The sequence below is a fragment of the Grammomys surdaster genome, unplaced genomic scaffold, assembly GCF_004785775.1.
Source record: "Grammomys surdaster isolate TR1022 unplaced genomic scaffold, NIH_TR_1.0 125876, whole genome shotgun sequence".
NCBI classification, from domain to species: domain Eukaryota; kingdom Metazoa; phylum Chordata; class Mammalia; order Rodentia; family Muridae; genus Grammomys; species Grammomys surdaster.
The window spans coordinates 2,866,919-2,939,007 of NW_021620701.1; the positions used below are offsets into that span (position 1 = coordinate 2,866,919).

A 72,089-nucleotide genomic window follows, 5' to 3' on the forward strand; every position below is an offset into this window, starting at 1 on the left:
TTTAAATGAACTGATTAAGCAAAAACTGTCAACAAGGGTAGTATTTATGAGTACAGAAAAATCACAGGGAAATTAAAAACCGAAGGCTTTATTTATACTATAAAAAAATAAGAAAGAAGAAGAAGAAGAACTGGAGGAAACCAGCAATTACAGTCCTGAAAGTTCAAATGAGATAATGGTAGATGTTTCCCCAGCTATTTAATTAAAAGACTCGGCAGGCTCCCAGAGCTGTTTTGAAGCACTGCATGAATACCAATGAGCATGTCACAGGACAGGAATGACAATCCAAGAGCAAACATGTGAGCATTCCCAATCTTTTAAAGAATGGGAGTGGCCTTCTAACAACAATAACATCCATTTCTTAATATTTAGATGCCTTCCACACTAAGCTCCGCAGGGATGGGGGGACCATGAAGGGGCCTCTCTGGGCCTGAATGACAACCACAATAGCTGAGATGACAGAAGCATGGGGAGCAGCATGTCCACCGTGGCAGACAGTGTCCCCTCAATGGCCTGGTTGGGACGGTGACAAAAATTAACATCAAAGCCACATAGAACAGATGAGGAATAAAATGGGGGATTATATATAAATAGAAACAGTGTTGTCTGCTCAGCTTCTTCTGCAAATACACCAAGGCGCACACTTGAGATTAGCCCCATCATTCAGAGCGGTTTCTCCTAAATCTGCAATGAGTAATCTCTTAAAAATGAAATCGGGATCTCGTAAGTGTGAGAAACAGTCCACCTGCCCTCCTGAGTCTCTTTAGGATAATAAAGTCCAATATCAAGGAAATACATTTAGCCTTGTCTCTCGGCCAGTTGTCAGATCAACAACACTGTGTTCCCCAGAGACACAGGGCCTTTAAAGAGACAAATGTATCTTATCAAATGTATCATATCAAATGTAAATGAGCTTGGAAGGTTAGGATCCAAATCCAATAGGATCGGTGTCTATGGGAAAAGGGAGAAAGACCTGGTCCATGTACACATGGAAAACCCATTGGAGGATGCAGGGTTTCAGAGGATACAGGGTTTGGGAGGATACAGGGTTTGTCTATAACCCAAGGAGAACCTGAGGAAGATGGAGTCCAGTTATTAAAGCCAATCGGTATTCTGTTACAACAACCCAAGCACACCAATACCTTCCAAAACTTACTTGAGCACAGACCATCACCTTTCAAACTAGCTCAGATGCTGCCCGGGGTAATTTAGAGAATTAGTCTGCAGCTATCTTGTAGCTGTGCTTCTCATCCCCCTTCCCATGAAGCATCATCAAATAGTTTCTCAGCATTGACCCTGTTAAGACAAATAAATTATATAGAGATCAAAACTGTCCACCTTTTGTAAGAGTGCACGGCTCAAGTGCTACCCTTTGCTTACCAGAAAACCCCTGTTGTGCAGATCCTCTTAGGAACAAGAGTAAGATTCGGCAGCACTTCCTTGGGATACTTCATCACTGAGCAAGCAGTCCTAGGCATTAGCCTAAGTGATGCCCCCAAGAGTCCCTGGCAGCAGATGTGATGGAGGCAGAGTGAGAAAGAAGATGGTATTAATGAAGGCCATACAGTGAGCAGATGACAGGTCTAGGATTCAAATTTGGGCTGTTTGATGCCATCATCTAAGAGCTTCCCCATGCTGGCCTACATGCCTGAATTCTTTTCTCATGGGACTTATTTAAGCTGCTCAATACTATTGATCTCTATTGGCAGAAATGGTGACAGCCTTGAGATAGTGAAGGTGATGGAGGGCTTGCACAGGTCAGGGTAGAACGAAAGCTCACATCAAATGCCAGCCACACAGTATTGATTAGTAGATCATGAATAACGGGCTCACAGGCTGTCCTTGGAAACGGGTCAAATCCCTCTACTTTGTCTCAGGCATAACAACCAACTCTAGCTATGTATGGTTTGCTCAGAGTCAGGTACAAGGCAACTCCAGCAGAAAAATTAACCTGTGTCAGGAGAAAACTGTGGCACAACCCGACAGGGCTGGAGGCATAAGACACCAGACTTGACGTTCTTATATCTCATCCTTGCAAGAGTAACGGGCATCAAAAAATTCTTTTTAGCTAGTAATAAATATAATCCATGTCACCAGTGAAAACATTAGTTCTAGTATTCTTTATGCCAATTAATAAATCATCTTTGGTAGATTTTTATAGTGTCTTACAAAGATGATGTCATCTTCGGAGTAGATGTTATTCATTTAGAATGACAGTAATGCCTTGAGAATCTTCAGAGGAAAAGAATAAACTGTGTGTGTGTCTGTGCGCGCTTTCATGCATGCTTTTATATGTATTAAGTCTAAGAAATTGAGTTAGGGTATAGTTCAGTGGTCGAGTGCTTACTCCGTATCACAGAGCCATGAGTTTGATCTAGAGCTCGGAAAGAACACCACAGTAACAAGAACAGCAATAAGGAATTTTCAGTGAAATAACAACAACAACAACAAGGAATTTACTCTGGTGCCTGGGAAGGTTGCAGAGTTCAGAACCCTGCTGGGGGCACACAGAAGCCTAGAGACTCAGGAAACAACTGTAGTCGGAGACCAAGAGCATTCTGATGGCCTATGAGGAAGATCAGGTACTAAGACCAAGTCTAAGGCTGTCCTCTATTTGAAGTCATTATTGGCTGGAAGACGTCAGCCTTTGTTCTATTCAGATACTCAACAGTTTGGAAAAGCCCCACCAACATCACATAGATGTATCTGCTGTCTTAAAGTATGCCTAGTAGGAAGTCAATCTCACTCCAAACACATGCTCACAAGCCAGGCATGGAGGTGAACAACTGTAATCCAGGTCCTTTGGAGTGAGTTCAAGCTGAGCCTCGGCTGCATAATGAATACACAGCCAGTCTGAGACAGTAAGACTGCCGCAAAAAACACGAAAGACAAAAAGGAAAATAAACATACATTCACTGAAGCATCCAGAATAATGTTTAACCAGTTTTGTAAACACTGTGTCCCATATCTGGTTAACTTCATGCTACTCCAATATTAACAAGTCCTGTATTGTTGTTTGCAGTCATACTGCATTCAAAAAAAATATGTCATTAAACTGCATTACAAGGAGAATAAGCTCCTGAAACACAAACACCTACTCCCTCAGGAAAACCTGAGAACTTAAAGATTAAGAATGCTATTTCCCCCTCAGGGAATAATCATGCTAAGGCAAGGGCTCCAAGGTAGCTACACTCTGCTCTGTAGAGTCACAGAGGCCCCGAGAAGATACAGAAACTTCAGCTTCCATTCCCAAGGTTACTCACAGTTCCGAAGATGTCCATGAATCTTAGGAAGGCACCTGGAGGAAGGTGTGCAATGGCCACATACCCAAGAAGAAGGGTGGGTAGCTGATACTCTGCAACATACATGTACATATAGACATACCTACACATGCGTGCACACACTCACACATGCTCACGTGTGCATGCAATACCCAGTGCTAGCAGAAGTGCTGTGAACACAGCTACATATTTCCTGTGGTGAGACCTCATTTTCTTTTTTTTTTTTGTTTTTTGTTTTTTTTTTTTGTTTTTGTTTTTTTTTTGAGACAGGGTTTCTCTGTGTAGCCCTGGCTGTCCTGGAACTCACTCTGTAGACCAGGCTAGCCTCGAACTCTCGAACTCAGAAATCCACCTGCCTCTGCCTCCCAAGTGCTGGGATTAAAGGCTTGCGCCACCACCGCCCGACAAGACCTCATTTTCAAAGCTGTCTTACTCATTGTCCTATTTGGGGAGGAATGGATTTATTTGACTTATATGTTCAGATAATAATTGATTACAGAGGGAAGGCAAAGTCGGAGAAGCAGACACAGGAACCTCAGGGGAATGCTGCTTGCTGGCTTGTTCTCCCTTGCTTATACAGCTTACTTTTTATATAACCCAGGACCACCTGCCAGGAAGTGGCATAGCCCTTCAGTGGGTTGGCCACTCTCACATCAATCATTAATCGAGAAAATATCCCACAGATGATTTGTCTACAGGCAAATCTCATAGAGGTGTTTTCTCAACTGAGATTCCCTCTTCCCAGATGACTGTAGTTAGTGTCAAATTGACAAAAAAAAAAAAAAAAAAAAAAAAAATCAAAAAACAAAAAACAAAAGACAAACAAACAAAAAACAAAACAAAACAAAAAACCCAACTCACAGTCTCACTCCTGTACTAGTCATTTCTGAAACGGGCATGACTTATCTGGTTAGCAGTAACTGAAAGTCAAAACCATGCCTTAGAGCAGAACCAAACTACATGGTGGTAGCTGTCAGAGGTGCGGATTATTAAAGTCTTAAGAGCCTCCATTTTCTCATGTAAAAGTGAGATTTTTTTTGTCCCTACCCTGAACACTTTAGTGGGCCACTCAGATAGCCTGGTTCGATGCTGATATACTGTAAGGGCTCATGATTTGACTAAGAATGATACCCCAGAGTCAAATAGTATGTAAACACAAAGAGTGTTGTATTCTGCAGAAGTCCAGCATGCTGGGGTCTCCCGTTACCAAGACAGAGAGACAACCAAGCGAGCTTGAAGGCCTGATTTAAAGTACATTATGGGATTTGGGGGTAGGTGACCTTTATTTTGCTCCATCCCTAGAGACATTCCATTACTAGGGCATGGGGGTTGAAAACTTGCTGGGGAAGTCTGGAAACTGTTGTTGAGGAAGTTGCTGAGGAAATCTGGAAACTGCTTCAGTCCTTGCCACAGGCCAGGTGGCAGGGCAGTTTCCAAGGCCTAGCCTTGCCTGTACTTGCCCAGTTCTTGGAAACAGAGATTTAGGCCTCATCTCCTGAACTGCCCATTTGAAGCCTGTCATGGAGTCAGCCTAGCCTTCTCAGTATATGTCTGCTAGGAAGATTGACTGCTGATGTGATAACCTTGCCCAGAGTCACACCTTTCCCAGGGCCAGCTAGCATCCAATGATTAATGGAACACACTGAGGGTTAAAATGCCCTAGTTCCTTTGCTTCAAGATGGGCAAGCTCCAAAGGTCAAATTCTGGGATCAGCAGGGAGGTGTGCTCCAGAAAGAACTTCACTGCAACGTGATCCAGCCAGCACTTCCCTTCCTCCCTTCCCTAGTTATGTCCACACCTTGGCCTTCAGCCCCAATCAGTGCTGATCCCAAAGACCTTCCCTAAATAGACTTCCTGCGCTCATCACTCCCTTGCAGAGCTGAATTTCTGGAGACTACAGGCCCTATCTCAAAGACTCCGGAGGATTAGAGGTGAGAAGACAGTAGCATGCTCAGACCATGCCTTGAAATAAGTACTCATTGATTAGTTGATTTGAAAGAATGGATAATATCTTGTCTTGTTTGCAAAGGCTGTTGGGTGGCTGAGGGGCAGAGCGCTTGCTTAGCATTTCCAAGTCAAAATTATGAAAGAAGAGAGACTTAGAAAAGGTTCGTAAGTATTCCAACTCCTCTACACCTAAATTACATTTGAGAACAAAATGAAAAAGAAAGTAGGCAAAGTCATTTGTAATATTTCGACACCGGTGCTTTTTATAGTCCCCCCCCCCCGAACTCCTGCGTGGGTCTAGTTGCAAACTGTGCAAGAGGAAAGCTATGAGCTCGAGAGCCACATGTTACTGACAACTCGTATTCTGTCCTTATTTTAGATCAGCGCTGTCACTCTCCAAATGAGTGTGGCAAATATTTCAGATGGGAGTGACAGGCAATTCTGTCAGCTTTTCTCTTTTGAAAACCTAAAAGCCTTCTTTGAGTTTGCACATTTCCTGAGCCTTGCTGCAGGCTTAAGGAAGATGTGAAAACTCTTGCATCTCTGGGGCCTCTGTAACACCAATGTGCCTGACACACAGTGTGCAGAACGCCCTCCCCATTCATGACCCTGCCTCCTAAGCTGTTTGCACTAGCACTCCAGTGACTTGGTTCTTAAAGCCTCCCCTCTCCTCCAGGGTGTTTCTCGCACTTGTGTTTTATATTCTGATATGAAGAGGATATCCAAAGAATTCACTCTTCCAACCACCCAAGGCCATTTTGCTTGTTAAAATTGTACTGGTGTAAGGGACTAGGGAGATGGTTCTGTTGGCTGCTAAGCACGCCTGAAGAACTGAATTCAGATCTCCAGCATCCTTATAAAATATGGCAAGGGAAGACAGGAGGCTCCGTAGGGCTGGTTGGCCAGCCAGTCTAGGTGACTAGAGAGCTTCAAGTTCAGTGAGGGACCTTGTCTTAGAAAAATAAGGTGGGGCACAACTGAGGAAAGCACCCAGTGTCAATTTCCTGCCTTCATACCCATGAGTGTCTTAGTTAGGGTTTTACTGCTGTGAAAAGACACATGACCAAGGCAACTCTTATAAGGGCAACATTTAATTGGGGCTGGCTTACAAGTTTAGAGATCCAGTCCATTATCACCAAGTCAATGGTGATATCCAGGCAGGCATGGTGCAGTTAGAGCTGAGAGTTCTACATCTTCATCTGAAGGCTGCTGGCAGAACACTGGCTTCCAGGCAGCTAGGACTGGAGTAGTAAAGCTCACACCCACAGTGACACACCTACTCCAACAAGGCCATACCTAATCCAACAAGGCCACACCTTCTAATAGTGCCACTCCCTGGGCTGAGCATATACAAACAATAACAACGGGCATTCATACTCTGCCCCCCACCATGAGCACATATGCACAAACACATACATTCAAATACATAAAAATATTTTGTTGGTGTATATTCATTTTACATATTACTAAGGTTTGGGGGTGTATTGTTTGTCTGTTTTTGCTTTTGTTTTTTTGTGAGTGTTCAATCATGCCATAGCACATCCATAGAGATCAAAGGGCAATCTAACAGGAGTCAGTTCTCTCCTTCATTCCCGTGGGCCCTGGAGCAAACTCAGATGGAAAGACTTGGCAGTTTGGGCTAGAGAAATGAGTCAGTGGTTAAGAACACTGGCTGCTTTTCCAGAGGAATGGAGTTCGATTCCTAGCATCTGTACAACAGCGCATGGCCATCTGTAACTCCAACACCAGGGAACCCGACGGTCTCCTCTCACCTCTTGAAGGCTCCAGGCATGCCTGTGGTACACAGACAGACATTCAGGTAAAACACCCATATGCATAAAATAAAAAGAAAGAAAGAAAAGAAAGATTTGGCAGCAAGTGTCTTTCCCCTTGGAGCCATCCTGTGACTTTTTTTTTAATCTTAAAACTGATCATTGTTTATTTTAGTAAATTTCTTTTTAAACATTTCACTGATGTAAGTGTATTGTACAATGGTACTGGGTTTCATAAGAACATCTTCTTATAAGCACATGTTGTACTTACAACAGTTGCTGAAAGAGTTTACCTGAGCAGAGGCCCCCCCTCCCATGCAAGCGCACATGCAGCCCACATGAAGGAGGGGGTAATTACTGTCCTCTGTTGGATCAATCTTCTTAAAGCAAATGTCAAAGAAACATCTTGGATGTCAAAATTTCCACGGATCGCGACTCAACTCCCGTCTTCAGAGCATGAGTCATCCACCAGGCAGAGCAAGACCCTCAAAGATGAACTACATTTACATAAAACAGAGCAGAAAATAACCATTTTCTCCAGGAGAAAGATGACAGTTCCATAAAAGGATACTCCCCCTACCTTTCTGGATGTCACTCACAACACTGCTTTTAAGATTGCATGTCTGAGAGAAAATGCTTGGAAAGGCAATGGTACAAGCTTTATACAGAGCCACTCACAAATACCTTTCCCCCCCACGCTTCACCCTCCCCCACACTCCTCCTTTAACCCCCTTCCTTTCACTGTGTGTGTTACCCACCCCCACAAAGGGATCATTTGGAACACTTGCAACTTCAGATTTCACAGAACATTTCCATCTGAGGCATATAAGCGAGCTATTTTGCAGTGGGTGGCTTTTATAAAAAAGACCCCGAGTGATGCTGATCTTCTGCCTGTAACATTCACCTTACGATATCTCAGGAACTACTGACTGAAAGCCATGATTGGTCAGTATCACTGTCCAAAGGCAGAAACAGAGCTGGAGCAGCCATCTGGAAATCCATTATCACTGGGCTAATGCCTGTACCTTTCACCTCTGCAGATCTGGTTTCAGCTTCATCGGTTAAAAGTGAGTTGGGAGGCTTTGCTTTACCCATATTCTGGACCCATTATGCAGTTCAGCTTAACAAAACACCTTTGCTTAGAGACTTCCACTTATCGGAAGCCAGCCTGTACAAAAAGGCCTGTCTGCTAAATCTTTGCCTTCTCTGACTGTTTCCTCACTCTACTTCCCACTCGAACCCTAGGAAAAAATCATAGAGTAGGCAGGTAATTCAGGATTCCTCTCTGCTCATTATTCATGAGTGTAAAAGAGAAGGAGACATAACGGAGACAGCCAGCAGGAACCATAGTCCCACACAGAAGGCAGTACCTTTGAGTCTCATTTGTAATAGGGTTAGCAGTCACCTTGATATCCTGATGGTTTTTGAAAGGAAAGAATAGAGTCAAGCACTTGCCGATGATAGGATTAATAATATCCTTTCGTTGTGCATATTTATCCTGAAATTTTCCACATGCCTTTGTTGATCTACCAAAGCCTAGAACCCTCCTAGGACCCTTCTCCCATCCTAACCAGGTCTTATACACAGGTCTGGCTGGCTGACTCTCTATCAGGAACATTTGCCTTTTCCCTCCCTTTTCCACACTGGTATAAGCTTTGCTAAATACGCCCTGGTCCAGCCGAGAACTGGCACGAGAACTGCTCAGTAAGGGCTATTGAGCATCTGTGAGACATAGTCCTCCAGAACAGTTTCAGTACCGGCACTGGATCATGAGAACTCAAAGGGTGAAGGTCTGACTTTTCAAAGATCACAGCTCAGCAAGGGCAGGGGGTCCTCAGGGCCACTCTATACCGGGACCAGCCCAAGACCAGAAAGATAAAGATGACTGCCACCTCTCATCTGAATTTCAAACTCTCGTGACTTCTCTACCAATGACACTGTTAACAATACACATTTCCTATGATTCTGGGTCAGACCTCATTTGAACTCCCTGCCAATGACAAATAGAGTATGTGTCTTTTAGTTCCTGACATGACCTCCAGCATGTCAGCTCCCTAAGTTGGCATCAGACTATTTTATGCCAGCTCAAAATGATTTTCTTGAGGATTGTTGGTAGCTTTTTTTTTTTTAAACATTCCAGGTAGGTTTCTCCAAATATCCATCAAAACTTCCAGGTCATTGTATTAGTAACTTTTCTACTGCTTTGATAAAGCACAATGGTAAAAAGAAGTCTGTAAAAGTAAGTATTTAATTGGTTTATGATGTTAGAAGGTTTGAGTCTGTGATGGTGGAAGGATGGTACAGGGACGAGAACAGCTGAGATCTCACATCTCCAACGTAGAACAGGAGGCAGAGAGCACACCGGCAACAGGGTAAGTCTTTTGAAACCTCAAAGCCTGCCCCAGGTGATGAACCACTTCGACAAGGATACCACTTAATCCTTCTCAAAGAGTCCAACCAACTAAGAACCTAGTGTTCAAACATCCAAACCCATGGGAAGCACTCTCATTTAAACCACAACAGCCACTTAAAGCACAGTTTGGTTAATTCTCAGGAAATAGCAGCTGAGATGTCTGTGCATAAACTATCGGAGAGATAACCATGCTGCCCTGAGGCTGTGCCACAGTAAACATTCAGCTCACTAAATGGAAATGTTTATACACAAGGACTCTATACCCTTGCTTCACTCCCTACACCAGGAAGACCCAAGGTTGTGTAGTCAAGGCTATTCCATCCAGCATAGATCTTGAGCACAAAGCACAAAATGCTACAGTTTACCTACCACTCGCACACACAAACCCATTCTGAAACAGTGTTGCACAAATGAGACTGTTTCTTCAAGACTTTAAGAGTAGGCAGGTTAAACGGAATAATTTACCCAGTCTATTGAGGTCTGACTAGGAGGACGGATGATAAGCTCCGTACCAGAGAAGGAGTCGTACTAGTAAGAGAAAGACCGAAGGGACAGGTGTTACTCTCTGTGTGCAGAGAAGGAAAGAACGCTTCCCCAGCACCAGGGACAGCAACACTCTCACCCTTACTTCTGTGCTAGGCTTCTTTCATGTGTGTGTTTATATATGTGTTGTGTGTTTATTTATTTGTGTGTGTATTTGTCTAGATGTCTGAAAGTGAAAAAGACAGCTTACTGGAGTCAGTTTTATCTCTCCACCATGTGAGTTCCCGAGGTAGAACTCAGGTCACCAGCCTTGATGGTAAGCCACCTTATCCAGTGAACATCTCATTGACCCCTAGGGTGGGCACTAAACATGGGCTGGTGGTGGTGCACACATTTAGTCCCCAGCATTTGGAAGGCAGAGGCAGGTGGATCTCTGTGAAGTCAGCTTTTCCTGGTTGCCTTCTAATCAAGATGTAGAACTCTTAGCTCCTTCTCCAGTACCAGGTCTGCCTGCATGCTACCATGCTTCCTGCTAGGATGATAATAGACTAAACCTCTGAAACTGTCTACGTAGCAAATTTCAGGCCAGCAAGGACTACATAGTAAGACCGAGTCCCAAATATTTTTTTAATTAAATTTAAAAGGCAGTGATCATTAGAAATAACAGTAATAATGGAAGAATCTATTGAAAATTCAAGTTGTCATATTTTTCCCCCAGAAATGAAACTGAGGGGTTCTGCACTTTTACCTGGGCTGCTCTTATAGAGGAATCTGGAGAATTCCTTGAGATTTGTGGGTCATTGAGCTTTATTAAATACAACAGAAACAGGAGTATCACTGAAGTGATGTTCTGGGCCTTATGAATAGAATTCTCACATCAGGGTGTGATACCCGAGGAAGGTGACCTGAAGATCTTCCATGGAAGAGTGTTACTGACATATCTTAGGGAGGGGTGTGTGGTAAACTGTAGAGTTTCCTGCTTTTCCCCTGAAACTCTGGTCTCACTACTCTGTATACATGCATAAAAGGTGCACATAAACTGTTTAACTGTTTAACTGTTGCTCTGTGGTCTACTGACATTGATTGACAAAGTATGAACCTAGAGGAAAAATGTCTAAGAACAATGCCTATGACAGTATTGAAGGTTGGCTACGAAGAACAACCACATGGGGCCTCAAAGTGAGTCGAGGCAGATATTTCCTCAAATTTGCAGGAGCACAGTTTCTGTATCTGTATTTATTCCCATTCGATAAACAGTGTGCACAGTGTGTACGTTGTACAAAGAATGGATACTTAACACAGCTCTCCACTTTGCAAAAATATATGAAAACACACATAGCGTTCATTTCATTCTAATGACCATCTCAAAAAGAATACCTCTTTAAAAGCAAAATCAGAACATGGAGCTATTTGGGTAGGGAAGATGATCTGGGAGGAGTTAAGGGGAGGAAGGGGTAAATGTGGTCAAAGTACATTGCACAAAATTCTTAAGTAGTTAACAAAAAAGTGCTTTGTTTTGTTTTGTTTTTTTGCTGGGAGCCAAACCCAGGAAACTACCTGCCGTCCTAAGAGAACCTAGGAAGTTACCTGCTGTTCTAGAAAGCCTAGTCAGTGCAAGGTTAAGAAAGGTCGTTCGTGGGTCTCAGGCCCCAGGAACTTAAAGAACCTCTGGCATTTCCTAGGAGCTGATTATGACAATGGGCTAGTCTAGGACAATAAGCATATGACAGTGGGATGGTCTAGGACAATAAGCATTCAATAGTGGGATAGCCCTAAGCAATAACCCTGCCCAAACTTCCCAGCCCAAACTTCTCTGTTTGCTTTGTCTTTATAACCTGCCCCGGAAATTAAAGTTTCAGAGCTTGATCAGAACCCCAGACTTGCTCTCATTTCTTGTGTCTCTTGTCCCTTCATTCTTTTGCCCCCTTCCCTAAGGTCTTATCGAATCCCCAAGGGCCGGGCAGTTTTTTTGACTAGGTCAGGGCCACAGAGACAACTCACTAGTAAAGGGCACTGGCTGCTTTTCCAAAGGCCTGGGTTTGGATTCCTAGCACCTACATGGGGTCTCACACCTACCTGGAACTCCAGTTTCAGAGAACCTGTTGTTCTGGCTACTGCAGGCACCAGGCACACACATGGTTCACGGATACATATGTAGGCAAAATGCCCATACATATAACATAAAATCATAAAAAAATTTAAAGAACATAATTTTGAAAATACATAAAGATAGGAATTTATATCAAAAAACCTTTTCCTAGTGTCCCAGAAAGGACAGCATATTTCTCAGAGTTAAGACCATCTATTAAGTACACTAAGTATCTAAGTATGTTACAATATTTTAACAATACATAAGTCAAAACAGTAACAGAGGCCCTCAAAAATATATATTTGTGTGTATATATAAAATATATGTGTACACACACACACACAATTTTTCATTCCAAAGAGACATCTCACCACTCAGTCACATCCTGACAGCTCTCACTCACTAGATCTGGCATCAGATTCATTTCTCAGTTAAGCCTGTGCAAGCATTCTGCCTGGGACCTATCTCTGGCAGCACAAACTCCTACATCTGTCACTGAGTCACATGCAACGTCAGGCAGGAGTTTTGTTTTTTAATGATTTTATTTTAGTCTTGGAGGAGGAGGGCAGGCAAGGAAGATAGTACAAGATTAAAAAGCTGTCAGGAAAGTAGACACATTCCAAAGGCCAAATAAGCTGTTTCCTCGGAACAGCTTTCTCTGTTGTTTATTGCAAGCTGAAGTAGTCTGCACATTGTTAAGAATGCTGGAACTTTCCATGCATTCCCGCTGTCCTAAGAGCCAATGGCTGCCCTCTCTCACTGCTGCCTTGTTACTATGGAAACAATGATGTACAGTAGAACAAGGAATGACGTCATAGGATTTAAATACAGATAGGAACAAAGGGGTCTTCTTCAATGTACACAGAAATTGCTTTCCTTTGGCAAAAATGTTTTGAAATATATATGTTTATAATATGTATAAATATATAAATATACATATTTATCTACACTTATAATCCACCCTATAAGAATAACACCCAGTATTAAAGACACTTTAGTCACCTTTGTTCCAAATTATTTTTTTTTCTATTTTCCATCTTGAAATTTATTAAATAGGCAAAATGCAATGGTTGGCATGTGTGGAAATAATATAAAGATATCTATTATTTTGCACATTTACTAAAGATGGATTTAAAAGTTCAAATAATAATTTAGAAAAAAATGTATTGATATTTGTAGTAGAAGCTGTGGTCTATTTAAGTGAGTAATGTAAGTGTCTTTAAAATAAATTTTTAAATTATTTTTAAAGGGCATGAAATTGAGAGGCAGATGCGACGGGAGAGTTATGAAGCTTTGTCAGGATGGCAGGATTCCTTGGATGGGAATAAAACGAATAAAAATTATAAATTACACGTTAAACTGAATTAGAACTATTTCTCGTCCTTTCAAACATTACATGATAGGCAGCTTTTCTAATATGAAAAGAGACTGGTTTAACACTTGCCAATCCAACCTGGAAAAAAACATCATTTCAGCTTTGTCTCAGCCTAGGAAAGTTTCTAAGACTCAACTTATCAAATGCTACGGTTATCGCGGATGGCATCTTACTGCGGACTGACGTGTGTGCACAAGACAACTCTCTTGGCTCGCTAATCTGGAAAATAAGAAGATGCCGCTTAGAGAATCAGTTTTGTATGAAGACTTGACCTAATAAAAAGTCAGCCACGTATTAGGCATTCCATAAACGCTAGCATGCTGGCACTGAATCGGCAGCACGCCCCGACCTTGTGGAGATCGAAGAAAAGCTCCCAGCTTGGCATTAAGTTTGCTGTGAATGAGCTGTGAAGTGGGCTATCTACACAGCAGATAAGCAAGCCTTGGCTGCTCTTGGAAAAGGACACCCCCCAAGCCCCCCCCGCAACAATCCATGGTAAGGTGCGGGGGAGGGGGACATGGTAATTCTGGATGGAGATTGACCGTGAACGCTGTCCATGTTGGCATTCCCCACAAGCTCAATTACCCTGAGCACAGAAATATCTCATTCTAGTATCTGCCCTGTGGCAAAGGCAATCTGGGAGCAGTTCAGACCCCTCCTCCTGCCGTCTGCCTGGGTCCAGACTACTAAATATTTGGTGCCAGTGGTTACGCTTGATTCCATTTCCAGAAATGCAAGGCAGCTGGAAAACATTTTTTCTCATAGTGGAAAAAGTCTGCACTGTTACATATCTTTTCAGCAAACGCAGGAAAACATTATGATACGTATAGAAATTAACTCTAACACAAGGTAAAGCATACAATTTACCAAACCCCAAACGGGAAATCGAGGCCATGTTAGCACTGTCATGATTTTGCCCGATGTTACCGTTTATGACTACTGGCTTTGGGAAAGTGATCATTTTGTTGGTGCTGTTCTGCAAATTTGGCTGGGTGAAATTTGAAGTGATTTGAAGTCAGGACCAGTGAAATGGTTCAGCGAGTAAAAAGGACTTTCTGCTCAAACCTGGGGACCCGAGTTCAAGCCCACATCCCTCAGTGGAATGTGAGACACTGAGTCCCCAAACTTACCCTCTGACGCCACATGCACAGTATGTTAAGAACGCCTAAATGTGTGTGTGCACACGCACACATACACACACACTCATTAATATACACAAAAATAATAATAATTTAGAAATGTTATAAAATCACAAAATTAAATATTAAATATTACTGTAAGTTCTGTTCACTCAATATTTTACACTATGCTGTGTGGGGGGGGGAATAACTAAATGGAAACCTGGTTCTAATGCTTTTGTTACTTCTACTTTTACGTGGGTCCTAGGTACCCAGGACCATAGACACCAGTAATTCATGCAAAAGGTCAAAACAAGCCAGTCTTGACCACAGGGTTTTTCTTCCTGGCTCAGGTCTGTAGGTATTTTACATTAGAAGAAACCAAGGCCAAGAGAAGATGGCGGATGCTGAAGACCAGAGAACCAGGCATAGCTAAAACCCGATAAATCTTCTGAGTCCAACCCAAGTAGTTTTTCTTCAAGCACCAGGACGCTACAGAGACCATCTCTAAAAGCTGGAAGTCAAATCTTGCTAAAACTGTAGCTGGCATTTCTCTAGCTTGCCTTTGGTTTCTTCTATACGTTACTTTCCTGCTCATTAAAGTGTACAGTAATAGTAACACTTTTGAGGGGATATGTTTGTTTGGTTTTCAATACAAATATGTAAGCCTCTGCCCCCAAAAGTTAGTAGAGCCCTTAGGGAAGAACTAGGGTTCTGATGTCTCAAGTGCCACTGGTGACCTTAGTGTGCACCAGGGTGGAGAATCACAAAACTCAGACACCATCAGAAGTCACTGTCTACCATAATCCATGTAACACCATACATCCATGTTATCTCCCTGGTCCCCAAACTCCAGGACACACCAAAATCACATGCTTGTCCTAGTTCAATATGTTCACTGAGTAGAGTTATATTCCAATAAGACTTTACTGAGCATGGAAGCGTTTGCATCTGTATTTCATATCATTTGTTTTTACACATTATGTGTATAGGTGTCTTGCCTCCGTATATGCATATGCGCTGTGTGTATACAGTATCCACAAAGCCAGAAGAAGGCATCAGATCCCCTGGAACTGGGAGTTACAGGTATTTGTGAGCTGCCTTGTAGTTGCTGGAAATTAAACCCTGGTCCTCTGGAAGAGCACCCGGTGCTCTTACCCACTGAGCGACCTCTCCTGCCCCTTCATGTAATTTTTACAAGACAGAGAACATTACTTATTTGTCTTCGACATTTTTGAGCATGTTTAAATGCACAAAGTAGGCATGAGAGCACAGCTGTGGGAAAATGGTTGCCTGGGATGCAGGAGGCCCTCATTTTTTATCTTCAGCCCCACCAAAGTAAACACTAATTAAAAGTGCAAAAATCAGGAGCCGGAGGGATGCTGGAGGACCAAGTGCAGTCTCAGCACCCACATAAGCAGACAACTACCTATTACAGCAGAGCTGGGGGAGGTGGGGGGGGGTGACCTGACAGCCTCGTCTGGTATCCTCAGGCACTGCAGTCACATGCACATACCCACACTCCAAACCCACATGTACACATAACTAAAAACAGAAGGTAAAATCGTTTCCAAAACCCCGTGAGAGTCTATCACGTGAAGATGTAAGTAGCTCCGCCCAGCTCTTATCAACCAATGCTGGGCATTTCTACTGCTGTCTTTACTGAGTGTAAAGAGCATCCATGAGAGCCTGCAAACAAGGATGGCCTAGAAGTGAGGTAAGTGGTGGAAAGGAACAGCACCGTCACTTTGATGCAGTCTCTCATGCTACAGTGATCACCACCCATACTTATTTCCTTGTACCTCATAACTGGAATCCTGCTGCTGTTGTGAATCATAATGTAAATATTTGCTATGCAGAGTATCTGATATTCGACTCCCATAGAAGGGTTGTTTGACCCTCAAAGGGCTCACGATCCACAGGCTGAGAACCACTGGTCTAGGAGTTCTATTTCCTGGACGCTGGAGAGCACTTGGCATCTGCAGGCTTCAGATAGGCATATGTGTAAATGTTCTCCTTTGTACTACATTTCTTATATGACTTCCTTAAGGAATCTCTTCCTGTCTCAAGGTCTTAAAATTTAGATCTCCAAGTTTTAGTCAACGAAGTTACATTTTTGCAGTGAGTAAAAGGTACGAAAATGGAGACAACAAAGTAAATAAAAAGCAAACATAAAAAAAAGTCTCACACTTTTTTGCCCTAAAAGTTATGATTTACATATTCAGGTTTTAGTCCACTTACATATTATTATTCTCTCTCTCTCTCTCTCTCTCTCTCTCTCTCTCTCTCTCTCTCTCCACAACTCTCTCTCTCTCTCTCTTTTTCTCTCTCTCTCTCCACAACTCTCTCTCTCTCTTTTTCTCTCTCTCTCTCTCTCCACAACTCTCTCTCACACACAACATGGTTAGATAGTGGTTTACACTGAGTTGTAATTTTACTTCTGTTACATAAAATGTCTGATGCAAATATGGAACTTCTAAAATAAAGATACTAGGGAAGAAAACGTACCGTAAGTTCATTCCAGAAGCACAGAGGTGGAAGCCAAGATGACAGGTGACAGAGTAAGTAACAAGAAATGGGAGCTGATGTGATAAGATATACAAGCTAGGTGTCTGCAACACTGGAAGACATCTGTTGGAAAGCAAAATACTCAGCCTTGCTACTTGTTTATGTATCACTTTTAAATGATTTTGAGATAAAAATACGAGCAAACACTACATAACAAACATACACCACACATACCACATACACACACACCGTACACCACACATAGCATACACACCACACATACCACACACATACCACATACACACATACCACACACACCCACTCTGGGAACCAAGCCTGGCTACCCCAATAGAGGACTGAGTGAGGGTTACCAAGGGGGTGGCAGCCATGGCACACTGGCCATGCTATGATAGTTGTTGGAGCCTGAAGTCCATGTAACACCTAACGGGAGCATTGCACTCTCCTCATTTCAGAGACCCTGGCTGAAAGTGCAACAGGCAATGAGTCATCTCAGGAACAAGCCACACCTCCCACTTACAATGCTTTGCTGTAGTTGATACAACTGTACGGATACAATTGTCATTCTTCTAGTTCAAGAGAAAAGATGGACTGTCTTCACTCTCAAGCGACCAACATAGTATAAAAAAAAAAAGCCAGGCCACATTAATTATCCAGGAACCTCCTGCTGAGATGATACAGTAGAACAGGCTGATATAATGGAATTTATTATTCAGTTCCAAAGAAAGGATTGGCGTCCTGATGGTGCCTGAATTACTCTTCACTTTCCTATTATTAGCATACTGGCAAAACTGGCCAACAAGTTCTCCCAGACTAAATAAGTCCCTGCCAGAGGAGCAATGGCTTTCTTCTTAATTGACCAGGATTATGGTCTCAAGAACCTGGGCCATGAGCTGAGTATGGTAGCACACACTGTACTCATGGCACTTGGGAGGCTGAGGCTAGACCAACACACAGTTCAAGGCCAACCTGGGCTGCATAGGGAGTCTCAGGTCTTCCAGGGCTGCATAGTAAGACCCTACTTTAGAATAAAGTGGAGACAGGTATCTTGGCAACAGTGGAAATGTAAGCTGCAGGTACTGAGTTGCCGAAAGGCAGGCTGGTAGAGAGCCTGGTTTATAAGACCTCATCTCCAAAATATCAAACCAGGGGATGGGGAGACAACTCAGTGGGTAAAGATGCTTACCACCAAGCCTGACAGCTGAAGCCAATCCTCAGAACCCACATAGAGGAAGGAGAGACCCAACTCACTCAAATCATCTTCTGGACCCCACATTCATGCTAAGGCACACGAGTGTACACACACACACAAACACAAATAAGCACACAAAATGCATATATACATACGTACATATAGACACAGACGAATGTGTGCTTCAAGAGCAACCAAGAAATAAAACCAAAACAAAGTAAAGCAAAACTGTGGTTCTAAGCGCTAAGCTCCGCCTTCTAGGAATCTCATGTCTCATGAATAATGCTTTACTCAGGAGTGACATCCTGTTCTGCCCACTCACATTCAGCTGCTGGATCATTCAGGAAATGAGAGAAGATGACCAAAATCAATTAAAAGCATCTGTTATATTAAACAGATAAAGCATCACGGGTCTTTCCGAGAGAATCAATTAAAGCAGTTTTTCCTCTCATGACATCCAGTGAAGTCATCATAAGAAACAGTGTCTTTCAGCCTGGCTCTTCCAACTGTGCCACACAGATGTCGCTGCTCAGGTTCTCTCTCTTCATCTTCACAGCCGTGGCAGGGAGCACCAGCTCCACATCGGCAGGTCTGCCTGTGTTTGTGAGCCTATGTGCATTCCCTATTGGGAATCCGGGAAATCCAGTCATATCTGTGTACAAGGAAATAAAGTCAGAGTGAAGCTGAACGCTTTTGTTTTCTCTTCCTTTCATGTGGCTCTGCCCAATCTTGAAGCATCCTCAGTCTGAAGTGGCTGCCACAGCCATGGAGCCCAGCACTTGATCCTCGGTTTGGACAGCTGACCCCGAGCTCCTGCATTACCAATAGAAAAGTGTCTTGAAAATCAGTCCTGATGGCCACCAGCTCTTGGACTAGAACCACAAAGCTTATATAACCAGACAATACAATCATTTTTCCTATGTTCCTTTTTCTTTCTTTTCTTTTCTTTCTTTCTTTTGTCTTTTTGTCCCCTTTACTTTCGACAGTATCTCAGGCTGATCCCTGGGGGTCGTGGCAAATTAAATAAGAATATCCTAAATGAAGGAAATTGAATTGGGGGCTTTTAAAATTCTCTTCTCATCATCTAATTATGGGAACAGTATTTATGGGCAGGGCAGCCTAACTCCAGGCTAATTCCTTCCCCAAATCCTAGCTATCTCACAGCTTGAAGATCAAGCCCTAAAGCCCAGTGTGGGTGTTTTTCACTGCCTTCACACCCTTTTCAAGTTTCTCTTAGGCACATTTTTGCCAGAAAACTGCTTTAAGGCCACCCCTGGTGGCGAGGAAAGTCTTTAGAAGCCACATTCAAGCAATTACTGCTGTCCCAGCTACTTACCAAAATGCTCCTCACTCTGGACAGAGCACTCAAATCAAAGTGACTGAAAAGGGAAAGCTGAGAAGGCGCTTACAGACCGTTTTTTTTACAGACCGTTTTTTCAATCTCCTGAAATTCTGGCTGTCCAGCATCCTCCTCCGGCTTCCCCCAACACAACAGACCCTAACCCCCTTCCTAGCAGCCGCACAGCTGAGAAACAGACATGAAACCCACCCTTCAGTCAGCTCTCCCAGGAGCCTCCAGATTCTCCTACCTTTCTGTCTTCTGTGGTATCTCGTAGTCTCTCTTTCCCCCATCTTTAAGCAGTACTCTCACTGGGAGTCTTCGTAAGCTCCACACTATCCTTCCAGCATGCAGAAGGCTTGGCAGAACAACTATCAAAGCAGCCATTGCTGATTAGTTGTACCAGTTAAAACTTCTGGTAGCACAAGGCCTAATGCTTCGTATCTGTAATCCCAGATCTCAAGTGGCAGAGAGACGGAGATCATTCCAAGTTCAAATTCACCCTGGTCTATGTATCGATTTCACAGCAGCTAGAGATACATACAGAAACCCTACCCCTCACCTCAGAACACCAAACAACAACAAAAAAACAAAAACAAAATCCCTGCTAACATATCACAACTCAAACTGTTAAGTCAGTCATGAGTAGGCGTGGAAGACATTACAGACCTCTTCCTCAATATCAGATGTCTGTAAAACCAGGAGCCAAAGCATCGGACTTTGATTACTTTGAAACTAAACTGCCACAAATATCATAGATTAGTGTCTAGCCAGAGTATCTAGTAAAGAACAAAGATATACTACTGTCCCATCCTTTAGGAGTTAATCACATGAACCTGCCAATCACCTAAACAGGAAACTGTCCCTCAGGAAAATCATCTTTTCTAGAGAATTAAAGAAATACTGGAAAGCCTACTCTAAACTGCAGGCTGATCTAGTAGTCTCTCTGGTCATTGCCCACTCTGAGTTTTTGAGAGTGTTTCCTCTACAATGTGTATTTGCAATGATCGTTTCTCTGCCTCAGTCTCTTTGGTCCCTGCCTGCTCTTACCCTTGTGAGTACCCTCCTTGGTAAATAAACTCCACCTATCTTCTACACCATGCTTTTGCAACTTGTCTAAAATTTCTTTTTATTTATTTATTTATTTAGTTAGTTAGTTAGTTAGTTAGTTAGTTATCATGAGTTTTCTTCGAGACAGGGTTTCCCTGTGTAGCCCTGGCTAATGAAGAACTCATCCTGTAGACCAGGCTAGCCTTGAACTCAGAGCTCTGCCTACCTCTGCTTCCCTAGAGCCAGGATTAAAGGTGAGCACCACTACTGCCCACCTCATCTGAATTCTTTCCAAAGAACCTACTGGACTAGAGAGCTGAGGGGAAGTCAGAATGAGATCCTGCTAACAAAGATCAGATTTTGATGCAGATTTCAGGACTGCCTGCCCAGGGGGCTGGGCATTCCCACATCATTCATTAATCAAGAAAATTACAGATTTGCCTACAGGTCAGTCTTACAGAGACATTTTCTCATTTGGATTCCCTCTTCCCAGAAGACTATATAGCTTACATCCTTTTGACAACAGAACTAACCAAGACAGCTGGTCTGAGCCTGTTCTAAGCAGCACAGCTTGTCTGAAAGTCAGTTCTTACTACTTATATATGCTTAAGGAGGGAGGGACCTAGAGAATCTAGTCAGTTTCAGGTACTTCCTGAAGCCACTGAGTTACTTCCTAAGCTTATAGAGTTTTGGTGCAGAATGGAGTGTCCTCTCTGTCCTAGAACATCTTGATGTTTCCCCTTCCTGTAGCATCCTGTGTGGCCTTCCTGTAGCATCCTGTGTCATTATACCTTTCTTTTAACATTGTATCGTGATGACGTCCCTCCCCCATCTTGATATCTTGTCATTTTACGTTCTCTTTTGTCATCCTGTGTCTTCCTCCCAAACGGGCAGTTTTATCTTGGTGGAAATCACTGCACAACAGGGCCTTAGTTTCCTGTCATGTAGAATATCATTTCTACTGTGAAAGTTTTCCCAGGTGCCCTGCCTTTCCTGCACAGAACTCTTCAACAGTGCACTGGCATCCCAGATACTATATTGACAGCTCCTGGAAAACAGGGACTGCCTTACTCCTCTTTATAATCCAGAGCCAAGACAAACGAATGCAGATATTCCATCTACGAGTAGAGTTAACAAATTCCTGTGGCTGCTTCAATGTTTAAATCAGATGGTTTATCTGAACCCCATCCACCAGTCAGGACTGATTTTTGACTGAAGCTACCCACTCTGTGCCCTTCCCTTCCCTGAACCAGCTACTAAATCCAGTCATTACCTTTGAGACTTTCCAGTGCCATCCTCACACCCAATGCTCCCTCGACTTCATCACCACCTGAACTTGCCAGCACATCAATCACCCTCACTGACAACTCTCAGACCGTTGTTTAGCTTGTGTGGTAGCAAATAGCAAAGGCCACGCACCCATATAATCCAGGGCTTCTCAACTTCCCTAACGCTGTGACGTTAGGTACAGCTCCTCCTGATGTGGTAACCCCAACCATTAAATTATTTTTGTTGCTGCTTCACAACTGTAATTTTGCTACTGTTATCAGCTGTGTTTTCCAATGATCTTAAGTGACTCCTGTGAGTTGTTTGGCCACTCCAAAGTGGGTGGCAACTCACAAGTTGGGAACGGCTGATCTAGGCAGAGCCCCATGTATGAAGCAGGCTCATAAGAGAATGCTAACAGCACTGGGATAGTGCACTCCAATGAGCAATACACATCCCAACTCCAGACAGAAGGGACAGCTCACAAACACAAGGCAAGGAGCAGGGCTTTGAAAGAACATGTTCCATGTGATCATATATTCTACATATTTGTGATAAGTTCAGAAAACACAAGTATTTTCAACTATTACTATTTTAAATTACAATATTTCTTAGCTATTAAACTATTTTTAACTATTGTATCTTAATTATTAAGTAACTATTGTTGCTTAAAGCACATACACAGAGGAAAGATAAGATTTGAACTTAAACCACTAATATATCTTTTCTCAGAGAGCTATCAAGTGCAACAGGCCTGTGCCTCAGCTGCTTTTGTGGGAAGGGCTGTGTCCTAATCTTTGAGATTAAATGAAACCTTGCAACCAGATGAGGAGTCGAACAAGGTTTCCTCTTCAACAGTAAAATAAATGAACTAAATTCTCCTGTAGCCCTGGATCCAAGAGCCCATCTCCTTCTTTGCCAATGAACTTCCCAGGTTCTTCTCTGAGTGACACAGAGATGGTGTGGTCCCCTAGCTGACCATGTCTCAGTAGCTCTGAACATCTCCCAGGCCCATGAGAAGCCACTGGAAAGTGAATAAACACTTCTGAATACCTCCTGTGTGCTAGGCCAGATCCAGGTTAGAGATGCTATTTAGTTTTCTCTGTAGTAGAATTATTAGATGGCAGAAAACAGCATCCAGGGGCTTGAAATATGGCCCCATAACAGGTTATTTGACCCCAGTAGCAATCTAGTAAGAGCTATTTTGTTTGAATCAACAGAATCTCATCCTCCCGACCCTGGCACCGTGTTCCTGCTTTATGGCTCTCAATTCCTGTCTCACATCACCCTACATTTTGTATAATGACTTTTGAAAAGTGTCTTACATCATCCACTCCTCGATGTCGGGAATCACTTTCAAGAAAAGCACTTTGGGGTGAGATCTCACACTTGGCAAATCTAAGCACTACCGTGGAGATGTAGAAAGCAGACACGAAAATAGTTTCTAGGGCAAATTAGGTCATACATTTTGGAGTAAGAACAATTTAAAAAGAAGAAGAAGAAGAGCTTGCTAAAAAGGTTATAAGCAAAAGAAACTGTCACCTCCTTGGGGTGACTTTGAAACCTGCTGTGTCCTGGATAAGGAAAGTCTTCTCAGGTTGCCCCAGTTCTGAGGTCTGCAGATGGGCTTTCTGAGACATCTGTTAACAGGCTTTTGTTCTCAGTGAATTCACATTCCTGCTGCTGCCTTTATCTTCTGTCTTTGTCATTCTTCGCAGCTACTCATCTTCCCATATTAAAACTACATTCTGAGGTTTAGGCTGAGGAGAGGGCAAAACTCCGTGAGAGCCAATAAAGTCACCAAGTTTCCAAGTGACACTGTTTGAAGCTCATGGTAGACACCGGGATCTTAAACCCAGGCCGTGGGATCTCCAAAAGCCAGGACTTCACACATACAGAAGATTTCCGTGGACCAGAAGCCTGGCTGGGAATATCAAGAGCCAGGGAACCAGCACTCAGGAGGTGGAGGCGGGAGAATCCAGGGACACAATCTACTCGGGCTGCACAGAGAGACTCTGGATCAAAAAAGACAAACCAGAGCTGTGCTAGTTGCTGTGATAAATATTGAGATGAAGGCAATTTATAGAAAGAGAAGTTTCTTTGGGCTTACAGTGCGCGACGAATGAGCGGCTATCATAGTGGAGAAGCCAGTATGGCAGCGAGCAGAAACGGAGATGTCACACCTCAACTGCCAGCACAAAACAGAGAGTGTGAACTAGAAACAAGATGAGGACATATGCTCTCAGAACCTGCCTCTGGTGACAACTTCCTCAGCACGGCTGTGCCTCTTAAACCTCCCAGAACAGCACCACCAACTAGAGACCAACGTGTTCCAGTGCCTGAGGTTATGGGCCACACAATTCATTCCAGCCACTTCAGAAAAGTATCTGAAAGTAATGAGGGGAGATTTTGCTGTTGTTGTTTTGATTTTTTTTTTAATGTGTCTGTCAAAGAAAATATTGTCCCCTTAAAGGGGAAGTATTTAGACTGGCTAACTGGATGCAGTCTGCTCAGTCCAATATTGCTTGCCTCACACTGTGAGGTCGAGAACCTGGTCGTCGTTTAGTCTACAAGGCTGGCTGTCTCAGCAGTCCCGATCTGCCACCGGGCTCCTAGAGGATCCCTGGAGAGTGGCTGCTCTTCAGTCTCCATAAGAATCCTAAAGACTGGTATTGGTTCTAATACCAACGAAGAAATCCCCGGGGCAACAGAATAGAGGAACTTGCCGGCAAGACTGAAGGCGAAAGGCAAAAGCAAAGTTTTATTCTTCTGTATCCTTTGATCTGGGCTGTAACCAGAGAGTGCTAATGTTTAGGGTGAGTCTTCTCTGCTCAAAATAATATGATCAAGAACATTCCTCATTGAGGCTAAAGAGATGGCTCAGTGGTTAAGAGCACTGATTGCTCCTCCAGAGGTCCTGAGTTCAATTCCCAGGAACTACATGATGGCTCACAACCATCTGTAATAGGATCTGACGCCCTCTTCTAGTGTGTCTGAAGACAGCTACAGTGTACTCCTATACATAAAATAAATAAATTCCTTTAAAAAAAACAAAAACAAACAAACAAAAACATTCCTCACAGAAACACCTAGTAATTTGTTTTTAGTTGGCTCCAGACACAATCAAGTTGATAGTCAAATTAACTATCATGAGGATGGGTAATGGGGTAGGGGTGTGGAGAGGGGGGCTTAAAAATCTTTTTGAGAGGGAGTGCTGTTAAGAAATTAGAAGACCTTTAAACTCGGCCGTTTTCCTGAACAGGAGACAGCCGTGGCGCCCAGCCGGAATGGCATGATTCTGAAGTCCCACTTCCACAAGGAATGGCAGCAGCTAGTGGACACTTGGTTCAACCAGCCGGCACGCAAGACCCCTAGACGCAAGGCCGGGCAGGCAAAAGCACGCTGCATTGTCCTTCGTCCAGCATCCAGTCCCATCAGGCCCAGCGTGAGGTGCCCTACAGTTAGATACCACACCAAGGTCCAGGCTGACAGGAGCTTCAGCCTGGAGGAACTCAGGGTGGCTGGTATCCACAAGAAAATGGCTCGCACCATAGGCATCTCTGTGGACCCAAGAAGGTGAAACAAATCCACGGAATCACTGCAGGCCAACATGTAGCACCTGAAAGGAATACCGCTCCAAACTCCAAGGCCCCAGGAAGTCTTCTGCTCTAAAGACGGGAGATAGTTCTGCTGACAAACTTATATTGGTCACCCAGCTGACAGGACCTGTGATGTCTATAGGAATGTGTACAAAAAGGAAAAGGCCAGAGACACCACTGAAGAAGAGAGGAACTTTAAGGTTTTGCCACTCTTCGCATGGCCCGTGCCAATGCCTGGCTCTTTGGCATCCGAGCAAAAAGGGCGAAGGAGGCTGCAGAGCAAGATGTTGAAAAGAAAAAGTAACGTGCGGTTGGAAAGAAAGAGAGAGAGAGAGAGAGAGAGAGAGAGAGAGAGAGAGAGAGAGAGAGAAAGGGGGGAGGGAGGGAAGGAAGGAGGAAAGGAGGGAAGGAGGGAAGGAGGGAAGGAGAAAAGAAAGGGAAAGAAAAGAAAAAAAAGAAAAACGAGAGAAAACGAAATTAGACAAAAGCCAAGAGCAATGTGTCCCTACTGATATCTCTTTTTCCCACCTAAGCACATTGGCTCAGACCCAGAGCTGGGTATGAAGTCCCAATGGCACTGTCCAAGAGGCCACTCTGTCACAGTATAAGACAGAAGGAGCCAGTCTGAGAGGAGTACCGCCCACACAGGTTGTGAAAGGGCCACAGATCCAAAGGTTCTCCTGATTGGACCAAGGAGTTTGAAGAGTGTATGGGACTGTTTAAGGAAGGCCACACTAGAGTCTGAAAGTGTTCCAATCTCTACCCTAGATAGTGATAGAAGAAGCTGCCTTTGGGAGTTAAGTCACAAGGATGGAACAGTGTCCTTATCACAGGGGGCCTAGGAGACAAACCCTACAAACCATGCAAAGACACAGCAGACAAAATCAGGAAGAAAACTCTCAATAAACCATACCCCATGGCGTTTTTCATCCTGGGCTACCCATGCTTCAGAACCTTCTTGGCATAAGCCACTTAGTTGGTTGCGTTATGTTATAGAAGTCCTGGCTTAGAAGAGGATGCAGGGGGAAGAGGATGCAGGGGCAGAACTCAGAGACTGAGGCCAAACTGCCTTAAAGACATCTCTCAAAGTATCAACTCTGGGCCAGAAGGCTGGGGATCGCCAAACAGTGATGTCTATCATTGCCACTGTCTTCCCATGTGTGAATTTAGATGTCACCTCCAGAAGAAAAGGGTAGGACTCTGCAGTGACTCCATCATTAAGCAGACCATGCTCCTTAAGGCAGTGGGACTGAACTTTCAGCCATCAAGGAGACTCAGGTCTTAGAGTAGGGAAAATGGTCGACTGTTTGGGGCTGTATTTCTATTACATAACAATTAAGCCTGCAAAACTATTAGCTTCCACCAAGACAACAAACAAGTCTAAAATTAAGCAAAAACACAATAATAGTAATAATAATTATTTATGTGTTATAGTCCATGTTCCCTAGAATCTCATAGAGCTGAAATATTGAATGTTGCAGGAATTTAATGTTTCTGTCCCATTAGCATCCACTTAGCATGGCTGGCACATTAACATATACATGGGAATTGAGCTCCTCTACTGTTCTTGACCCCTGAAGCTAATTTTACTCAGACAAAAGTTATTTTAAAATCTGAATATTCTCATCTCTGGAGACCGATCAAGTACAAATTCTTTCATGTTGTAATTAACATTTAAATTAATATAGAGAAAGTTGGTCATTGGTTATTCCTTTAGAAAAAAAAAAACATGCAAAGACAACTGTATTAAATCAGAGTAATGCTGCTTTTTCTTCCAGAAAAAGAAAATCTGTGAAATTAATCTATGTCCATGATAAAACCTTTTTCTGGGAAAAAAAATAGCATAACCTAGACTTTGGATTTTTATCAGCTGACAGTTTATCGAATTCTACATGTTTTGTCAGACGCATAAACATTGCTCTAGACTGAGGACTCTCTGTGAACACCTTTCATTCTAGAAGTGCTATGCTTTCAGCAATTATAGGGACTGAAAAATCTCTTCGCAGATTTCCACAAAATATGGAAGCCCCCTCCACACACACAAATGCTTGTCTTTCATCCTCCAAAACCTCTCACTCGGTAATTAAAGTCTTTATCAATGTCCCCATGTGCTACACAGCAATCTAGTCTTCCTAAAAATAAATACACACGGGAAATTCCTCACTACGATGGGCAAACAGCAATTATTATTCCCTGTTATTAAAATGCTCCTGGCTAATTGCGCAGATACCAGCAGAGAGATGACCTTAAAAGGCTGAGTACCAAAGGGGAGGCTGTCAGAGTCTCGCGCAGACAGTTTAGAAATGTTTGGTAAATATTCGTGAGGAACCATTAACAATAGGTAAACAGTGTGACGCCTGAGAAGAAAAATGTACTAGAAGAATTGAAGGAGAGTGTTCCTCAATACACGCTAAAAACGGACCCTAAATAGATACGGAATATGGTCCTAAAGAGAACCACCAAGCTCACTGTCTAAGCACTCTTTGCTGTAGACACCATATTGGGCTGTAATTAAGAGATGTATTTTTCTTTAGGGTGTATTTTTTCACTTCGGGTATTATTTTACGTGGAACTCAGAGACCTCAGCCCTTCCCTAACATCTTTTACATATTAGTTCCAACAGAAATGGAGTTTTTATCCTTTGTCACAAGTACTTATCAAACACACACACGCACACGCGTGCCAGTCACACACATACACACGCACACATGAGATGTGCCCAAGTGTGTCAGTGCTTGCTATGTACTTTATGGACAGGAGTGGGTGGGGCAAGGAGATGAGAGAGTTCTGAGAGGCCTCACTTCCGGATGACAAAGAAAAGGCTAGTCAGGGAACATGAAATATCCAGGAAGGCACTCTGGTTCAATTAAAACCCAACTTTGATGAAATATTTTGTTTAAAGAGAAAAATGGTGTCTCTTCAGTGAGAACTTTTCCTGACAGCTGCTCTGGGGGAAGCAGGTGGTTGAGTCTACCCTGGGGGTTTCAGAAATATTAATATTTAAACCCTCTCATGTTTCGCTGAAGTTCATGGCAGCTTCCTAATGCCTGGAGGAAGACAGAGCAGGAAAATCATAAGCCACAAAGTGGGGGATACCTTCTAATTTAGCCAGAGTGGGTATGTTTCACTGAATCCGCATCTCTGCCTCTCTTATTTGCTGCTAGCTCACAAAGGCAGCATATTAGAATATCAAAGCTGGCTCCTTCCTTTCTGCTCTGCAAAGACATAACATGTCATCATCAGAAGGCAGCGTTTGCCAGGACCCTGATTTGTTTGTCTAGACTCTGGTCATTGAACTCTGTTTATTACTAAACATCGAGTTGAATGGCAGCAAATCAAAGGGGGTTCTGAGAGCCTATGAGACCCTTCTTCCCCAGGGCCGTCGGGGTCAGTATAGACTTTCTAACTTCTCAGTTCCCAAAGCTTTCAGAGGTCTGCTTTTCCCAGGGCCAGGGGCTGACCATTAGACTAGCCTTTCAGCTCTTCCTGACCCAGGACTTGACCCTGAGCCATTTGTAGCCTTCAGAGCCCCTCCCCCACTATTGTTCCAGTGGGCAGCACTTAATACTTATACTCCAGATGCTGCATGGAGAGGTCATGAGGAATGACCAGTGATTAGCATATGAAAATGGAACATGATAAGAAGGCACTGTCAATCACAACACGAGTGAATATGAAAAATAGTCCTTAGACACACACATATACTTACATACACAGACTCTCACAGAGGCACACAGACAAATATTCATACACAGTCATACAGACATATTCACACATGTATACATACAAAGGCACACAGACATGCACAGTCATACAGAAATATACTCTCATACATGCATACACACACACAGGCACATGAACATACACAAACACACACACACTCAAAAAGTACTTCTCTTCAAGATAAGATTGTGATCTTTAAAAAAAACTGGTCAGGGTTGTTATAAGAGAGACATAATTAGCAGATCGACAGTTATCATCCTCATGTATAATTGTTAGCCTAATTTTTAATATTTAAATTCCTGACTTCTGAAAAGACTGGATCTAGAAGATAAAATAAAATGAACTCTTGCAGTTTTCCTTAGAACACAGAGCACAGCTTGAGAACTGCCTTCAAGGAAAATCAGCTCTCCTGAGGAATACTTCAGAAAAATATCAATTGTAAGAGAGAAGACCGATGAATTCCACCCCAGCACTGTATAAATAAAAAGTAAGGGAGACCTACATTTTCTGCACCAGAGGTGGAGGGTGAGGATTTGATGGGAAAGGTTTATGCACCAAACCCAAAGGGCTTTGCATGTTATCTGAATGGAAGAGTATTACGTAGTCCGTGTTTCAATTCTCCCAAACTGCTAACCAATAGCCCAAAGGACTCCTAGACACCACAAAAACGAAATACTTCTGGAGAAAGTTCAGCTTCTGTCTGGTAGCAATTTAGTGATCATCCATCAGACAAAAGCCAATGGGCTCAAAACCACTCAGATCCTGAAGTGATGGTCTGGACCTCCTGGGTCTTGCTTTGTGGAAGTCTGAAAATGATCAACGGAAGTTAAGGCCCTAGGCAGCCCACTGCAATCTTTCTGTCTGCATGCACAGGCTTTGGCTAGTGACCGATCTAATCCCAGAAGTATCAGCCATACTCAGAATAGTTCCAGGAAGTTCTAGGAAAACAGAGTGGGTCCGGAAAGCAGTCTGGATGAGGCCTTTCTGTTCTGCCCATCATGGGATAGTTTGAGCCCATCATGACAAAAGTATTTGGGATAGCATTCCAAACCCCAGGATGATAAAGTGGTCCTTATTGTATTCTCTCAATGAATATGGAGGGAATGAGGGTCTAGTTTGCTTCAGCTTTTAGAAAAATTAATAAAGTCTAATATCCTGAATATTATCATCATCCCTGTCAACATTCCTGAATTAAGGAAATTAAAACAAATGTATCCTTTATATCTATCAGGGAGATTTTATTTATACATCTAGACAGTGTGTACCACTCCAGATCAGGCACGCCAAGGCTCTGCTTCTAATTTGACCCTGCAGCTCCAGGGCTTACAAGGTAGATGTCTATAAATACCAAAATGATGGTTGAATTAGAGTGAACTAAAATGAGTACATTTCAAAATGCCAACACAGAAAAGCAAATAGTCATTTTCACTCACATTCACACAAGTTGTTTCCATTTAAAGACTAGTGAATGCATGTTAGATTAAAGCAGAAAAGAAGCAGCCAGGCATGGTGACTCCCATCTGGAATCCCAGCATTCAAGAGGCTGAGGCAGGAGGATTGCCTCCAGGCCAACCTGGGTTCTATAATGAGCTCCAGTCTAGCTTGGGCTACAATGTGAGATTGTCTGGAAAAACACAAGCAGACGGAAAAGTCTCCACACTCTGGCCTCAGGAACTGACTTTTCCTTCCTCTTTTAACTGTTAAAGGAGTCTTTGTTCAAAGGCTGCAAGTTATAATTTAACTCTCAAGTTAACTATAGGTCCCCTTGTCTTTCAAGTCATACTAACAATAAAGTCTTCAATTATTTTTTTTAACTAAACAAAGGGAAAATCTTGGTATATAAAAGATCAAAACACATTGTATGCATGTATAAAATACCAAAGAATCAAAAAAATTTTTTTTCCTCTCTTCCCTAACAACAATATACTGGGCATGGAAATAAATCTGTGCGATATTTATCCACAGGGTCCATTAGCATTGGCAACACCGGAAAGTGCAAACGAACGATGCAGGCTTGACAAACACAGGAAGGCCAGGAGCCTAAAAGGTTCTGGTGATTTCTGTTAAAACCTCATTTGAGTACTTGGATAATCATTTCCCTCCTGGAAAAGGATTCTGGGGCTTAAATCAAACCTAATGCACAAGCACTGTCTTCTACCTCAATGAAGCAAAAGGGGAGATGTGGGGGTGGGGGGTGTGTGCCGGAAACCCTGTAACAATCCAATGTGAAAAGATATTTTTAAGCCAGGCACCCCTGAGACATTCCTCTCTTAAGTGCAGTTCGGGTACACAGGAGGGACACCTATGTTAGAGTAGAAAAACTCCTTTTGGTCAAGAGAAAAGACTCCCTAGCATGGGTGGAGACCCAACATTCCAGTTGTGTGCAAATGGACTTTGGGCCATTCCTAAGAAGGCAAAGTCATCTTTAAGCCGAGCAAAGAAGAGGATTGGAGGTAGACCCTATGAGGTCCTGTGCCATCTATTCCTCTGTAGAACCTAGAGTGCAGCAGCTTGCAGCCATGCAACTGCCTACTTGCCCAAAGTAGCCAGAAAAGCATAACTTCCTTTTTTTTTCCTTTTCGTATCTTTTAAAAGCAAGTTCTCCTTAACACTTTGGGTTTCCTTAATATGTTGGCCTTTCTTACTCTTTCTAGGAAGCCTCTTTTCCTGATATATGGTTGGTCATCTTCTATTAAACTGGCCACTACATCAGTTTAAACGGTATGACTTTATTGCCTTCGCTCTTCCTCCAGGCAGCTTGCCTGAGACTGGAGTTTTGTTTTGATTGCTTGTTTATTTTTATTTTCTTAATTAATAAAACTGCCCTTGATCTTCTACTTGAGTACATTCTTAAATTATTTTATTAATGAGACTAAGAAGCCCAAAAGGGGACCCCAACTTTCCCTGGATCACTTTTACACCCCCATGTGCACTTTAGTTGAGCTAAACCCTCACCAGCACTGAAGCCACAAATCTTCTTGGCTGTGGATACACAGTGATGCAGAGATATCATGTGCTTCTTGAGTTTGTTGTACTAGACCATTCTCTCTGGTTAAATCCATGCCAAAAACAAACAAACAAACAAAAACAAACAAACAAACAAAACCCTCTCTTTCTTAAAAAAATAATTAACAAGGCATCAGTTAACTCCATTGGACATAAGACTATGGAATGCAAGACAGTGGACCAAAGCAGGAAACTCAGTAAGGTTGAGTGAGTTGGAAGCTTTGGAATCCAGAGGGAATGGCAGTAGCTTCACCTGCTTCCAACCAGGCCCTTGTCACGTGACCACACTTCCTCCATTGGAACGAGACTTATAGTCACATAGATCAGAACAGAGCTCTCCATGCTAATGAGGTATCTAGAGGCCCTGAGGGTTTAGCCAATAAGCTTCCCTTCCCAGATACTCCTCCCTACAAAAGGATTTTTAATCTCTGGTCCACCCTGAGAAAGTGGTATGCACCCATTTTTCACCATGAACAGTCAATAAACAGTTTGCAATCAAGGACTGTCTCTCTCATTAAGAATTGCCATGGGGAGCAAGAAGAAAGCCTTAGTCTACAGAGCCAAGTGTCCTAAGTCTCCAGCCCAAGGCCCTCTGTGATTCTAGACAATTGCCACTAACCTAGAAATAATCGCTGATAAGCTAATGAGCTAAGCCAGGGTCCTGGAGGCTCCTCATCACAAGCCCATGAACCCCTGACCCTCCATTCCTGACTCCTCTGCAACATCCAGCCGCGAATGGTCATCTGGGAGACAGGGAATCCCAGCTTCAGTCTCCCACATCTTAGGCTGTGTTTTCTCACCCCCTGAGTGATGTATTGGTGCCTCCCTCAAGCCCAGCATCCAACAGCAGGCATAGAGTAAATGCAGCCTAGCGTCTCTGCGTGTGGCATTCCCTCACCCACAATGGCAGGTCAAAACTCAAAACCACAATAGATAATTTTTTTTATTCTTTTTCGTTTTTCCCAAATTTTTACAGAGATCAACTTTTGCCTTTAAAATCAGAATACATTATGCTCATGGTTTTGTTTTTTCAGATAGTCTTATATAGCTCAGGCTGACTTTGAACTACTATTCCTCGTGCCTTTACTTCCCAATTCCCAAGAATTACAGGCATCTGCCACTAAACCTGGCTTATATGTACTTTAAAAAGAATTAGCGTGTATGTATGTGAAAGAGACGTGCCCATGAGTGCAGGTGCCCACGGGAGTTCAGAAGAGGGTGCTAAATCCCCTGGAACGGAAATTACAAGCAGTTTTGAGTTGCCCATCATGGGCATTAGGGACCAAACTGAGGTCCTCTGCAAGAGCGGTACCTGTTCTTAATCAATGAACTATCTCTCCAGCCCCTTATATGATGGTGGTAGCGGTGGTGGTGGTGGTGGTGGTGGTGGTGGTGGTGGTGGTGGTGGTGGAAGTTGAAGAATTACTCAGCTCAGTTCTCTGCTTTATGTGAACTTTATATTTTTGGTTGTGAGCCTAGCCTTTAATGGCTGAGTTGTCTCTCTAGCCTTTGCGTAAGTTTCACAAGAAACAACTCTGGTCTGACATACTCCAAGGAGGCGGGCTGTATTTTATCCATTCACCCCTTCTGACCAACACCACAAACCCCAGACTCCAGAAACTGGGTCCATAATGTTCTTCTGTGATGCAGATCGTTGCTCCTGCCAAGCTAGTCAGTCACATATTTGTGTTTCCATTTTAGTTGTGTAACCTGCTTCCTCTTCCTCCACATGCTGACCAGGAATGAATTCCTGGTCACTGGGAAATCTAACTTGGGACTAACTAACCCAGAGGTCCAAGCACTGGGGAGGCAGAGAGAGGCAGGCAGATCTCTGTGAGTCCAAGGCCGTTTTGGTCTACACAGTGAGTTTCAGGCCAACCAAAGCTTTAAGGTAAGACTATGTCCCCCAAAATGAATGAATGGATGGATGGATGGATGGATGGATGGATGGATGGATGGATGGCTTCTTACCTGAAGAAACCCCTGCCAATAATTATCTGGGCAGCAATTTTATTTGTGTGTCAATTGAAAGCACCCATGGGAAGGAATTCACTGAAGAAATCCAGGGATTCCAGGGGAAGATACAAAGATGGTTGGTTTCATGTCTGTGTCCACATGTACTTCATTAAGACAGATCATTAATCCTTGTAGCTTGCTCCTCCTCAACCCCCAAACCCAGTACTATCTCATTTTACGTTCAAGATATTACCCCAGATCTCTCCTATCCATCCTCCCCTGCCACACACCATACACACACACACACACACACACACACACCACACACCATACACACACACACATGCACCACACACACACACTAATGCATCACACATACACACACATACACCATACACACATACATATACACATGCACACATGTACCACACACACAAACACACATACACTCACATATGCACCATACGCATACATACATATATACATATACACACACCACACACACATATACACACCACACAGTACACACAGACACATGTACCATACACACATATACACATACTGACCACAAACACACATACCACACATATATGCCCAATACACACACACACACTAACACACCACCACACAAACACTGATCTAGGTGGCCATACAAACCCTCCTGCTAAAGAACAGTCACTTGTAGCATTTACTCTCTGTCACAGTGTTTAGTGTTTTCTCTGGACATACTGCATGCTCCTGCAGTCCACATTCTAGAATATTTTACCTCTTGCTCAAATGTGAAAAGTGTGTGTGTGTGTGTGTGTGTGTGTAGTCACACACCTTTCCCAAGTTGGTCAGCTTCCAAGACATCAGACTGAGGGTATGAGAGGTGAAATATCTACATACTTCACAGGATGGGCACAACGAACATACAGAGACCAATGAGGGAAGGAGGCAGGGAGAAAGCATGCCAAGCTAGGCAGATAAATGAGCAGAGTGAAGTCTGGCTACCAGAACTAATTATACAATTCAGAAGATCAGTTTAAAATGAAAACATGGGTCTTTCCTCCTCAAAATATTGAGAATTCCGGGACTACCACCTGGAATATGGGTCCCTTACAAGCACAGGACCCTGTGTGTCTGAACAGATCATACTCCCACAGTAGCTGGCCTTACTGGTCAGTGTGTGGTCACCGGCTTTGATATCTAGATAAGCAGCTGGCTGGAGGGCTGGAGAGGAAAAAGAGGTGAAGAAATAAAATTAAAAACTCAATTGGTCAAAGGAGCTAAACTCTAGGTCCACCTCTTACATGTGGACAGCCACAGGCAATTTCCAAGTATTTTCTATTTTTATATAGAAAGTGGGACATTAATGTCACATTACCGTGATGTTGGTCACTATCATTTATAAAATATTGTGATGGCCTTTCTTGGTTGTCAGCTTGACAACGTCTGGAATTAAGTAAAACCCCAAAGCAGCTGGACACACCTGCCTGTGAGGATTTTGTGCTTAACTGAATCACTTGAAATGGGAAAAAGCACTTTTAATACAGACCCATGTGGTGAGAAGACACACCTTTCATGAACATCTTTTGAGGTGGGAAGACAGACCTCTAATCTGGGCCACGCCTTCTACTGGATGAAGAACATGAAAGAGAAAAGCCCACTCTCGTTGTCAGCTTCCTCCAACCCTCAAAAGCAAGTCCATTCCTTCACTGACATCATATACTGAAGACCAACTGAGACGTCCAGCCTTGTGGATTGAACAGCTACTGGATTCTTAGAACTTCTGCTGGTACACAACCATTGCTGGACTAAGCAACCTATAAGTCATTCTAATAAACTATACATACCAGGCAATTTCCAAATAGGCAGGCAGACAGACAGGCAGACTGATAGGTAGGCAGGCAGGTAGGCAGGTAGATTGGTAATAGAAATAGATTCATTCTACGTGATCTGTTACTCTAGAGAATCCCAGCTAATGCAAATGTAACTGTCAGCTCCTGCTTCCCAAATGATGCAAATTTTTAAAATACCCTTAGTCCAATCCGGGAGGACAGTTTCATTGTAACGGAGCTGAACAGAACTCACATTACTTTGGGGGAAAAACCCACAACACCACAAGTTTCTCCCCTTTGTATTCAGGTTCAGAAGTGAGTTGTGAATGAATTTGCAGTTTACTGAACTGCCAAATACAGCAGAGTGATCTCTTCCTGGAAACCCATGCACCACACCAGGCCCAGACTCCAACAGGACCAGTCCTCCCACAAGAGCCCAGGAACCCCTCAAGACAGCCTTCATGGAATTCTCCAGCTTCCTCCTTTCCCACAATTCCCTCCTCCCAAGTTTCAGCAGAAATCCCAACATGTAAATTTATGTACATATTTTTAAACCAATTATTTTCCTTTTATGTTCAAAAAGTAGTTGAGGCTGAGTTTGGTTTTTTTTTTAACAAAATTCATAAGCTCTAAAATCTCTCCAAGCTATATTCCCCATCCTTCATAACCGGTTAAAGAAACAAAAATGTCAAGGCATCAACTCTCCGGCTTGCCAAGGCCAGAAACTGCTCTGCAGTGTAAGTCGCTCTGTAAGGAGAAAAGAGAAAACATCAAAATTCTAAAACTGGCCCTCAAAAAGTCATGCTGCGTGGATGAATGCTTTGTGGAGCTGTAAAAACATACCCTGGCCTTGTATGAACATATCCTTGGCTTTCAAACCTATGAGCCACATCGTTATTAATGGTTCGATGTATACAGCGCTCCGTTCTCTGTCCTCACTTATCACGCCCACATACACCACAGTACCTCCTCTGGGGGGACTAAGCAAACACATGGAATTCCAGAGGCCTGCAGCTGAAATAGGCAACTTCTTCATTCTGAGTAGCTCTATTTCATGTGGAAGAGGCCTGGAGAGAGCTAAGATTGATTGACAGCCCCACTGTAGGCTAAGTCCTATGTTAAGTGCTTCTGGAAATGATAGCTCAGCGTTTCTTCCCTGGGACGCTCCAATTTAAACTCAGGTGACTTTTTGAGGCTCTCATGGCTGATCTTCAGGATAGATGAGATTCAAACTCATGTCACCAGGCCCCCAGACCTTCCTCTTTCTACTTCCCCACCACTGTGGCTGGTGCAGTAGCTAAGCTAACGACAAGCTGGACAGCAAACTTCGAACTTCAGGAGAGGACCAACGCTGGAGCTCAGAGCTTCTAACTTGACCTCCTCCATAAGTAGGGTAGCTTTGAGCAAGTTACTTAACTGTGAGCTTCAACATCCAATGCCTTGTAGAGAAATGTTAAAGACTGACTGAATTAACACACAAAAAGCCTTTGGAACAGCATGTGATACACAGAAAGTAGATGGTAAGGGTTCAATCCTGGGATATGCCCAGAAGCATGTCTGAAGCAAGCCTGGAACTCTGTACTGTTCTTTTGATTTTACAGGAGTGGAATCCATCGTGGGAAGCAACAAAAATTGACAGCCCCATATCTAGTATCCTGACCCTCTGAGATCAGAGTGATGTAAAACTCAGGCAGCAGGCAGAGCCAGCAACCCATGTGGCCTGCTACAGGACTTCCAATCCCTCCCCAGAGTATCACAGAAAGAGTCAACACTACAGCTACCGTGTCCCTTTTCCTCATCTGGTTCTTCAGAGAGACGCCATCAAATTGGTGAAGCTGAAACCGTTTGCAAATTCTAGGGGAGTGTTTCAAAGAGTGCCCCATTCATTCCCCTTTGTAATTATAATAAAATGGTTGGGTGCCGCCAGAGGACTCACCATCTCCCAAACCAATCCCCAGAGCTCCCCCAAGGGATGGCCACCCGGGAACCAGAAGAACTTTCCCAGCATGGAGCCTGTGACATTTTCATCAGCGACAGAACTGGTTTGCTATTAAGCTGCATCGCAGAGATTAATGGTTCAATTTGCAGCTGCTTAATGGTGCTCTGGGGAACCCTCCCTCCTGCCATTTGGCCCGGCTTGGCCTGTGAATTTGTGGTTAATGGGGCAAGTAGAGACGCTGTTTCTTTCCCCTTGGCTGGGTGTGTTCGCTTTGCTCTGCTCCTCTATCAGTTGCTGTGTCTTAATCTCAGCCTGGCTCAGGTGGAATGTCCCTCCACACGTCTCTGTCAATGCCAGCCATTGAATCTCTAGAAACTGATAACTTCAGCAAATGCCCAGCTGGCTGCTTCTGAGGAACACATCCCCAAGGAGGCTGATAGCAACAAAAGGCCTAAAGCAAGAACAAAAAACAATTCTCAGGCTTCCTGGTGTAGACTATCTTGTAGAGCATCTATGGCCCCTTTTGTGGCTTTGATGGGGACACAAGAATCCCTAAGATCCAACAAGAAAGGGCTCTGTTTTACTGGTTAGTTCCTCTGAAGCCTTCTCTCCTCCCTGCACCATACTGACACCTTTTTGTTCACTCTCTGCCTAGTGTATTCCCCCTTTCAGAGAAGTGGTCCCCTCAGATAAGCACTTCTTCAGGGAAAATGACATGATCCTACCCTCGTATTTTACCAGATTCCAGAATATTTGGCACAGAAAGCCCAGGAGTGTATTCCTTAGGACACAGCTCGTTCAATGATGCCACCTACAGCTTTGCTTAAGGTTAGCCCCTGAAGTCACCTCTGGTGAGGAAGGCTCACCAACAATCTTCCCAGCTATTGGCTGCCTTGGTGAGGGGCTTCTCACACTGGGAAGCAGGGCAATTTTTGTCCACTTACAAGAATTGTCAGCTGACTTTGTTTGGGGACCACAGAGAGAATGGACTTCCATAGCTTTCTACAGTTCTCTGTTATGGAGGGTGCTGGTTCTGGAGATGATTTGGGAACCCTCTCCATACTTTATTCCTGGGGATTCCGTGTCAGGAATTAGTTATCCTCAACAGACCTGAAACAAGTGTTGTGGCTTATTCCTAGAGTGAGGTGAAATCCTGCTTTCAGTCATGCCAACAAACACCTTCGTGACTGGTCCACCTGAGCCATTTGCAGTAAGTTTCAGCTAGTGTTCTGTTTGGATCGGGTGACAGACTTCCACATCAAATGGGGCACCAGATTGTGTTGGAGCTTTGCCAAGGAGGTCATCTCTCCAAAGGTGCCAGCTTTAGGGGCTCAACCTGAGCCTTATGTTTTCTTCATGCAAGGGTATATTCACATCCAATGTGAGTCAGTGGGATATCAATCATTTTCCCCAATGGAAGATATTCAGGAATTTCTAACATACCTTATAATTAAGTAATCAGTCTGGACAAAGTGAAAAAAAACATTGTCACTAGTTGAATTAGGACTACAGTAATGCCTTAGTATATAAACCCAGTTAGGACCTTTAAAAGTCTCTTCCTTCTGGAGTCTCAATCCCTGTATTAACACCAACAAACTGAGATAGGGGAGCAGCCCAGAGGTAAAACACATTCCTTGCATGTGCCAAGTCCTGGGTTTGGCTCCACCGCTTGATGTGGGGTAAAGTAGGCAGGGATTCTTTAATGGTGGCAGTTGGTGTTTTTTAAGACATAACTTTAAGGACACACAGCTTTCCTGGCTCTTCCTCCTTCTCTTGGGCATTATTCACTTGCAGGAGAGCAAACACTTGGGCAGCTCTTTCTGGTTTGCAGAGCCAGGGGTCTTTGGCCAATGACTTACACATGAGTTCCAGGAACAGTCTCAAGTTACTTGCTTAGCTTACACACTGTAAATCCAGTTTTAAACCCCAATAACTTCCTCTTTCTCCACCCTTCATGTTGCCTAGCTCCTTCGCTAGCCCCAACTCTTGGCACACATTCATTTATTCAGCAAATATTTACTTAAGCACCTGTAGACAATGTGCTGACTCAAGACCCAATCTTGTAGCTCAATCTGCTTCTGTCTTTGGCCCACATAAATCCTTCCTACACAGAAGTAGAGACACAGTGGTCTTTTGTTGTGGTGGTTGGTTTGGTTTTTTTTTTTTTTTAACTGATAAGTGACTATGAAAACCTTCAAGATCTTGTCCTGTGGTAACCTCCAAGGCCAGTGACAGGCAAGTTATCCCAGGGTCATGGGCAGAAATATTCCCAAACCAGATTAAGAAGCTCACATTGTGTAATGCATTGAATTCATCTCAAACTCTTGAAGAGGTCAAAGGGGAGCTATCTTAAGCTAGGTTAACACAGTTCAGTCTGAAAGCAGAGAGAAAGATCCATTCTCGCACAGGATGTTCTTGTGCCGTGTTGTGCCTTCTCCGACCCGTGAGCTCTCTCTGCAGTGATAAGGTGAATGAGCATCTGAACTGAGGTTAGAGCCAGAAGGCCCAACAGAGAGATTGCATCTCTGGAGCCAAGGATGCATGCGTCCTCTACCACAGAACAAGCAACCTAGTAGCTACCGCTTGCCAAGTGGGTTTCATGGATGAAACACATGTAGATCCACAGAGCAACCATAACCCATATCATATAAGTGGGCACTGTCAACCCAACAGGATAAGTGCATGAGTTTATTTTTCCATTCCATCTTTATCTAAAGCAGTCGTTCTCAACCTTCCTAAGGCTATGACCCTTTAATACAGTTCCTCATGTTGTGTTGACCCCAACCATAAAATTATTTTGTTCCTACTTCATAACTGTAATTTTCCTACTGTTATGAATCATAACGTAATTATATGATATTCAGGATACTTAATACATGACCCCTGTGAAAGGGTCGGTCAACCCACAGGTTGAAAACCACTGATCTAGAAGTAAGAACCTTGTTTGTTTCCACTCTCTATTAGGATCTAATTTTAATATGTATGTCAGGTTATTCACTTAGCACCTATGTTAAGTATTTCTTATCTCTGCCTCTCAGAAGTGGCTGCTTTCTTCCTCATTTTCTGCATGCCTAACATAGCTAGTGGGGTTGATTAATATTGAATATGTTGTACACATTATGTACATGGTGGGGGGGTGGGGTCAGGGATGACAGATGGTCTGATGTCATGAGTTCCAACCCTGGGTGAACAGAGACCACTGATTCCAACAAACTGTCCTTTCACTTCAAAATGCACACCAGAGCATGTGTGTGCACACACTCACATGTGCAGAGTTTTGTACACTAAGTTGTTTAATATATCTTATGAAACTGATGTGTCCTGTCTTTCTTGCATTACTTGAATAGTAGAAACAAAGCAGAAAACCTAGTAAAAGGAGGTGTCCTATACAAAGATGTAGGCTATTAAAAAAAAGTGCATTTGATGATTATAAGCACATGAGAATGTGGGGGTACATGGGTAATAACTGGACGGTAGTGTGTAAAATGGGAAAATGCACTTAGATACAACAGTTATCACTAGCAAACTTATTTCTAAACTTCCTTTGATATTATATGTAAAATAATGAAATACTTCTAAGAATTCCAGGGCGGAGTAATTAATGGCAACACCTATCCTAAGTTTAAAGAATTTGATGAAGGAAACTGAGATCTTGCAGAAACATATGGGTCCTAAACAATTAGAATCTCTAAGAAAGAATCGGACAAGCCTGGTAAAGGTGACTGGTTGGTTAAGAATACAGACTACAGACTGCTCTTACAAGAGAGCTAGGTTCAGTTTTCAGTTCTCAGCACCTAAGTCCTGAGGCTCAAAACTACCTGTAACTCCAGCTCCAGGGGATCAGGCACCCTCTTCTAGCTTCCTGGGGTGCAACACTCACGTGCACAAAGCCACACACAAACACACACATATCCATATTTTAAGAAGAAACCTTTTTCAGAATGAAGAGTGTTGGCAACTTAACAGCACACAGTCTATATAAAATTCATAGCAAACATTGTAGGCAACGCATTTAGCTATGTTCTTCTGCTCTGTTTACAATTACTGGATGTTTATTATAAATCCACTCAACGTTCCAATATAATACAGACAAAACTGAAACTGTTTATTCTGCTGCATTTTTCTCACCTCACCTTGCTTACTGAAACAAAACCTGCTACCTTGCTGCCCTCCACATTTATTCTCTTCGGAGAATTGTCCTAGAATCCCAATAGGCCCTCAGTCACTGTGCCAGAGTTTACTATCTTAGGTTCATATTTATACTATGTATCCATCTCTCAAAAGAGACAGAGATAGAAAGAAACTTAAGAATTTGCAAATGCTGAGAGTTTTTGAAATTGCAACTAGATTGCAAATTGAAGAAAGGAATGTCTAGGCAAGTTTCAAGAAATAAGAGCCCCTCCAATGGCTTTCTCAGTTAAAATCTGCCAAACCACTCCTGGTCTAGTGAGAGCTGAGCTTCTCTTTCTTCAAATGGCCCCACCATGCAGCTTCCAAGCGTGATGACACAGATAGATAGGTGTCGTTACATTTTATCTCTTGGACTTTACTGAACTGTCCAAGCTGAAGAGGCTGTGACTTGAGCAAGGACAGACAGCATAAAATTTTTCAGATGCGGAGGAAAATATTTAGATGGTTCCTGAAGTAGATAAGGGTTATCTTTTTAAGCCACTTAAATGCTTAAGCAACTAAAAAGTCCACTAGATGCAGAATAATTGTTCAAGTGAAACTTAAACCAGTTTGGATAGAGCCCTTCTTGTATTTATTACTAATAAAGCCATTGCCCCAGCCAATGTTGCACACCCTTGTCTTTAAACCTTCCTACTGAATTTGCTTCTAGGAAGAGCTATCAGCTCATCAGACTTGTGCAAACAAAAGCGTTGATTCTGATAAAATCATAATGCATTTTTGTTTGTTCAAAGCCAATCATTTTGATCGCCCTATGTGTGTATAAAGAATATTATTATAGGCTCCAACAAGATGGTTAAGCAGATTAAGGCACTTGCCTGAAGCCTGATGACCTAAATTGGATCCTCAGGGCCCACGTGGTAGGAAGAGAAAATCTCTTCTCCCAAAGTTGTCCTCTGAGCATCACACATAGGCATTACGGCATGAGGAAATCACACACATGCGAAATAAGCAAACAGGGAAAGAGCTCTGTTTTAGGTACAGTTCTCACTGAGAGTTACAAAATTCCTATTGAATTCAGTATGAGTTAATAAATATTGGTAAGTATAGGAACAGTATATGTGGGGATCAGGCTCCGAACCCAGTGGTATCACATCTAGGCGAGACCCACATCATTGCCAAGGCAACCGCCATACATTCCCAGAATCCACTTGGCTACCTCCCTCTTTTACCTGGGAGAGGCTACATCACTGCCCATATAAAACACGCAGAACCCCCTGACCTCGCTCTCTTTTTCCTCTTCTTCTCCCCCACCCCCATCTTTGCCCTATCTCATGAACAAACCCCACTTGGAACTGTTTGGTCTGGTGTGGTCTGTTCTAAGCCGTGCTCAGACGTATATCAGTATATATGAGATGGTGATGGGACACCTATTTAAATCTGTTGGAGCTTGCATATGGCCTTGAGCTCATTTACCATTAAAGATGGCTCCTTTTAGGTCACTATTTCTTAGACCTATTTTAACTCTTTGTTTCAGTTGGTTTTAAGACCCTATTTTTAAACATTTAGATAACATATATAAAGTCAGAGGCATCAACGTCCCTGGCGGTGGAGTTATAGGACATTGTGAGCAGCTCAAAAATGGGTGCTAGAAACTGATCTCAGGACCTCTGTAAGAGCAGTACACACTCTTAACCAGTGAGCCATCTCTCCAGCTCCCTAGGCCAGTTTTTAATGAAGAAAAGAATATCCAGATGTCATCATTGAGCACTGTTTGATCAAATGCTTTCTTTATTAGCCTTGACTTCTAAAGATTTCCCATGGTTTGTGAGAATTAATTCATCTCCCAGGTACAAAGATTTATTAACAAGGAATATGCTGAATACATTCAGAGAAAATGCTAGAGGACAAGAGGATTTTTTTTTAAATCTCAGCACTATTGATTGGAAACAGTCTCGTATATGCTAGGGAATTGTTCTACTGAGCTATATCTCCAGCTACCTCTTAGGAAATTTCGAGGCTACTTTGAAATGGCTCCCTTACTTGGGTTAGTATGTGCTAACATGGTTTCCTCTTTCTATGCTGAGAGTAAAGGATGTGACACATTGGTTCCTCCCACGGGATACCATTCCACAGTACCACAAACGGGACTGTTGCCAGGTTCGAGAGCTTGCCATAAGAATGCTGCTACTGTGGCGCTCTTGGGCCCCCATGCTGTTTCAGAACAGCCTTGTTGGGGTGCTGCCTGCAAATGGGTCCTGCTAACAGTCCTTGGCTTCTTCACTCACCTCGATAGTTGGACCCTTCCTCACCCAATAAAGTCAGCATCACTTGCTGGGAACCCAGGACTGATAAGAAGATGAGGTTATTCCCTGCCTGGAGGGTGGATCAAGAGTTAATATGCATTTTGAAAAATACCCCTTTCTAACTTCAATTAGCATCATCAGTAACAAGAACAACAGCAGCAGCAACAACAACCACACCTGAATAAAAACTTCCCTGTGTACCCTACGCTAACATGTCAAGGCAGGGGTCAGGAAACTAGCAGAATAAATTTTCTTTGTTTTTAAGTCATAGGAGCAAGGCATTTACCATCATCCTGAGAAAGCAGGTTCAGTCACAGCAGCATAAGCCACACCTCCAGGAAACCTGCCCCCTTGTGTAGGATAAAGCAATTTCTAATCCATGAACCCACCAGGTTCTCACCACTGTCTTCTTGACTCTTATGGAGACTTAGGAAATAAAAAAGGACTTCCCACAGGGGATGCAAGCTCAGTCTAACACTTACTCACTCTAAGGCTTCACGTTTCCAGCTCTGCATGAGTCATGTAAAGTACAGCCCTTTGTTGTTGTTGTTATTTGCTTTGTTTCTTTGTGGTGGTGGCTGTTGTGTGAAGAGTAGCTCAGAGTTCAAGGTCATTAGCTAAACTAATGGACGCTGTTCTTTGCAATTCAGATCCAGCCTTTAAAAACTGAACCCATTTCCTGTTCTAGCCCATCTCACCCAACTACCACCCTTCACAACCTCCTCCCCCACCCTCACCCACATCATGGTCGTGTTCCTTCCTCCACGTACATGTACTTTTACTATAAATTCAACTTGAGTGCTTCCTGAGCCTCTTTGATCACAAAAACCAAGGGTCTTCATGCTGGACCACAGGCCACGCCCAGGCTGAGGCTCCCACTCTGCCTCTTGACCCCAAGCTGGGGCGATATTCCCCAGACTCTACTAAGGAAACTGCAGAGGGGGAATTGCCAGGGATTAAAACTACCACTGAGCTGCCTCCCACCCTCACACATTCAGCTCTCTCTACCCACCCTCTCTCTATAAATTGTCCTTCTGTAGTTGAGGCTTCTTCCCCCAAGAGTACATTGTCAGCATTCCAGCCAGGGGCACCTGGAACCAACTAGGGGTCATGGCCCACTCTATTCACTAGATATCCAGTCTCCTCCACCCCACAAAGACAAGCACCTGTGTAAATCACACCTACTCTACGGTCTGTTTTAGTTCTCAAAACGTCTACTGATAAATATTTGTGGAAAAGCAAATCCCTGGATTTCCCTCCTGGCCTGACCACATACTAAGAAGCATTAGAACTAAGCCCTAACCATGGGCACATCAGTAACTCAACGAGGCACCTCATAAACATCACGATCAGAGTCTCTCGTTCCTCTGGTTGCCACAGAGGCCCCTTGCCACGCATTCAGATTCTTCTACTTGATATATTTGCCACAGATGTCTCGTGGTAGGGATCTCCTGACCACTCCTTTATTCCCTGAAGCTCTCCTTCTAGAGAGAGCTCCGCCTGGTTAGACAGAAATGCAGGCACCACGGTCAGGCTTGGAGCTCTCAGACTGATGAGCTACGACTCTCTGTGTATAATAGCAGAAATACCTTCAATGCAGACTTTGGGGTCTTCTATTATGGGCTCTTGAAAAAAAACCTTTGATTACCAACTTGTGATTCTGAGAACTGCTCTTTGAGAAACTGCAAACCTTTGGTGCTCGGGGCACAACAGGCTTCCAGTGGACTGAGTGATGGAAGAACATGCTCACAGTGATGTTTAGCATGGACTTATTTTTACACAGCATGCGTTACATGACTCTCAGATGGAGTGGCAACCACGAAAGGCAAACAATTGTCTCTAAGAGAGGAGAAAAAAATCCTGGCGTGTAGGGAAGGTCTGATTGTGTAGTGATGATAAATTAATTTCTGCCACTCGCCACTGATTCTCTAAGTAAAGCCGGGTGGTGCAGCCCTGTCATTAGCCTCTCAGCTGGAGCTAGTGAAATGTTAACTCGTAGATAGCCTTTCCTTGTGGGGCAGCACATCACTTACCTACTTTCCCACTGTTTAATCTCTGTCCCCAAAGATGAACTTCTCACATTCCTTTAAAATGACCTGGCTCTTTGAAGCACAACCACCCATTGCTAAATGCAGCTGTCCAGCTGAGGGATTTATAAGGACCACCCTAGCATTCTCAAAGAGTGAAGGAGCTAGCCTGGGGGAGGAACTCAGTGGCAGAGCCCTTGCCTAGTGTGCACGAGGCACTATATTCCATCCCAGCACTGTAATAATAATAATAATGACAATAATAACAATAATTATCAAAGATTGAAGGAGGCAATATGGAATCACTCGAGAGCTTCCTGGCTACTTCTGATTCCTGACCACAGGATACATGGTAAACACCTGTAGACCTCCCAGGAGCACTGTCATTCCAGGTCCCATAGACAGGATCTGAGTAGATAAATAACCCTACCCCAGAGGCATGACTCACACCTAGAAAAATGTCCACGTACGTGTATCTGGATTTCGTTTAATCCTCCTTATCGCAGATGGACAGTGTGAGAGAGACAGCATCTCTTATTGGCCTGGATCTCACCCGTTAGGCTTGGCTGGCTGGCCAGTGATGTCCAGGGATCTGTCTTTTTCTGCTTCTCCAGGATTGAGATTACAATCTCATGGCACCACACTGGCAGGTTCCCCCCCCCCCCCCCGCAACTGGTTCCAAGAATCAAACACAGGTCCTCACACTTTTAAGGTGAACATTTTCCCATGAGCCACCTCTCTGGGCCCTATAGTGGAACACTCTATAGTGGTTCTAAATAAAGCATCTAAGTAATGCATCACAGTGTAGAAAGAATTCATCTTAACATTGGATTAATTGTGTGAGACACTGTTGTGAGCTCTCTACATGTGTGGGCTTCATTAAAATAGTGCAACATTCCTATAAGGTAGCGACCAATTCTCCCCATTCTGCAAATAAAGAAAACAAAGCTAAGAGAAGAGGGTCACACTGTGTAGGGTACATTTACACAGGGTCAGACTTCTGTGTGAGCTTCGCCATCATGTCTCGGAGTACAGGAATGTAATGGGCTCTCCATCCAAACACCTTTCTCAGGAGTCAAATCATGGCCAAAATTTTTACCGTAAACATTGTGACAGCCTTTATGAAGGCAGGTTTGTCCGACATGAATGAGCACCGTGTTCTACGTAGATAATGTGATTAGGTCTCTCAGTAGGACATAGGATGGACCATGATATTAAGTGATATTCAGCATCCTTAGTCCTGGAACATCAATCACCACATGGACTGCTATACAGCCCCAAACACTGATAACTATCTCCTGGGAACAGACATGGTGTGCAGTCCTATGGAGGGATGAATACTGAGTTTTCCTTCTAGTCACGTGTGAGTCACATAATTTGGTTAGCAAGCTTCTAACAATGGGAAAGGGCAGGGTGTGGATCAGTCTTTGTTTGACAGGAGCACAGGGAAGATGAGAATCTGCAGTAGTTACATTCGTCATTCACCTGAGTGATGGAAGTTCTGGGAATTTGCATTTTAAGGTCTGGAGGAAAGATCACAAGCTCATGGGACATAGCACAGAGTGCAATTTATCAGCATACTAGTTAACCTCTCCAAACTTCCATCTGTGAAGTGGGGCTGAAATCACTCTCTCACACAAAGATGAAAAGAAATAGCTGAGTCAAGTAACTAGAGAACCTTGCTGAGCACAGGAAAGAGGGCTGTCAGAGTCCTCCTTGTCCCCAGCATTGAACCCCAAGTCAAAGTTGGAAGCTTCAGTCCCATCTCAGTGTGATCCTGATCTCCTCCCATCCCTGGACCTCCAGTTTCTTGCTTGTATGAACAAACATAATCATACTGACTCTTAGGAAACTTGTCATCTCGTACTATGAGCTAGAAGTTGGGAGCAGGTAGTGAGGACCAGGCACCGGTGCAGGAAGGCAGAAAAATGGGAAAGCAAGAGACCATAGTGGGCAGACACAATCCAGGTCATTTGGCTGCAGCCATCCCAAAGAGCACTCACCACAGGCAACAACAGGCAGTTCTCACCCCAAAGAGCCTGAATAGCGGCTACTTCCTTCCCTTGCCTGAATCAACTCCTGCGATGTCCCGCATCCCCACCCTGCATGCACTGTCCTTAAGGCTTCTTTACTTTCTGTGTTCTTCCAGATCAGAAAGTACCTCTTTCTCTTCTACATTGCCTGCCTCCCCTCAGCACAGCCAGCACCTTCTGAGGATATTGAAAGGGCTAAGTGATGTGAAATGCTTTACTTTGTGGTGGACACGGTGAACACACCCAGGTTGCCGCTTTCTGAGAAGCTGCTCTGGCCACACAGGAGGCTCTCACAAGCTCCTTGTTTGGAGATGTCTTAACAAATCAGAAAGGCTCAGGGCCATGAGGCTCAGGAATGTGTCTCTGTTCTAGTCCAGTTCCCAATGCAGTCAATTCATTAATGCTATAATATGACAATTATGACACATTTCTTTCAGGAACATCCTCCATAACTGTGGTGGCTGCGCCAGGACGAAGGCAAGCTCTGTTGCAGGAGAACACCTCACAGACACTCCGGCATTGTGCCCTCTGTGGACTATAGCCAACCTCGGCCTCTGTGTCCAGCACTTGTTAATTTGTTCTAGTTTGTCCATAAGAGGAAGACCCCGAGAGGTCAAGGTACGGAGTACAGAGAAGAGCAAGGCCCACTCACTGCAGACTGCTGAGGGTAAAAGCAGCACAGTCCTGAGCCAGGCATGGCTTCTGCTGCAGGAAGAACCACTCCAACCTCAGACTCTGCACTGGTCAGGAGATATCTCACCATGCAGACAGTTACCTCTGTCTTGTTGTTGGGGAAGGTAGTGCATACTGGAGAGGTGAGTACTGGGGAGGTGAGATGCCGTATCCAGCAATACCAAGAGTTAGTGAGAAAGATCTCCAGACTCAAGCCCTGCACCTCCGCTCAGTCTCCTTGTGCTAGCCCAGTCTCTGTGGCAAAAGCAGTGAACATGAACTCAGGTCTTCAGGTTCCTGACGTATGCAGAAAGGCAGGCTGGGAGTGGGTGCTTTACTGAGTACTGTGTCTACTTCCTTTCTAAAGAGAAATACTTTCTTGTGAGCACACTCCCTTGTATCCCTTAGGTTACTTGATTTTCAGAGGAATCCCCTCCCCTATAGAAAATGCTAAGCAAGCCTGTTTGAGGGTGGCAGATCGTTGTCCTCTGTGATCTGATGACAAGACTTGCCTGACATGAGGAAGAGGAGGGGGACACCAAGGAGCAAGATGAGCTAACAGCACTTCCCGTGTCCCGTATGCTGTACAGCCTCCACTTCATCCTTGCGACTAACTCTATGTGGGAGATGTTAGTCACCTCCATTGAACAGGTGACGATACGGGACACAGACGAGTACCTGTAGCTTGGCCAAGTGGTTTGATCGGGCGCACCTGATTATAAATGAAATTTTGGTAGGCTACTTAACACGCTAATTACGCTTATATTTACTTACATCGCCCATTTCAGGGAGATTCCACATTCATCTTCAGCAAAAGAAACCGACTAAACTGATTTTAATCTTGAAGAACAAAACATTGATACCACATTCGCAGCCCACCCTCACGTTGCCCAGCAACTACCCCACAAGCGGCTACCAGAGAAACCCTTTTCCTCCATTGCTCCTGCTCCTAAGGCACTGCTAAAACATAAGCCCTTTCCACTCTGAACAAAGCTAACAGGAAACTACTCGTCAGCCACTATCTCAGTAAGGCAAAGTCCTCTTTGGAGCTTCTGAGGTATTTAATGATTCATTAATTGCTTCTTGAACATTTGAAGCAGATACTAAGTATGAAGTTTTTAAAAAGATAAACTCCAGAAAGCCCATAGGAGAAAATGTTTCTTTGCTAGTTTTCTTTAAATGAACTGTCTAGGTCTCTTCAACAGAACTGCTGAATTTACTGTTCAAAAACCAAGGCCACAGGGAGGACCTTTAACTTTTTCCCTGAAACACAAACTGCAGTGTTAAAAAAAAGAACCCGTTGCTCAGTTAGGATTATGATTTGGCCCCCAGCTGTTTTCAGACCATCTAGAAAGAAAAGCTGCCTCTCCTGGTCCTAGGGCCTCTGGCCCAGTCAGGGATATGCACCGCCATGCCTCTGCTCCTCCATTAGAGGGAAGCCTGCAGAATTGGAGACTCGTTTCTGATTAGAGAACCTGTCACTGACAAAGAAAAGAGAATGTCGTTTTTATTGACGCGACACCCCTTCATGAGCAAAAGATCATTAATTATCTATCAGTCTTCTTCTGTCAACACACACATACACACACACACACACACACAGAGTTGCATATGCAAACCACTACATTTCAGGCCTTTGCAAAGCACTGCCTCGGCATTTCCTGGTGCAGGAAGGGCATGGCTGCCCCTGAAGGCAGCACTAGCGTTCATTTTCACTGCAGAAGCTGCACAGGCTCCTAAGTCCAGGATTCGAGAAAAGCTAACAGTAGAATTGGCGCCAACTTGATTCTCACCCCTTGAAAACAGAATATCAACCTAGAAGACAGGAGGCAGCATCCACACGAATGGTGACATTCCTGCCTTGTGAGACTCTGTGTTCTGCTAGGGACATAATGTTTGTGGACATGGACCACTGACAATCAAAAGGAAACGCTCTATTTCCGATAGCCTGCTCTCCCTGGGAAATGTGTATTCACTTGTCAAGATAAAACGACTCAGGAAGCTGCTTCTTCACAAGGGCTTAGCTCACAGAGCCCGTCCTCTCCTCCTGTTTGTATTTGGCAGGACCTGAAGTCTTAATTGATTGTTTTAAAAGAGCCACCTGGGCAGACATGTCCTTCCTATGCAAGCCATGTTCTAAGAGGTTGGAGAATGTTCTACTCATGCTTAGGAAAAGGGACAGGCATCTAAAAAAAAAAAAAAAACTGAATGAAGGTTTCTGCACATTAGTTTGTCCTTAATGTCACTCTCTCACCGTTAACTTTTAAACATCTTACAGTATGCACTGTGATGACCAACAACATAACCATGCTATTTCTCCGCTGCCGTTGTTGATGAGCCTCATTAGATGATGGGTGTGCGCTGTCCTGCATAGCCAGGCATGGTTGCCTTCCATGGTGGGATGTTATAGGACTTTCCCTGCTGCAGTCTGAAATTAATGACAGGAAGCCCAGGCCTCGCCTCAGGTGCACATTGCCCTATTCCTTAATGAGAAGTATATACTGGCAGAGCTGGAGACCTTCTCGTTCAAGTTCTGATCACCCATTCGTGTTATCTAGTGTGCAAGTGCCGAGCTCGCCGAACCATTCCCTACAGGAGTCTTCATGTGAAATTCGTCCAACTGTGGCTTGATCTTAGCCTCGGCAGAGTGGTTATTTTGCTCACTAGGTATTGAACAACAGACAGATCTGATGAGGGCATAGAGCAGAGCCTTGTATACAGTAGGTGCCAACTTAACAGCTATGAAAAAAAACCCAACTTTGTACCTAATGATTCTCCATACTTACTTTTAGGATAGGTGGAAAGGATTGACAGAAGTTCAGACAGGAGCTGGTCTTCTTGGGAATATGACAGCCATGGTAATGGATGCAAATGTCCATGGTGCATCCATCTTAGGGTGAAAAAAAAGCAGAGAGGACAGCATCATATTCCATATAACTGAGGTGCTTAAGGGAAATTCATCCATCAATACAAGAGCAAATAAAAACTATAGAGATTCTAGCGCGGGATTTGGATTAGTCGCTACAGACACTAGGACAGATATCTGAAACCTCTAAGGCTCCTCAGGTTGTAGGCTGTGACAGGGTTAGGTGAGGTCATGTGCTAACAAATACTGAATAAATGTGATCTCTCCATCATCATGATACTGATGGGAGGGGCTAGCCCGAGGGACAAGAGAAGTGTGAACTCAGAAGAGTTGGTTCAGGTTGAAAGGGAGAAAGACCTCCAGCTCACAAGGGCTCTCGTTTGTAGCTTTCCCTTTCTGCCCAACAAGGATCCTTACCCGGGATGTCCAGAGCCTTCTCACTCCCTGAAGCTGAACACACACTTGTTCATGTGTCTGTTCTCCTAAGAAAGTTTGCCCTTAGTGTCCTAGAGTCCCTCGGGAGTATGGAAACTGCTGAAGTTGGGAATCCCTGAGCTGGGATGACTCAGCCTGAGTTTTGTTTTGAAAGATAAATATACACAAAACTTTTCTGTCTTCCTCTTGGTTCAGACTCTGTGGACTGGCCTTTTCTAAAGATTTTTCAGGACAAATTAGAAAGGAAAATGAAGCACATACCACAAAAGGAACACCAAAGCCATGTCCACTCTCCTGGTTCTAAGATAAAGACGCCAAACGCGGGTGTGTGCGATGGATCCCTTCCTCCATATTAGCGCTCACTCAGGAAGCCATAGCTCTCTTTGAAAGATGAATTCATCCCCAGAACTTGCCATCTGCCTAGTTACTCACATAAACACACAGCATGAAGGAGACGTTACTAATAACCAAATCTGGGACTTCCCCGGGCACTTGCTAACTGGAGGGTTAGGAAGAGAAGCAGCGAACAGGTGGGCAGAAATGATAGAGAACCAGAAAAGAAGAAAAAAAATGAAAAGCCAGACCCCTAATCTTAACAGTAAAAAGGCTTATGTTGATAGCAAGCATGCTTACCAGTGATCACATCCTTAATGCTAATGAGTTTCATGGGGGTTTTGGGGCCAAAGGCAGGTGAGAGAGACAGATATTTTAGCTATTATAGTAGGCTTTCTTCCCTACCAATCGATAGACAATGACCTTCCTGAAACAGGAAGGAAGAGCGAACAAAGGCATGGGCTGGGGATACAGTTCAGTTTGTAGGACGCTTGCCTAGCAAGCAGGAAGCCCTGGCTTCGGTCCCTAGCACCATATAAACCAGACGTGGTAGTATACACCTGTAATAGGCACAGGCACGAGCTTCAAGCATTTAGGATAATCCTCAGCTACAAAGAGATTTCAAGGCAAACCTGGGCTACATGAGACCCCGTCTCAAAACAAAATGAAAGCAAAGAACAGAAGCATTTAGGGAAATCATTCAAATTTAATTTGCAATGAATTTTTATTGGATATTAAGCTCTAGGCTCAACCCTAGAAAGCTAGAAACAAATAAAATTGAGGTCCTGTCTACAGGAAGTTCTTAATCTACAGGATGATGTAAATGACAAGCAGATAGTTTTCAATGTATGTAGCATGTTCTTGTGGGACAGAAAGCCCAAAGAGGAACTTATTTAGAGAAAACACATCCCCTGGCAGACCACCTTGTGCCACTTTAACTCATCTCTGCCGTCTGTAGTGTCATGGCAGCAACCACTCTGTGCTTCTCCTAGATACTTGGCTTTGTACATGTGTTACAACAACAGAATCCCTGAGACTGGGAAAATTATAGAGAAAAGGCATTGACTTCTCAATATTGTGGGGTCTGGAAAACTCAAGCTGAAGGGACACATCTTGTGAGGGCCTTCTCCCTGTGTCGTGACATGTGAAGGTTCATGGGATGAGATTGTACACAAGAGGTGAGAGGGTAGAAACAAGAGGAAACTCCCTTTTCCAGCAAAGCACTGTGTGATACCAACAGCGACCCATTACCCTCTACTCTCCTAACTTGGTCATCACCTCTGAGGTCTGACCCCCAATACTGTCACAGTATGGGACAATAAGGGAGATCAGACACCATTAAAACCATGGCAATGCATAGGCCAAAATCACATCAACAACAACAACAAGAAACCCAGCTCCTTGGAGCAAAGCATCTCATGGTAGAGTTCTGCAATGATTTCCTGATATTTTTGGTTACAGGGATGTGACAGCTATCTTTAGTTGTCAACTTGACTTCATCTGAGATTAGCTAAAACCCAAATAAATAACTGGGCACACCTGTTAGGGATTTTTTTTTTCTTAATTCAAGTGTTTGTAGTGGGAAGACCCACGCTAATCCAAATCTATGAGGCAGGAAGCTACACCTCTAATCCAGATCCTTTAAGCCATTAAGACGCAGCTTTAATCTGGGCCACACCGTCAGCTGGCAGCCTATAGTAGAGGACCTGAAAGAAGGCAGCTCTCTCTTTGCCTGCTAGCTCTTGCTATTAAGTCCATTCCTTCACTGGCATTAGAGCAGTGGTTCTCAGCCTTCCTAATGCTGTGACCCTTCAATCCAGTTCCTCATGCTGTGGTGACCCCCCCCAACCATAAAGTTATTTCCATTGCTACTTCACAACTGTAATTTTGCTACTTTTGTGAATCATAATGCAACATAATTAATTTTGGAGATGGAAGTTTGTCAAAGGGGCTGTAACCCACAGGTTAAGAACTACTGCATTAGAGCCTACTTCTTTAGGATTCTGGTATATACCTAAGACCAGCTGAGACATTCAGCCTTGTGGACTGAACAACTAATGGATTCTTGGTTCTTCTGTTTGTAGACAGCCATTGTTAACATAGCTGGACAGAATGTAAGTCATTCTAATAAATCCCCTTTATAGATACATAGGTAAATAGATAGATAAATAGATAGATGATAGATAGATAGATAGATAGATAGATAGATGGATAGATGGATAGATGGATAGATGGATAGATAGATAGACATTTAGACAGACTCATTCTGTAAGTTGTGTTTCTCTACAGAACCTTGAATAATACAAGGGACAATACTTCCTTCTTTCTCCCTCTCAGGAAACATGAAAAAGGATCATACTAGAATAACAAAATGATAACACTGCTTCCAGAATGCCTTATTCTGCAAAGTTGGTTTTTGTCAGAAAGCCACTTTGCCAGAGTATGAGGTGATCTCAGACTGGGAGGTCTGTCAAGATGGGAAAGCATGAACACTCAGTCTGGAGCCTCGGACCATCTTGGCACCAACACACTTATTTGTTCATCAAGCTCCAACAAGAAGCTTCTCTGCAGTTCTATTTCCCAGCCTTATTTCTGTCACCAAGAAAGCCCCACCCTTTGTGTGTGGGCACAAGTCCAATCCCAATTCAAATCCACTCTTAGCATTGTCATGGGACCCTTTCCAGGAGTCACTGGAAGAAATCTTGGTGTGGCAACAGATGTGGACAGGGAAAAGAGAACAGGACAAGAGAACAGGGCATGCCAGCCCTGGGGTCTACTGGAGCAGGGCAGGGGGTAAAGGAGCAGGATCAGAAGAAACAGCGTGGGTGTTGGAAAAAGGTTGGCTTCTTAAATGTGAACTTATTGGAGCTATCACTGGCCCACCCTTGCATGCCCACTTGTCTCTTCTTGAAGCTCCCAGATCTGTGCATCCAGAATTATAAACCCGGACCAGGCAAATGGAGACCATGGACAGTCAACAGGGATGTCTGAATTGCTGCTGCAGGAAATCAGAAGATTCTGGTCCAAAGTTAGGGCTTCATGTGAGCTTTCCAGCTACTGTACACACGTACACCTATACTCTCTACCTACTGAGCGGCATCAGTGTCCGATGAGTTGCCGACACCTCACACAAGGGCTCACATCCCTCTGTTCCTCCTCCATCTGGGCAGTACAGCTCCTACCAAGTAAAGTCCTCGGTACTTGCTGAGACTATGGCGCTCTAAGTGTGCTCTTCCTGCTCACCCATCCTTCCCCCAAAGAGCTCCATCAAAGCCGCCCTCAAAGTAGTCTCATTCTGCTAATGCTTAAAATGTCACTGCATACCAAACGTTGTGGCTTGACTCTGAAATGCATGCGGGCAGAACGGTGTGTTGGAATCTCAGCTGGTGGGACTACTTTGGGAGGCGGAGGAATCCATGGAACGTAGGGCCTATCTGGAAGACTGAGGCCGCTTAGGAGTTGGCCTCCCTTCTGGGTGAGGTCCCAGCTCTGATTCCCCATCTGCCAACATGGGAACGAACTCTGCAGCCAGCTCCCACTGGCGCCTTTTGCCACCATGGATGGAATTCCCTACCACCGTAGTGGACCATACCTTCTAATCTGTGAGCCAAAATAAACCTCTTCTCCTTTAAGTTGATTCTGTTGGGTATTTTGGTTACAGCCATGAGCGGAGTAACTGATGAATCAAATGAGACACTTTCTAATCCACACTTTTCTCTAAATCCATAGGCCAGTACCTCCCACCACCCCGCACCACAGTAACCCACCCATGCTAAACTTCTTGTCTCCCCACTAAATGCAATGGTTTAGTCAGTCACAGCAAACTGGTAGTTACTGAAAGGATGTAGTATTTGAGACAGAGAGACAGGAAGCATAGAAGTTAGGAAATGACCCAAAGTAAAGAGAGACACAGCAATTCAGCAGGGATGTCCCCACTGAGACGGACTTCCCCCATAGCTGCTGTCCACTCTTGGGTTCAGAGCCCAGCTCCAGGAAAAACACCTCAGTGGTGAACTACAGCTTGGAGCATGGTTATACCGATTTCAGGTTGAATGTGACTTGTTCCGCTCCTTACTAGGAGGAAAAGCAATGGATAGTCTTTCAAGCCATTATTACAATGGGGGCCTGGCAGGTACAAAGAGAGGTGCTCCCCCAAAGAAGTCAACATAAGGAGGGAGGACAGAAAGAGTCACATGAAAGCTAAGGGTCTTGACCACCATCTTTCTTCACACTTGAAGTACTGTACCCGCATACACACACTCACCTAGCACTACCTCCCTTCCTGCTGCACCCCGACTTTTCCATGTGGGCTTAGCTGTGATATTACCTCCTCTGATGAACTTTCTTTGACTCCAACGTGTTTAGACCCTTCGTTTGCATCTCTTCATTACTGCTGACATGAAACTAAATTCGTTTATCTTTTCTTCTCTTCCACAGTTGTGTGTTAAATGGCCACTTGGGAACCAACAAAGGAACTGGCTTACCATGGGTGAACCTGGGAGAAAATGTAATGGAGCGTCCATAAAGTTTCTTTAAATAGTCACCGATTAAAAATGATATGGGGACTACTGTATGAATCCATTTTCAATAGCGGAAATGGAAGCTTCTCTGGCAATGTCTAAGCTATTCTGCCTGATCCATCCGTCTTTACACCATACTTAATTTGCATACTGCGCTGCAGAACCAAATTTCCACCCCCATGCCTACGTCATCTCTTCTGTATCTCAGCACCCTGTCATAGCAACTCTTCCAGAACCAGAACAAATAAATCTCTAAAGGTTTCCTTGAACCTCTTAACCTGTAAGATGTTACTACCATTTAACTCATTGCCTGCAAAGAATTTCAATTTAATCTGTAGCCAGACAGGAACATAATCCATCTCTATGGCCACATTGTGTGCTTTCGAGAACTAGCCCCTTATTTTAAGCATGCTCTTTCTTAGGCTATCCTGGCTCTTGCCCAGGTCCATTTCTTTAGAGGATACTACAAATTTATTACAAAAGCACTTACTAAGTAGATCATTGATAGTCTTAATAACGTCATTTAGGAGAAGACCAGTCGATAATGAGTGGGCTTTGTTAGGCATGGAGCCATCTTAAGAGAACAACATGTAACATCGGAAACGCAGGAGAAAAATCTGTCTAGCAGAACCAGTAATGGGCGATATCTCAGAGAAAGCATCCTGGATCTATTGCTGTTTTTTTTTTTATTTTTTTTTTATAAGATTTTCTTTTTTTTTTAAAGATTTATTTATTTTATTATGAGTACACTGTAGCTGTCTTCGGACACACCAGAAGAGGGCATCCAATCTCACTATGGATGGTTGTGAGCCACCATGTGGTTGCTGGGATTTGAACTCAGGACCTCTGGAAGAGCAGTCAGTGCTCTTAACCGCTGAGCCATCTCTCCAGCCCCTCTATTGCTGTTTTTATCCCCAAAACTAGAGCCTAGAGATCACGATGCCATTGTGAATTCATGCTTTGAAGTCCTTCCCTGCAGTCTGAACACAGTGATCAGAGGAAATTTTTTAAGAGTAAATTTAAAACATAATTTTTAAAAAAAAGCAAGCCATATGCATATGTATATATAAAGAAGAAACAAATATCTATGCATCAGAAACTAAACAGAAAAAAAACACATCAAGTTACTAAGGCTATGAGTTTAGTAGTTGCTGGAGGCAGCCAGAGGCAGGGAGTCAAGGTGCTCTAAATAAGGCGAGCCTGAATCTAGGCTTATTGCCTGAACCTGAATACAGTAAGAATTCCTGCCTTCCTGCCTTCAAAGAGCTGCAACTGAGACTGGGGCTCATATGAAAATGGACCTCCAAAGTCAGGAACAGAGGTATGACAAGGAATTGGGCTAACTAGGCAACTGGCTCAGTGACTAAGTCTGGAATATTTCTATATCATCATAAGATGGGCACCCAGACCCACCAGCATAAAACCAGGCTGTGAACTGGAATCCTAAGACCTAAATGGGAACTATTTTTAAAACTGCTGAACAGAACAAAATATTCAGGGAAGAAAATACATGAGAGAAAATGAGAAAGATTGTATGGCATCACTCCAAATAGTTATTGTGTAACTAAAATTCTAAAACTAAGAAATGGAACTGGAAAAATCAAGATGGGATAAATGAAAGTAATAGTCGATCCTAAAAGTGGATTTAAAATAGGAATAGTTAGGATCCTCAAAAAGAAAACAAAAACTATCCACAAAGAGATCATTAACTGGTGAAATAAAACAAGTAAAAATGAAGCAAGAACAGGTAGATACAAAAAGACAACAACTGGAAATCCTGGTAACAAAAGTATTATATTTCTGTAAATGTAGGAGGTGGAAGCAAGAAGAAGGCGAGTCTCAAGTACATCTTGAGAACCTATTACAGGGCGGGGGCTGGGAGGAGACAGGGAGGGAGGGCGGGCACAAGGAAAGAGTGTTTGAATTAAAAAGCATATTAGGTAAAATTCACTCTGTCTTCAATATGACAATTTCAGTAACTGAAAGAAAATATTAAAGAATTTGCTTAGAATGTGGCACAAAATTGAAGAAACCAATCAAACAAGTATGCAATAGCAGTTAAGAGGTCTTGATATGTGTCTCAGAAGGAGTTGAAGAATGAGATAAATACCTATGAATATTCAAAGACACTGAGAACTTCTTAGAGGACTGGGAGTAGTGGCTTACGCCTCTAATCCCAGCACTCTGGAGACAGATGCAGATGGGTGTCTGTCAGTTCTAGGCTAGCCTGGTCTACAGAGTTCCAGGATAGCCAGAGCTACATAGTGAGACCCTATCTCAAAAAAACAAATATATATAATAAAAATTATATGGATTCTCAAAGTTACCTTGAGTACTAAAGAAAATACATTATAGTAAACATACAACAACAAAAAACATTTTATAGACAAAAATGTTGCAAAGAGGAAACTTTAAAGGCTACCAAAGAAGAAAAGACAGGAAATCTCCAAAGAAAACAAGTAACTCCTATCTGCAGTGAATTACAAAGCAGCAGACTAATCTTTTTACCACACTGAAGTAAAACAGCTGTCAACCAGGGCTTCTATACCCAGATAAACTATCATTTATGGCATAAGATAATTTTTAGGCAAAACATGTAACTTTGTTAATATTCACATGGCCACTGAGAAGAATTTTTAGTCCGGGGGGGAAAAGTCATAAACTTGATTGTTGTTGTTGTTGTTGTTGTTGGTTGTTGTTGTTGTTGTTGTTAAGTATAGGATTTGAAAGAGAAACTCCAAATGCCCAAATGAGTTGTAAGATATACCAATTTTTTTACAACACTCATTTCATATTAATAATTGATTATACAGCCCCACTGGCCTACAAAACATGAAGTTGGGCCAATTGGAGTGATTCTCAGGGTACACAGAATTTTTCTAGAGATAATTATTAAAAATCAGATCTTGAGTAGCATCTGAAGTTTTTGCTTCTGAAGGTTAAAAAAGACTAGGGGACCATATTTCTGATAATTCTGTTGAAGGTGCTGGGTTGCCGATGTCTGTCATGCTGGCGGGAAGAAAGGACAAAGGTGAAGTGAGCCAGGTAACCCTGGGGGCTCTGACCACCAGACCTAGAGCCACAGGTTCTGGGAAAGTTCTGGGAACAACGACAGATCTAATTAATGAGTAAATGCTTGTTGACTGGGAGTCTCACAATGGAAAGTGAGCGTCTAGTTCTGCTGGACTTGGGGAAGACTGGAGGTTATCTTCTTTTCCTGGCCTCAGTTTCCTCGACTATGAAGCAAGGTTGCACCAATTCCATTTGACTTCAAGGTCCATTGCCTTCTGAGTCAAGTAATGGGGCATGGACATGTAATTAATTTCATCATTATGCTTGATTTAAAAAAAAGAACTATCCGTATCCCTCTGGGAAGGGCAGGGGAAGTACTGTCTAGGGAGACACCAACATATCAAGGCTGCACTCAGCCGACTCAGGTGTTATAAGAAATCACCACTCTGCAACCAGTTTCCATCTTCCAAGGTTCAGCACTTGTGAGGAGCTTAGCAAATACAGCAAAGGATGAATAAAAGTAGAGTTCTCCCCACTGCAAACGAACTTTCACGATTGCACCAGTGATGTTAAAACACCTTGAGACCAAGGAGAAGAGTAAAACTTTGACTCCGAGTTGAAAAACAAAACTCTTGGACTCAGCCCCAAAGTACAAATCCGGAAAGATGTGGATCCCTGTGAAGACTGACAAGAGGGACATGTAGCAAAACAACCCTCAAAAGCAACTGGACCCAACACTGAAAAGCTGACTTCCGGCAAGCATGGATGCCTTCAGCAGAGAATGCAGCTGAGCTGTCAGCCCCGGTGGCAGAGCCCACTGCATTTGCAGCTTTTCTGTAGGAATCTTTATTTGTTCTGACATTCCTTTTATCAACACTTGGGTTACCCCTACACTGCAGACTCCAATCTGTCTTGTTTAAAAAGCTATCTGCAAGTTCCCAAATGACTAACCTCCAAAATGGGTGTTAATTGGGCCTTTGTTGATTCTGAACCCAAACATGATAAACTATAGTACTTCTTCTTCTCTTTGTTTACCTATTGGCATTTCATCCTCATTGCTAGTGCAAAGTCCAGGGACCTTCTTGCTTAGCTTGAGTTTTGTTTTGTTTTCCTTTCCTGCCCCTTTCCAGCTTGTGTTTGGGGCAAGAGGAAAGCAGGGAGCCAGAAGTACATTGGGTCTTTCTCTCACTTCAACTGACAATAATTACAGGGTGTAAACCAGGCTGTACAGTGTCTTCAGGAAGAGAAGACTTAAGAAGGAAGTTTCTCTGTCACTCCTGAACTCTTCCTCCTCAGCACAAAACTGTTTCCATTAGCTAATAAACGCTCCGACTGCCTCTGGCCCAAAACCTAGTTAACTGTGCCCCAGTTTCCTTGGGTGTTGGCTAAGTGCTTACCTGGGGCTGAGAGCCAAGCAACAAATGACTGACACTAATTCTTTTCATTATCTTTGTTCTCATCAGCCATTTCTGTCCTACAACCAAATTGAATCGCCTGTCCAGATTCTACAAGGTTCCCTGCCACGGAACAAGACTTTTCTGGTTGTGAACCGGCATGACTTCAGAGTAGGATAAGAAGGCACGGAGCTATCGCAGAACTACCATAAAGAGACACACTGCCCCTAGGTTCCATTCCTGATCCTTGGAACTGCTACCACTACCACCACTTGACAAAAATGGTTTTTGGTCTCAAGGCAAAGGATTCAAGATTTAGTGGATAGCCTCAGATCCTTGAACTTGCAATGTAGACCAGGCTTGCCTGTTTCTGTCTCCTGGGTACTAGAATTAAAAGCACATACCACCACACCTGCAGTTCAACGCAATTTCTAGCGTCCTTTTCAATCCTAATTCTTTACTTTGAGCCCTTTATAAAGGTGAGTTTGAAGAAAGGAATTTGCTAAATGGTGGTATTTTTCCCTTCGAGCTCTCCGTGATAGACATGGTATTAATTTAACATGTACTCCTGAGATCTTCTGGGACTGTGTGGACATCCTTATGGGCCTGCTGCCTGCAAGGTTGCCTCTGAAAGGACCAGCCTGGAGCCTCGAGAGCAAGAGTCAGGAGACAGGAAGTAAGGTTTATGTCACCACCTGAACTGGAAGCAGAGACATTAGACTGGGAACCAAAAGCTCAGACGTCACGACATCACTGCAGACTGATGCGGAGGTGCTTGCTGTGACTTCTGCCGAACAGCTCAACATTTGTTTCCCAGCCTTTAGTGATATTCTTGTCACTAGGCCAAAGGCTTCATGAAAAGAATAAAGCTAAGACTCTACCCTGGCCATTTTTTTGTTATTAATAGTAATAATTATGGGCTTCCTATAACCAACCATGGAGCCAAAGCCATAAAACAAGCAGAAGTTGGCCCAGCCTTTCTTAATGGCTCATCTCCCTGAAGATCATCTTAAGTATTCAGCATTAATCACTCAATAAATTCTCATGGAACCGTTTCCATGGGTGTGGAAATAAGCGGTGTGTTTGGTTTGTTGAGGATGACGAATTCATCGCATCCCTGCCCTCAAGGAACTTGCCAGGATAGATACAGGCATAAAAAATATATATATAAAAAAAAAGCTCCTAAGTACTGTCAGGGAAGACCAAGAGGAGACAGGACAGGGAGCTGGTCTGCTTCTAGCTACAAGGGGTGACAAGAAACAGCACTGTGGTCCCTTATCTTTGTGGGTGTCTTGTGCTCATGAATGAGAAGTCTGTCTCTACCCCTGGAACTCACTGAGCCTGCTGGTGTCGTGACCTCTTTATTGTCTCCATTCCATTTGGAACTACGTATCTATGCAATGCCCCATTGGTCCACTGTCCATACCATGTTCACTATGAAATGGGATAAAAAGAGCAGAGACCCCTGAAATAGTGTAGAATAGCATCCTACCTTGGGCTTGAATCTGAAATGTCCCCTACAGGTTTGTGTTTTGAATGCTTGATTCCCAGGGTTGGGGATGCTATCCTGGAGGCTAAGCCTTTTTACGAGTCCTGGCTAGGAACATTAAGTGACTAAGGGCCAGGGTCTGAAGGCTGAACTGTCCCTGGTTCTGGTTTGGTTTTTCTGCCTCCTGATCTGCCACTGTGTGAATGAGCCATGACCGAATGCTCCTGCCAGCACAGACTGGATCCTAAGACACTAGGTTTTGTTTTTCCTACCACAAGTGACCCAACCTTCAGTTTACTTTTCTGCTGATATGACAAAACACTCACCAGAAGCAAGTTGAGGGAAGGTGGGATTTATTTGACTTATACTTCCACATCTTAGTCCATTATCAAGGGGGGTCGGGGCAGGAGCTCAATCAAGGTAGAGAGTAGAGAGCATGGAGGGACAGTGCTTACTTGCTTGCTTTCCTGGCTTTCTCAGGTAGCTCTCTCATGCAGCCCAGGCCCAACTGCCTGGGGATGCCACTGACAGAGTGGGCTCAGCCCTTCCATGGCAATCACTTGTCAAGAAAATGACCCACAGGCCACTCCAATGGAAGCAATTCCTCAATTGACATTTCGTCTTCCCAAGTGACTGTGTGTCACATTGTCCAAAACTGTCCAGCACAGACCATCTGAAACCATGAACCAGAATAAGCCTGCTCTCTTAGTTCTATCAAGTATTTCAGTGTCAGTGATGTGGAGTGTAACAGATATATTTAATAATAGGCCTCTCTAGCCACTTGAAATCTGAGGAGGGTCCCAGAGACTCATAGCCTAGGATTGTCTTCACTTCTTTACTATAACCCCCTCCCTGTCTGAAATACACTCTCATCACACATCCAAGGACTACAGACATTTTCCTAGAACCTTCTCCGACTGCTCTGTTCAAGACGGACCTTCCCACCCCTCCCCTACCCCAGCCTATCTGACTCACTCGTGACATACATCATATGTTTATCCTTGGTCTTCCAAGCCAGACTGGGAGCTTCTTTAGGGTATAGTTAAACCTACCTGGGTCACAGTGACATCCCTGATGCTCAGCACAATTCCCTGCATGAAGGAGATGGAGAAACAAGATGAGAATGGATGAGAGAAGACTGTGCACTTTTATCCCACTCAAAAATAAACATGAATGCTCAAGTGCAGGGATGCAGGTGGAGAAGCCAGGACCTAAAGGAAGACCGTCCCTTCCTTGTGTGCAGGTGGAGTGACTGGCCAGGGTGGGCAGTCAGAGGCCCTGGAGTTAGCCCTTTAACTAGAGGGCACTAACAAAGAAGACACTTAGTGGGGCTGGAGATGTAGCTCAGTTAGTAGTGTGCTTGCCTGGCATGCACTAAGCCCTGCGTTCAATCCCCATCACCAAATAGTCAGTGGTGTGTGCTTGTAACCCCGGCGCTCAGAATGTGAAAGCACCTAGTGCACCTAGTGCAGAAGCTCAAAATAATCCTTGAATACATAGCGGGGAAGGGGGAAGAGAAGGAGAGAGGGAGAGAGGAAGAGAAGGAGAGAGGGAGGGAGGGAGGGAGGGAGGGAGGGAGGGGGAGAGAGAGAGAGAGAGAGAGAGAGAGAGAGAGAGAGAGAACAGGAAGAGAGACAAAACACTGTGTGATAGAACCTGGAGGCTTCCATGGTTACTACCTCAATCCACACAGCCCCTGTGCCACTCCACAGACGATGGAGTTGGTAGCCTGAGCCTCTAAGCAACTTGGTCTTAGACCAACCCCTCCCCCCCTTTAGTCTGAAACACACAGAAGGCAGTAGGGTTGGATGGCTCAGGGAGACTGGGAAATACAGTGGCATTTTTTTGTTAATCAGCAGGAAACACAAGCTCCTGTTTGGGGCAAGAGGGGAAAAGGCACTGAAAGTAATTTATATCTGAAGTTGTTTAGCTGCCCGTGGGAAACGTACCAGTGGCGTCATCCTAATTCACAGCAGACCCTGATGTTTTCGTTTTTTTAATCAGCCTCGTTCTGCTTCCTGTTAGCAAAAAACCATTTTTTTCCAATCCATTAGACTCTCCCAAGAGTTGATAAAGCCTGAAGTCCTACATATCTTATGAGAAGTAATCAAAACTACTAATTAAAGTTTTGTTCTCACAGTGAAGCCTTGAACCTGTGCCCTTTGGCTCCATGGCTAATTCATTTTGATCTCCAGCCAAAGGAAAAACTGACGTGTGTGGGAGGAGCTAGTATCAGAATTTATCAGCCATCATTTCTGCTTTGGAAGGGGAAATATTCTTGCAGTTACAGAAGAGCTCAGAGTCTGTTGTGCATACCTGCGACCCTGACACCCAGCTCTACAGTGTCACATCACAGCTGACAGTCGGTGTGAGGTGACTGAAGCCTCTCCTGGATCCCTCACCAGTGACCCATTGGTCTGTCTGGCAAGGGAACCAGGAGCGGTTTGCCAAACAGGTCACCGAACCTAGCGATGGGAAACTGGAAATGGGCCTGACACAGACAGCTTGGTCATTTCCCTAATTGTAAGCAGATAATCCATATTCTGAGGTTTGGAGGGTTGCCTGGGATCTGCTCTCCACAAAAGCAAACTGGATAGCACAAATGAAGGCGGAGATGAGCCACCTGCTCACTCCCCAAGGCAGACTTCATCTTCTTCCTAAGTCAAAATACTTTTCCAACCACAGGTCTAAATATCTGGAATTGGAGGCAAGGCTGGAACATGTGGTCAGGCCTAGATATACACGGGTATCTGTCACCTCACACTCAACTCTGGCACACTTGAGAGACTCTCTGTCATCTCACATAACTGGGAAAGACAAAACTTTTTCTAAGACTTAGATTTGTTTTCATGTTATTTTATATTATTTGACTGTATTGCCATGAGGTCTCTAACTCCTGGGTTCAAGTTATCCTCCTGTCTTGGTCTTCTCCATAGCTGATGCTACAGGCCTGAACCAGCCAGAAAAGTTTATTTTATATGTTGTGGATAGCCCCGGTCTTGTACTTTGATGCTAATTCTGCTTTCCTGGGAGGGGCTGCAGATGAGGCGTGAATCAGTACACAGGTGACTTATGAACCTTCTGCCCACCTTTATTTGTGGAATAAAGGCTAGAGCCAATGATTGGGCAGTAGAAGCCGAGGTGGAGCAAAGAGTTTTGGGGGAGGGAGAAGGAGGACAACTAGGAGGAAGGTGGAAGGGCAATGGAGGAGAAGCACGTGGCCTGGAAAAGCCGCAAGTTCTAAGGGATCTCATGGATGGGGAATACAGTAGTGCAGTGGTAATTCTGCCCAATCTAGGCGTGGAGTTTGTACTTATAATATTTGAGTTGTGTTTTTATTGCTTGGGCCTTCTTGGGTTGGAGATTTGTTGCAACATTTATAGACCTTCAGTATTGCAGAGTGTTACTAGAAAATATAACCGTGGTAGTATCTGAAGGCCCCCGAGGCTGGCCTAATTGTGACTTAGAGGAAGAGATGCTCCAAATTCAAACGTTAGCACGGCACTTGTCTCGGCTCTTCTCTGTTTTAGCAATAACGAAAGCACCACTTTGGAGATCTTCGGCGACGACTTGGAAATTTCTGGAAAGAAAATGACATGTAAAGGCTTCCTTTCTGCAACCAAGTATGCAACTGAGTATGCAAAAATTGTTTCTTCTTGCTAAACATCTTTTGTGTTCATAAAGAGTTTCTGTGGGGAGGGGGAGGGGTATAGATAGATGAAAGGAAACTCTGGAGTAGGATCAGCAGCAGCCATCGAAAGACCAAGAAGAGTCCGCCCAAAGGGTGAGCTCATGTCGTTCTCTGGGAATTCCAGAAGATCCCTCCATCTTGGGACTAGTGGTTTCCTAACACAAGGAGGAAAGTTGATGTTGCATGGGTATCCTTACTAATCAAGAAGAAGCACACCTGAGGGTCACCTCTCTCCATCACCCACCAGTAGCTTCCCCAGCACCTGTCATGTCCTCTAATGTTAATGTGCTCCGTAACCCCAACGGAAAATAGACCGTGGGAAGATAGAAGGGAATGAAACTTGGATAGGCCAGGTGGCCAATTCATTGACCTTCATATTCTGTTCTACAATATACCAACAATTTCTTTTGAAGGCAGAATCTTAAGTATCCAGGCTGGCCTAGAACTCACTGTGTAGCTAAGGATGCCATCGAACATTTGATCCTCTTGCTTCCACCTCACAAATACTATATTACAGCTGTGGTGGTTTGTATACGCCTGGCCCATGGGAAGTGGCACCATTAGGAGATGTGGCCTTATTGGAGAAGGTGTGGCCTTGATAGAGGAAGTGTGTCACTGTGGAGGTGGGGCTCTGAGGTCTCTTATGTATATGCTCAAGCTTTGCCCAGTGTGGAATTCAGTATCTTTCAGGCTGTCTTCGAATCAGGATGTCGAACTCCCAGTTCCTCCAGCACCGTGTCTGCCTAAGATGTTTGAGACATGAGAACTGTGGGATACCTGCCAAGGAAAGCTCTCCTAGGGAGTGGAACCACCCCAAGAGAAAGAAGTGTGTTGCAGTCACCAAAGCTGAAAGGACTTGGAGATCTGAAGACTGCTTTGACATCAGCCATGGAGATGCACAGTTTGGAGTTTGCCCAGCTGGTTTTCTGTCTTGCTTCAGTCCAGGATTTCCTTACTGTGCTCCCTTCCCTACATTTTGGAATGGTAATGTATATAAGTCCTGTGGTGTTGGAAGTATGTGAACTGCTTTATTATTTTGATTTTATAGGGAATTACAGTTAAGAGATTTCATGAATCTCAGAAAAGACTTTGAACTTTGGACTTTTAACATTGTTGAGACTGTTAAAGACTATGGGGACTTTTGAAGTTAGACTAAATGCTTTTTAGGTGATGCTATGGATAGATACAGCCCCCATAGACTGGTGTGTTTGAACAGGCCTATGGTGGCCAGGGAGTAGAATCTGGTAGTTTAAGTATGCTTGGTCCATGGGAAGTGGCCCTATTAGGAGGTGTGGCCACGTTAAAGAAAGTGTGTCACTGTGGAGGTGGGGCTTTGGATTCTCATATATATGTTCAAGCTTCACCCAGTGTGAAAATTAGTCTCTCCCTGGATGCCTTTGAGTCAAGATGTAGAACACTTAGCTCATCCAGTACCAGGTCTACCTGTGTGCTGCCATGCTTCCTGCCATGATGATAATGGACTAAACCTCTGAAACTGTAAGCCACAATTAAATGGTTACTTTTATAAAAGTTCCCTTGCTCATGGTGTGTCTTCACAGCAATAAAACTCTGACTAAGATAATAGCCATGAGCCCCTACGCCTGAAATATGTAGTGCTGGGAATCAAGCCAAGGCTTCACATATGCTGGACAAGCACTATCCCAACTGAACCACACCTCCAATTCCATTCATATATTTTAAATGCCTAGTTTGAATGTAAGTAGAATGATTTTGTCAAAGAGTAGCACCATTTTAGAGCTATTCCCCAATAATCCAAGTCACATGTCCTGGGTTCTTTCCACCTGAGTTACAAGTATGCCTAGATGGCTCCCCAGGCAATGCTCTAATGAAGAGGAAACCCCAATAAGACACAGAAAAGTGCAAGAATTGAGTCTTCTCTGGGTGATAAAAGCACCACCCTCCATCAAACTTACAGCCTCCTCTTCCTCCTTCACCTCCCTTCCTCCTCTTCTTCCTCCTCCCCTCCGTCCTCATCTACTTCCTCCTCCTCCTCTTCTTCCTCCTTCTCCTCTCCTTCTTCCTGTAGATAGAGGCACTGAGTTTACTGACTCCTATGGACATAGAGCTGAACCCAGCCTTCTCGCAGGGATACCACACACACTACGTATCCTTTCTGTCTCAAACTCACCTCTAAGGTTCTATGAGGAAGGATATCCATTCTTTCACTGTCAGGAGACTCTAATTGGCTGCTTTCTAGGGCTTCTCACTTCTGGAGATCTCAGTGAAGGCAGAAAGCGGGTCCTTGTTCTCCTCTAGTTCACTTGCCCCCCCCCCTTAGCACCCCACCCAAGGTCTCAGGCACCTTTGATGAGAGAAATAGGTGGTGAAGAAATAATTGTAGGATTAGTGTCATAAAGCTCTCTTCAGCTTCCTAGAAATTCTCTACCTTTGAGCAAATGAGCCATGGGAGAGTTTTAGAAACTCTTCCCTGGGCCAGCAAGATGGCTCAGCAGTTACCCTTCAGACAGATGATCTGAGTTAGATCCCCAGAATCACATGGTGGAAGAAAAGAATTTACTCTTGCAACCTTTTCTCTGACCTACATGGATATGTTTACACACACACACACACACACACCTCATAATTGATGAGTCAATTAATAAATATTTTTTAAAAGAAAATTACCAAGAATAGCAGTGCACACCTTTAATCCCAGTACTTATGGAACTAGAATGTGACAGGATTCTAGCCCTGTTTCCATCTGCCTCCCAAACATTGGCCCATTGCCACCAGGACAGGAATCCAGGAACCCTGTATCTCCTTCCCTTAGCACCTGTATCCCAAGATACTACAGACACCTTCCCACCCCTCTGAAGATGATGATGACCATGATGTGGTATTTTCTGCAAAAAGGCACAGTACAGGAGATATTCAGAATAGTCAAAAAGGTTGAGGCCAGGACTGGTTTATCCCTGACACAAAGCAGGGCACTAGGTAGAACTGGTTAAATATGTCTGATGATGAGAAAGTTCCTCAGATACAGAATCAGGTCAGTAATGAGTGTCACTAAGGCACCCCAAAGAGCTGAAGGAGGCACCCATGAGAGGCAAGGAGGCTGTAGACAAACCCAGCACAACTCTGCATAGGAGAGGCCATTATCTAATTGCCTAAGAGATGGAAGAGGGTGAGAGAGGCAAAAGGAATCCCCTTGCTATGGACTCTGGACTCTTGTCACTTCTCAGGTCCCTTCTCCCACACGGGCCACACAGTACCAGAGCCTAAGGAAGGAGCTTAACAAACCATCGCAGCTAATTAGGAAACTCTTGCTTTCTGTCTCTTTAGTGTCTCTGCCTTTAGTTCTCTTGCCAATCAAATATATTTCTTTACCTCAATATGTACGTAAGGCTTTGTTCTAGCTCTGTGAGGGATACAAGACCTATCAGTTATGTCCCCTGAAGTTGTGACCCCTGACCTGCTGTTTCCTCATCAGTGTGGAAAGTGAGAAATGTCCAGACCAAAATTTATCAGTGGAGATACTTCTGATACCACGCCTACATGGGAATCCCATAGACACTGTAAACTTGAACACATCTACAATGGCTCCTCCGTTTCCTCAGGCATTTGACATGCTCATTTCTCTCTTCTCCTAATCCTCCTTCCAAGCATGGCTCCTCCAGCACCTCCAAGCCAACCTGCTTTGTTTTCTCCTGTCTAGAGCACTTTAGCTCCTGCCTTTCATGTCTGTTTTCCTCTCCTTAGTGAACCACCAATGTCTCAGGCTGAGATCAAGACTCCACCTGCATTTCCCAGTTACATCTCTGTCCCAGCTACCTCTGCCATCTTCTGAGAAAATGCCAAATTCCCTCCTTGTACCTTACTCTCTCTGACTACTGTCATGGCCTCCTACCCTCTCTGCTTCTGCCTGGATGCTTCCCTATTGTCCACACAGAAGACACAGTCTGTTTTGGTTTGGTTTGTTTTTAAGAGTTATTCTTTGTTTATGTCTATGAGTGTTTTGCCTCCATATGTATGTGCGTACCACATGCATGCCTGGTGTCCCCAAAAGTCAGAAGAAGACATCAAGTCTTCTGGAACTAGAGTCACAGGTTGATTGTGAACCACCACATGGGTGCTGGGAACTGAATCCATAACCTCATGTGCTCATAAGCAATAAGTGCTCTTAACGGCTAAGTCATAGCGCTAGCCTCTGAGTAATCGATTTAAAATAAGTTGGAGTCTGCCATTACTTAGTTTAAAATCCTCAAAGGTCTTCCGTTCCAGCCCACCTAAATTTAAACCTAAAGCTTGTTACCTGAAGCGACAAGACCAATCTATATGCTATGTGTCTATATCTCTCAGTCCCTCCTCCCTGACTCAGTGGATAATAACACTCTATTTCTGCTCACTAGGGCTTTCTCTAGTGCTCTTCATAGACCTTCTATGTCCTTTGTACACATTTAACTAGGCAACTACTTAGAACCCTGCTGTGTGTCAGGGAGCTGGTTGGTCCTCACCTCAAGCTTTCTGATCATTCTGACTCCAGACAGAGTTTACCTTGATCCATTTTCAGGATAGCTTGCTAGTATTGTTCCCTAAAAATGTTTACCCTAGACCTTCTCATGGTTAACATTTCTTATGACAGATCTCAGTTTAAATGTTACCTCTTAAGAAAACCCATTACTAAGCAGCCAATTCAAAATAACCCATCAACCTCTCTCAGATCCAATGCCACTGGATTTATTTCATTTTTATTTTACATGTGTTTGCTTTTGTATATGTGTGTGCCCCATATGCTCTTCTTGTGAGAGCAGCAGATGCCCTGGGACTGGAGTTACAGATGATTGTGAGCCATATGTGTGTGCAAGGAGAACCCATGTCCCCACAAGAACAAGTGCTCTTAAGTGCCGAGCCATCTCTCCAGCACCACCAGCTAATTGTCTTTTTCTTTTTTTGCTTTTTATCAATTCTTTGTGAATTCCACACAATGCACCCCAGTCCCACTCATCTTCCTGTTCCTTAATATCTTCCCTCGCCCTTGCAACTTCCTCTGCAAAAGAAAATAAAAAAATAAACAGAAAAACAAAATAAACAAACAAACAAAAACATCTCATTGTGGAAGCTGTAGTGAATCACATGTGTCAACACAGTATGTCTCACAGTGGACCCTTTTGTGTGAACATCTTTATGGGTAAATGTTCATTGCAATGAGTCATTGGTCTGTTTGCAGGCCTCTGGCTTCTCCTACACTATCAATGCTGGATCTTCACCATGACTCCTCTCGGATATCCTGTGGTTGCCCTGTGTCATGGAGGTCCTGCAGTATTGGAT

The 72,089-nt window shown here is 43.7% G+C and overlaps 1 pseudogene; it reads left to right on the forward strand.

The window, feature by feature from the left end:
- The first annotated feature begins 11,006 nt into the window (after nucleotides 1-11,006).
- Nucleotides 11,007-25,754, forward strand: LOC114608109 (annotated as a pseudogene).
- The last annotated feature ends 46,335 nt before the right edge of the window (nucleotides 25,755-72,089 follow it).